Below are 72089 nucleotides of genomic sequence, written 5' to 3' on the forward strand. Positions count from 1 at the left end.
TTCAAATACCACTTAAAATTGTTTGTTCTTACCTCTTTCTCTCTAGGCCTTTTGAATACATAGGGTCTATAAGCAAACCTAGAGTTAGGACAGCAAGAATCTGATCTCTTGAATATTCATGTAGCTTGAGAAGACAGAGCCTCATAAACTGTTGGGAGAGCTGGCAAGGTAGAAGCATCTACTTGCATTTGAGGCCATCATATTAACTGTAGAAACATCAGACCTATCCTCCAGCACATGTAAAATAGAAATAGCTCCAGAAGCATGATAACAGCACAGAGTCCTGCTAAGGCTAATTTACACCACTGAAAAAGATGTACTGGGACTACATGGTAGCCATATCTACACACTGATTGGGTTATTTTTATTTATTACATACTCATTTTACAACAGAGAAGATGCAGCAGAGTCAAGACTGTTGAAAGCTCGATCAGGACAACCCTAACTTTCCTGTTCCAGTGCTCTAACTATGAGACAGTCACTCACATATTCAAGTTTATAGTATTTTATCCTCTATGCTGCTTAGAGCAATGAAATCCAAGCATCTATTACTAGCAGAGCTACAGCCTTCCCTTAGTGGGGAAACTTTTGCAATGCAAGCCCCCAGTCTTGCTCACAAATTTAATATTAACCACATGACAATCCCATCAAAGAAATATCACTTTCAAGGTTAAATCTAAGAACATTTGTTTACAAGATTTGCTTTTGATTTTGCAACAAATACAGTTCATATAGGAAGTTCAAGAGCCAGACTATCATTCCTTCTACTCCATCAGCACGGAGAACTTGTTTCTACATGCCTAAGTGCATCTGTTCCCTGACAGAAACAATTTATAAAATTATCAATTAATACAAAGATTTCAGTGGGGCCGGCGGACGCTCTCAAAGAACATAAACAGCAGGAATAGGGCTTTTCTATCCCACAAAATTCATTTCACCGCAAACTATGCTCCTGGACATCTAGCAGTTGGCTCTTGAGAAATCTGTAGGTCTGTCTTCTGAGGCAGGAATCTGCTGCTTAGGTCTGGGGATGCACACAGCACCCAGTAGAAAAGACTGCCGCTTTGCTTAACTGTACTTCCTGCGCAGCGCACAGTGGGAAGGGACAAGAGAAGCAACCACCAGAACCTAGTGGTTTATTTGCTCTGCCTCTTAGGAAACAAAGTGTTTGGTTTTAGGAAAAAGTGGAGGTTTCTGGAGCTAGAAGGAAAGGGGAAACAACACCTGGAGCCAAATGAAAGCAGCAGGGAGCACAGTGATGGTGTTTGGGTCTGGACAGGAAAAGGAAGGAATCCAGGATGCATAGTCAGAAGCCAAACAGTCTTTGGCAGAAAAGTGTTTGATTGCTGCTGTATATTCTCTAATTAAAATGGATTGGGAAAACAGAAGGAACTCTGCAGTTTAAAGACTTCACCTGATGTGGTCTATCATTTGTGGCAGTGAAGGTGTCAAAGCAAATGTTACAGACTCAGTTTATATCAATGCATGCCCTTTTGTCTATAGTGGATGTATAAAGAACTGTATGCAGACTAGGATAGAAGCCACTGCAACAATAAATATATGATCCAACTTTTGAGTGGTCCTGTGCAGAGCCAGGATTTGGATGTGATGATCATTAACAGTCCCTTTCAACTCAGGATATTCTATGATTCTCTGAAGAGTATAAGTAATTTGCCCCTTTTTCCTCTTTATATTCAGCTTTTCATCCATGCTTTGTTAGAGCAATATTAAAGGTTTAACTTCATAACTCTGATTCACACAAGCAGTCCTTTTGTAAGCAGAAGCATCCTATGAGTTTAATGAAATTAGTGTTGCTGTATGATGGGATTTTGTAATGAGGCCCCATGTGGAAGTTGCTGATAGTAAAAGTCGGTGTAGTGTCACCAAAGGAAAACATTTGTGCTGTTTTCCTTGTTACTGAAAACCATCCACAAAACTAAGATCTACAATACTACAGTAGATTAGAAGCTCTCCTCAGTACCTCAGGCTATATCTTATGTAAATACACTGTGCCTTCCTTCTTTCCTATAATGGCACATCCACCATTTTCTGTAACATGCACCCAAAAACCTCTTTTGCTTGGGATTAACCTCTGGCATGGTCAGGCCAGGGCACAATAAGCACTCTTCCATGTACACATTTCAGTAAACAATCTTATTTCTGTAAATGAAGAATCCTTGTTTTTTCCCCAGTAGATGTACAGGTATGCCTCATTAACATTACTGAGGGTCACAAGCAAACAATTTCTACATATACTGTACATAGTAATTGCCATGAGAGATTATCTTCACAGCCTTCTAAGTTTCCTGTTTGCAAACAAAGAAATGTATGATAATAATGCCTCTGTAGCATACAATGCATATACGTTAGCCTGGTGTATACACAACACAACTTTCCAATAGAAGTCAGCACTGATCATCAAAAGTTGATTCTATACTTCATAGCTGGTAATAAAATGCTTGGCACTTTTTAATGAACAAAATAGTCATTTTCAGAGCCTCTGACAATATATTATTCTTGACTATATGGACATGCTGCAAACCTCCTACATTTTAGCATATGGCTTTCTTACATGCGTCAGAAAGAGAAATTAAGTAGTCAAGCATTAATAGTCCCTATAGTGCTAAATCAAGAAGATTTGGAGTATTATATCTCATAATATGGTTGCTTCAGGATGCCTCTTTTGAAACCAGAATATTTTTACATTCAGAGTTAAGTATTATTTTCTCCCCATTTCTTGTAATCCTTTAATATGGTAGACGTGCACCTGATCAAGCTGCTTCCAATACAGCAAAGCATGTTTGTGTACTAAATGCTAATGCACTTCTAGTATATGATACTTGTGCTGCCTTGTCTCTCTCTCTCTATGTATGCTATTAGAATATTTTTAAGAAAATGTTTTTTCATTAAAAACACTTTCAAATCTGAATGCTATCTGTAAGAAAGAAACCTTGTCCTGCTTCGGCCTAAACTCAATTTTAAATTACAGACTGCATTATTAAACTTTCCTTCCTCCTCAGACACATGCACAGCAGCAGTTCCTTTCCCTCTGAGTATCCCATGTCCCCTGTAGCCTACTAATGCTTAAGGCTAAAATGCTAAAATACTAGAAACAGGTGTACCTTGACCCTCTGAAGATCTGATAGGATCTGACTGGATCAAAGGCCAAGGTCACTTGAGTCATAAGATTGGCTGAGTGATATTATTTTTGTCATGGTTCCAAACTGTTGAGAGGTAGGACTCTGATTCTGGCACATGAGAATCAAATGATATGATAGTCTAGTTATTAAATATGACAGATAGAGAAAGCTGTATGTTGCACAGCTACTCTGTGATTAGTACCCTATATTTCACAATGTCACTGTTCTGAATGCTGTAATACTTCCAAGACTCTTTCAAGAACTAAGGTTTTGCATTTAAAAAGAAACAATAAAAGAAGATACACACAAAATCTGGTAAGACCTCTGTAAGTTTTCACACATGATTTTCCCAGTGTTCCAGTTCAGTAATTCAACTGTAGAAGTATTTCCCTACCATCAGTTTTTCCAGAGGACTATCCTTTCATTTTTTCACTTTATTTTAAAAAGATAAATTAACTGCTATGAAGTATTAGAGGAAAGCAAAACAAGAAAAGTTACTTCCATCACCTCATTTTCATTTTACTCTTGCATGTAAATGCAGCATTTTCAATCTAGCTTTATTTCCCAACATGAAACCTATCCTGAGGATTAGGGAGGAACCCTACCAACATTAAGAATACCCATCTCAGCCACATATCTCAAGCATCATCTTTTTAATGTAATCAAGAGTAGTAGTTTAGCATGGCATATCTGTAAGAGTCTATCAGTTCACACATCCATAAATTGTATATACATTTCTCTCCCTGATGCTTTGCAAAAGTTTTTTAAATGTTTTAAGATTCACTGATGAAAGACATTCTAGTAGTATGCAGTATCACTGGCATGGGCACCTTAAATGCCTACTTGCATTTTGAAAATACAGCCTTTTGTCTTTAGGAGGAGTCCTAAAACCCTAATTAAATTGGAAGATTTTTTGTGGGCTGAGGGATTGTAAAGCATTAGTTAACAAAAAGCCCATCAAGTAGTAGGAGGGCGGGTTTGGGAGGAAAAATAAAATGTAATCGGGTAATCTTACAATGAGCAGATTAAAGCTAAATAGAAACATATCACATACCCTGTATAACTATAATAAACTAATGTTGCATTTCCAAGATGTAACTGCTGCACACAATCAGACAAAGTGAAGAACCATGAAAGGTACACTGAAAATTGGACAGAAAGGGAGAATTTGCATTCAAAACTTAGGATTTTCTAGTTTCTTTTCAGAGAATGGATGATTGCTTATTACAGATAATAAAAATGATCATACCAAGACATGTCTGAACCGGCAACAGTTGCTGCTGTGCTCAAGACCAGAGCTGGAAGGAATGACTGTTTCTGTTTTGAGTAGAAGTGGGCCCCCTGGTCTCTAAGAATGTGCTCATGATGTATAATAGATACCTGTCTGATATAATTAATTATATTTTTCCTAAATTTAACATTGCCTGAAGGGTAAAAGCATTTTGCTTGGTGAATTCCCTTATGCCACACAAAGTCTGTGTGCAAGCCAGATTTAATTGCTGTGATAAAACCACAAGAAAGACCAGGTTTGCATTAAATCTATAACCACATCTTGTGAAGAATAGCTTTAATCACCTTTGAAATGATGACCACAAAATAATTAAAGGGAAAGTGTTCCCATTAGTAATTATCCAGGAATATCAAATTTCATTTTATCATGAAGTCCAATTTAAAATGGCTTGGCATGATTCTAATTTTTTCCCCTATTTCTGTGTTATGAATCTCCCAGAATGTTTTCTATGAGTTTGGGGGAAAAAAGCTAAGTTCGTCTTGTGCCATTTCACAGTCTACTATCATGCTCTGTTTCCTGGGTCAGGGTTGGTAAGAATGAAGATACAAGGTAACAACAGTGACATCTCATTGGCACCTTTGCCATTTGCACATTCGTGACAAACTAAAAATGAAGTTTTTGTTTTGTTTTCATTGAAAACAATCATGGTATTGCTCTAAGGTATTTCTTTCTTGCTCCTATCACGAAGTCTTATAGAAGTAGTTCCTCTACACATGGCAACAAATATTTTGTCTTGGAGACATGCTTTGAGTGCAAAAGATAAGTAGAGTCAAAACTGAACCAAAACAGTAACTTGCTTTAATTTGCTCTGCAAAAATTTTTCCAGCAGCATGCAAGACCACCCCTATTCTACAAAATCAAAGCGTAGCACTGATTCTAGGCTTTGACAGAGTCACCTGCTTTATGAACTGACCCTAATCAAATACCAGGTCAGAGAGCAAATTCTCCTGCTGTTCACATTGTTTCCTCTGTTTGACCTGTTTAACAAACCTAATAATACACACCACTTCTCGTTAGGCTCAGCATTTGCTTACTGGTAAAGAAAATGGGTTTGGAAGACCATTAAGACCATGAGATAGCCATAGCAGAGCAACATGGTAAGTATAGTAGTGTAAACTTGATTCTTCCACAGGAACTCATTTTCCTCGCATGCTTTTTTCACCTCCTTTCTTTTTCACACACCTTAGCAACTATGCTAAGAAGGGAGATTCTGTTCTGGTCTGAACTTCTGCCTGTGAAACTTCAGACAGCTTGATTTTTGGCTTGGCAAACTTTGGTGGGGGTCACTTTCAATATTAGACTTGTAATGAAAGGCTTATTGTAATTTTATCTATGTTATGTGGAAGAGATCAGCATGACTCAATCATCCAAAAAAAAAAAAGCAGAAGGCTTCTTTTCTTTCTTTAAATGTAATTTAGTTTTCCTTTCCCCCAAGCCTCATTGTGGGTTCACTGAGCTATGCTCCCCTTCAGGCAGAAATGGAAACCAGAGGAGTTGCATTCTTTCAGACCTTTCCTGACAGCGAGTGGGGCTGCATCAAACTCAGCAGCAAAAGCCTTGCCCATTACTCTGTAGTGCAGCTGTGCAGAACTTGGCTGTTTCGGATCACAGTGCTTTTATAGAGACTTTCCTGAAGATTTCACTAGATTTGCTGCTGCTGAATGGAACTTTTTAGACAGGCAAGCATGCACAAAATTTAGAAAAAATATCAAAAAAACACAGTGAAAAGCCTTGCAGTTCATCCAGTTTTGTGTTGAAACTGCATGATGTTATGAAGTTTGCATGAAAGAGGAATAAAAGAATTATTTGAACCTGACCCAGGTTTTCATTGAAATGTTCATGAACCAAAGCAAAACTTTCTACTGATATAAAGTGAGATTCGAGTTTGTAATGAAGCCATGCCATTTTACATGGATTCAGCTTTCATAAGGCAGGTCTCTTACAACTGTACTCTCAAAGGAACATGTCCCTATCTCAATACGGGATTTACATACTATATGCAACTCCCCACATATCCCAGCAAGATTATTACTTTCTTATATAGCTGTAAATCCAAGAGCTTTATGTTATGTCAAGGGAATGGATAATCAGCTCATGAAGGGCCAAATCCTACCCCCTGAACAGGCATGTCAGGGCCCAAGAGGTGAAAGAAACGTTGTTCTTTGAGGAGGTAGATTAGCAAGGCATACTCTCTTCTGCAGCACAGGAGATGCTCAGCTCACACCAGCCAACAAGACCACAGCTGTCCCCACAGACAGCAGCCCTAACCCAAAAAATGTCAGTCACTTTGATACCTAGGTAAAGTGGGCTCAGACACAAGTTATTCCTTTCCCTAGAAGCAGTCATTCCTACTGAAATTCAGAGAACATTGACCAGATAACATAGGTAACATTAAATTACAATGAAGATAAATAGAAAGCATCTGCTTCTCAACTCCCGTGCACAGAAGGGAAGAAAAAAGCCAAAGCAGAATAAAATTTATAGCTCCGCACCATGCCTGATATTAATGAGACCAGGGTAGAGTTTTCAGAAACATGGCATTTTACTACAGCTTTCCTTAGTGTCATCAAACAGCTTGATGAAGAACCCAATTTGCTGTATCTCCTACTGTCTGTCTGCTTAATTCTCCTGATATAGGATCCTGCCTGTCCTGACCACACACAGATGCTCTAAAGCAGTAGCATCTATTGACGCACCACCAGAAAGAGAGAAGACAATCTCAGCACTTCGAAATTCATCTCCCTGGGAAGAAAATGAGCCAGGAAGAATGTCCTGTTTCAAAAGGATAAGAGCAATGTACTTCCTTTCTCAGTAACAACTCTCATGTAATGGTGACTTATTTCTACTTAGCCTATATACTACTCACATTAGGTGAGCACCAGCAAGTAGAATGTTCAGACTTCATCTCTACTACTAAACACAGCTGCCATCCTACCTCATTCCCCCTACCAAACCATAGCCCTCCAAACACACCCCTTTTATGTTCTGCGTGGAGGGGTGTGTATAGGAAGCAATTAACTTCCCCAGCTGGACTAATTCCTACAGGATGAAGGAACAACTGTGGCCCCTTTTTTAACCAGCTTAAATATTAACCCTCTCTTCCCCAGCACATTGAGGGAATGTATGCACCTTTGCAGAGTGGGTTAAGGTGTGACTTTGAATATATTTGATAGCTGACTTTCAGCAGCAGTCCCACATTTGAATGACAGTGAGCTATCTGGCTAAGCAAAACATGACAGCTGTAACAGATTAAAAACTGGGTTTTGTATTTATACTCATTATTATAGATCTGATCCAAGCAAGTGCAAGTGCTGCTCCAAAAGTAATGCCTCCTATTTTGTTATGCTGACCTGCAATATCAGAGGTAGATGTTGGTGGTATGATAGTAAAGGTTGAACGTTCCCAGAAATATTCCATTACATTTTGTTGCTGTGTGGCAGATGGCAGCAGAGGAGCAATCTGACAGAATGGCATCTGAAATGGAAGTGTGTGCGAAGGTGGAAGTGGAAGAAAAGGTGTGTCATTGAATTTCTCCATGCAGAAAATATGGCTCCCATTGATAATCATTGATGCTTGCTGACTGTTTCTGGAGATCAAACAGTGGATGTGAGCACAGTGAGGCAGTGTGTGGTGCATTTCAGCAGTGCCAACAGCGACATGAAAAACAAGCCGCGTTCTGGACAGCCATACAGATTTTTATGAGAGCACCATGCAGGTTCTTGTTCATCACTGTCAAAAATGCATAGCTAATGGTGGTAACTATGTTCAAAAATAGTGTTTTGTAGCTAAGAATTTGTTTTATCAAATGTTAATAATAATAATAATAAATGTATTAATTATTAATAATTTATTCAATATGTATTAATTCCAAATATTGATAATAAGTTATCAATTATTTTGCTCTTTGTAGTTTCCATGAAAATAAATAGGAAGCATTACTTTCAGAGCAACTACATATTAGCATGTCCTGTGGAGATTATCCAAAAGCACAGGGACAGAAGTTAGAACCATGCAGTAAAATCTTTCATTCATGCACGTGATTAATACGTAATTGAATGATAATATTAAAAATAACAATACATGGCACTTATATAGCACCTGCCATCTGAGGTTCTCAGCACTTTGCAAACAGCTACAAAATCTCACACGTGCTAACAACATGGCTTATGATCTTTTCAGCCTAACCTTTCAAAACTTTACATGCCATATGAGCGTGTTAAAACCAGGAAATGAATATGCCTGTGACTTCACAGAATTAGACATGCTTTTAGTTTGAAATCTGGTGCAAATATGTGCCCACCCTAAGTGAATCTGGCCCCAGGGTGGCTGCAGTTAGGATATTATTGAAGTATATGTGTGTGTGTGTGCATGTTTGTGTGTGTGAAGGCATGTGCGCAAATATATTTAATTATTATCTGGGTTTTCATTCACTTAGGGTGTATCTCAGTTCAAGGAAAGGGAAAGAACTTGTAATGTCAGTAGTCCTCTTTACCTTATGCTGCCTGAGACAGAAAAAAAGAGCCATACAGCTCCCAAAATGGAGTTCCTGAAACAAAATTAAAAGCAAAAAAAATGTAGTTTGGCCAGATGAGATAGGAGATACATTAATTTACGCAAGAAGTCTTTACCACAGGTGTACACATAAAGCCCAGCCAGATGTAAAATCTAGATCAGAAGTTAAATTTCCTCCTGCAGGTACTCTGGTAAATGCACTCACTGCAAAGAGCCCCACACGTATACCTGATTGGTGACTGCGAGGAGTAGTGGGTGAATGATGAGGGTACATAAAATAAAGGCTAACAGATTCAGTCCATGTGCTTGGCAGATATATTAAAGTGTGTGGACTGTCATTATGTTATGGATTCAGAGAATACAATAGCAATTTAGATCCAAAGACACCAAATACTAAATGGGTCAGATCTGGTCCCCAGCTTTTCATATGGACTTAAAAGAGCATGCAGCGACTAAATGGAGATGGTGGTGGCTTACAGACATGGCATCAGCTTAGGAACCTGGGAAGCTGAGACCCACATGCAGTATGGCCAGCAATCTAGTCTGCCATCTCAGATAAATAAATTATGTCCATATTTCTGCTCTCTTTCCACTTCAGAGTAAATTCTCTCTACTTTTAAAATCAAGTAGGATTTTTAAAGGTGTTGTTTAGTTCCATTAGTTTCTAATTCACTGTGAGATTCTCTGTCTGTGTGATAAAGGGAGTCCCAGCTATGTGAGCACAGTGGCTCAGCATGAACCTCTTTATTGTTCTTGGCATAACCAACATTATTGATTGGGTATCACCCCAGATGAGGCCTTACAAACCTACTGTAATTCTAATATGCCTTAATATAAATATTATGAAGTACTACCAAGCACTGTAAGACATTAATTGTTCTATGTATTTCTTTCAAGAAAGATTTCTTTACAGATTAGAGAGGACAAATTTTCTTTCCTTCCCTCTCTTCTTTTCCTCTTTCCTTCTTTCCTTCTTAGAACTGTTCTTTTCCACATCTAGAGGCACTCAGCCTCTTCCACACTAAAATCTGAAGATAGGAACCCACCTAAAGCACCTATTTCTTGAAGTCAGCCTATCCATTCGGGGACCAGAAATAAAACCATATGAAACAGGTGAAGAGTCATGTACGAGGAATAACTTAAAGACAATAATCATAGTGTTCAAATTACAGATAATTCACAGGGTGCAGTTTCTTCACAAGAAATAACTCAGCAGACAATTACAAATAATGAACCAGTTTGGGAAAATCACAGTCAGCTTGTATGTGTTACATTTATAGAGGAGATGAATCTTCTGGATGAATTATTTGTTATGAAGAGTTCAACCAGCACCACTATTTACTTCACGGAGTAACTAAATCCAAAGAGCACACAGTGGAAACCACCGCAGAATGGAAGTATTTACATATTATCTGTGTTTGAAGTGTGCAATGGAAGTTGGAAAGAATACACAGCTGAGAAAGCATGCTAATCATCCTGGAAATCATAATTTAAAATTAGCATGCGATAGAGATAAAATGACAAGCAAATAAATGTGAACATGTGATCAAACTAGGCCAGAAAAGTCCAAATCGATATCTCACTTCACCACTGATAGCATTTATCTTGTAGATAGGAGAATGGAACGAGGTTGTTACTGTTATTTCAGGGCACAGACCAGAATTTCAAACTCATTTATCTTTCATGTACACAAAAGCTTCCTAATTTCTATCCTGTAGAGATGGACTGTTTTTCCTTATTTCATACTATAATCAGTGGAGCGCGAGGTGTTTGGAGCTGGCTATGCAAAAATCTATGAAATGTTTGCTAGAAATTTTGCAAAATTAGCAATTAGCAAAATTGGAATATATTTGCATTTCACAATAGTTCCAATATAGTTTTGATTCTTCCTGCGGACAAGGCAAGAAATGGATAAGGATGCACATACACTGGAAGGAACTCAGCCTCCTGCTCTGGGCTGATCTCTGCTGGCTGCTTTCTGAGATCTTCCTTTGAAGGAGTTTGTATTGACTTATCTTAGCCATGGGCTTTTAAAGTGCACATTCTACATAAGAACATTCAGTTGTGACTCAGCTTCGGCCAAATTTTAGACCAGAGGATATTTAGTAGACAATATCATTATTCTAAACTCATTTACACTGTTGAACAGCTTTAAATAAGAAATTTCCCATGAATAATATATTTTTCTCAATTTCACAATCTCTATTATAGACTCTATTTATAATCCCTTTTGGAAAAATATAGTTAAGGATTGGATATTGGAGAAAGAAACTTTAAATGAATACATGTTATTTTGGAAAAGTTAATAAATTATAAACTTTTTTGTTCACTGTTTCTCCTTTTTTGTTGTTTTGTTTAGTTTCCCCTATTTTAGGTTAGATCAAGTTCAAATAAAACTCCATAAGGCTTTAGGAGGTAGTCTGGGATCTATACCTTCTTAGTAGTATTGTTCTTAACATACCAGAATGTCATGTAGTTTTCTCTTTTTGAATGTTGAATGTCCTTTCTGCCTGCATGCTCTGCTGCATAGAACACGTACACAAGTTTCAGAAGCGTGCCATATTTGGCCTTGACCAAAAAACTGAGTTTCCTAACCACTCCATATCCCCAGTATTTCTAAACACTCATGTTCCCTACCATGCCATATGACACTGGAATACTCAGTGGGAGTTTGAGTAGCAGCATAATCCTGGGTGAGGCTACATGAAGCTACAAACACCATTTGAAAACTAAAGCTGTCTCACCACTCTGACCAGAAAGTTTCCACAGACCACTAATAAATGTACTCCAGACCACAGCTGGGGAAAGTCTAAGATAGACAAATCATTTAATAACCAGAACATGCTCTTCATTCACAGTGCTTTCTTTAAAGGGGAACAAAAAGGGGCACCATGTTTGACAAAGCATTTCCTTTAGGCAGTACAGTACTTTCTTTTAATTTATAATCCTCTTTACTTGGCCAAAATGATTTTTCCTTCTCATTTTGCTGCTATGTACTTTGCTGGGAGCCAGCTGGTCACCACTTTCTGCCCTAAAGGTAGCTGCTTTTCACTGGTGCCTTATATTGTTGTGAAGTGCTTAGGGGTTTACAAGTTGGAGGACACTATAAATATGAAAAGTTGTGGAGCTCCTTAAAGTTATTATGAAACTTCCACTTTGTATTAGTCAGATCTTTTCACAGCTACTTTACTACTGAGCTCATTGAAAAGTCATCCATCCTTTCTACCAGGAGAGAGTTCACCAGATTCATTAAATGGTGCTAGCCATCCCAAAATCCTGTACAATTCACCTGGCTGAGACCTTCCAGTTAATACCTAGTTTTAAAAAAATAAAGCAGGTTTACACTCTACAAATTTCAAAATATGTGGAGTTTGAACTCTTCTTATATGCAGTGTTGCTTAAACACAGAAAATGTTACAATCATATCTTTTAAATATATATATTTTTTTTTCAAAAGGAGCTGTTCAGACAAACAAAAATCTTAATTACATCTATCAGTATACCAAACTTCGACTCGTGGTAGAGTAGATCTTGCATGTGGTAAATCATGAATGAAAAGTTGGTCTCATTTACAGCTCAGGACATCACAGACAAAAACAAATATTAGAGCACATGCACGTACAGAAAATCATTATTGATTTAGGTTAGTCCAAATACTCCAGCAGAGAAGGAAAAAAAGTAACTAATTCATTGTGTGAGCAGCCCAGTTTTTAGCAGCTTAACTAATACATTATTGCTGAAGTGGAAAAAAAAAAGAAAAAGAAAAAAAAACCCTGCAATTATGATATTCAATTATTCTATTAAGTGAAATTAACTATCCTTCTTGTTCTTTGAAAAGAATAAGATAAAGCACAGGATCCAAATAATTAGGTCAGCAGCAATGAATCCTGAAGAAAAGCTGTCTAGACTTCTATTTTCATTTTCAAATTGGAGTGGTAGAATTTTGTGTGGCTGTATGTGTTTGCTCCTTTGAATTCTCAGGGTGGTCACATTAATAAGTTTGCCCCGGCAGGTAGAGTGAAGTCTGGATCAAGGTGTGGCATTCTTGCTTTGATGTCGGCTGTCATGCTCGGCTGCCTCTGGATCTATTTGGCTGCCATCAAGTCTGTTGTCGTGGGAGACCAGGTAAACCAGGGCTGTTCTGTTTGGCAACGCTCAGAGACTCAGTTCAGATCTGCTGTGAGGTATTCTGGTCCTCACCAGTGAAATATGCAAGGACAAAATAACCCATAACAAACCTTTAAATAAAAAAAGTATTGATTCTCACTGGGCTCTTAGCAGAGACCACACTATGTTAGTGCAGTTGGAATTGCTGAAGTCTTTTTGTAAAAGGTCCTGCACAGGGAAGCTATAAGGAAAGGAAATGATTAGTATGAATTCAGAGAATTAGAGCACAATTCACAAAAACCTTATAGAGGAAAGGTAGTGTGTGAGGGTAGCATAAGGCTTTCTTTAAGTGGATATTTGCTGGACATTTTGCAAAAAGGAAGTGTACACTTAAATAGCAGGATGTTCCCAACTTTCCTATTCCCACAAATACTAGTAACTAATAGCAGCTGTCTGCAAAGCAAGATGCAAAATGGAATGAGCAATTTAAAAGGAAGAATCCAATACTAGCTTTTCCTTGGGCACAGCAAGGTCTGTTTCAAAGGGAAGCTCGGTAAGTACTGTCTATTATTTATTAGTGTGACTAATGCAAGGAACTCCCATGGTTCACATGAGGAAGTTCTTCCCTGCTTATCTGAACATACTGTAGTATAAAGCCTTTCAGGAACATTGTCCTCAAACATCAAAACTGGTTTCATTTGAAAAAAGAGAGTAGAAACAAAGTGGACTGACCACAGAAGCTGAATCATCACATTGTATTTCTAAGATGATGCTATGATGTAAACTGTAACTGCTCATGGCAGCGCTGAATGCTGAAGATTTTAAAAATTAAACACTTAAATAGAAATATGAAAGCTCCTGTTTACCAAGGACTGTGCCTGCTGATCTTATTTTCTAGTCTTTACCAAGACTGGTAAATGGTCTCAAACACACTGAAATCTTGGAGTGAGAACTGAATGAATACAAGATCTCTGAATTGGGTCTATTTAATATTGAACAAAGTAGGAGTGTGAAAACAGAAAGGCAGCCATTAGCCTCAAGCTTTTCTAAAACAGAATATGAGAACAATGCACATGCATTTTTTCCAGTCTTTTAAAGTTGCCACATTGAGACAAAGATACAGCTAGGGTCAAAAACATCCTGTCAAGGCCACCTTAAACTGAAGTGAGCACATTAATGCAATGTCAATAACTTCTGAGGTTTTGTGGAGAAGTATGAGCAGCCACGTACAATCCAAACAAGCTGAACTACTGGAAGTCATATTGCTGTACGGCTTTTTTTTGACAGCATAATGAACAATACCACTGTCATCACAATAAACCCTACAATTTTAAAACAAGACTGAAAATACTGTGAACACCAGTGAATTTGTGAGTAACTTCTGAGGCTAAACATTGTAAACTAAGGAAGTGTTCCACTATCCAATTTCAAAGTCCTACTAACTGAGACTGTCACAATTTCCTGTCACCTCACACTCCTTCCAACAGTTTTACCTTCTCCGTGCCCCATGAAGCTTGGACTGCCATTTACTCATTTACAATCCCTGTAATGGGCCTAGGAGAAGACGGTTTGGCCAGAGAGGAGCAAGTCATTTAGAGTGTTCATGTTGGTGCAGCTCTGCGATGTTTTAGCAAAAAACTGGGTTCCCAGACCTTAGAGAGATACTAAGGAAGGTTCATCAGCTTCTCAACAGCATGCAAGGAGAAGACATCCTAGAACATTACATCAATGCAGCACCATTGTAGTCATTTGTTATTTGATACATATTTGGAGAAAAGCGCCAGGACCTCTTAGGCCAGTTTCAACAAAAGATCCATGCAGTTAATACTGTGACCAGCTCAATTCTCGAAGACCATACGTAATCTTATTTTTACTTTTCCTTTTTTTCCCCTTGTGGACTGTAAGTGTTCATTATTTTATCAATGTTAACAATGGAATATACGAGTAAAATTTCCAGAGGCATCTAAATGACTTAAGGACAATAAATCCCAGTGGTTTTGGATTCTAAGTCAATTAGATGCATTTGAAAATTTTACCTTTTATCTGTATGCTTCATTAGTCAGATTTATTAACCAATCATCTAGAAAGGAAGGAGCCAGAGCAAAAGGATCCCCAAAGTGTAAAATTTACAACACTGCTATCTACCCTCACCAATTGCCCAAGTTTAATTTTCTAATTTAATTCATTAATTAAAGAATATGCTAATTGGCTGAAAAACTCAGGTCGAGTTTTCTCTCTGAGCTATCTTCCGTTGAGAAAAATGGATCACATTTCCTAACAAAATACACATATCAAGCATAAGACTACTGAAATTTTTCTCAGATCTGAGGTCCTGTTAGCACAGAAGGACTTTTCCTTGTTGAATATATATATTATTTAACCCAAACTTTCCCAAGAAATGGAATTTTCAAATTTTCTTGCCTTTCTCATCAGTTCTCTGGCCCACTGCATTCCATTGTCTGCAAATTCATTCTAAATATTCCATCCTCAGTAATTTTCAATTCTGTTCATTTTCCCCATTTTACTTGATCTCTATGCCTTCGCCCTACCTAAAAGAATTCCTCTTTGTTTTTGCTAAGACTGAGCCAAATGGACAAAAAGCCTAAAGGACTTAGAAAAGCATCTCCACGGAGCAGAATGTTTGTGCTTTACAGTAATTCCTTTTTTCCATACTGCAGACATCTCTGCAGGTAGCCTTTTTTGCCTCAGGGCAATAGGGTGATAGTTTCATACTACAGCAAAGGGGAAAGGCTGGAGAACTACCTTTCCTCTTGGCCCAGCACTGCATGTGTTCTATGCCCTGTATTTCTCCACTGTTCCCATCTGCTACATAAACATTTAATAGACCACAACTGTGTTGAAAAGCTGATAAATTCTGACACATTGGCCCATTTTCTCACCTAAGCCTACAGTACAAAGCAGTGTATGGCCTTCTCCACAGGAGAATGCATTCAGATCTCATCCCTACTTTTTCAAACTGCTTTTAATATAAACTCTTCCAGATTCAGAGCTGAATATCTTATAGCAACTATTGACTTCACACTCTTGATAAAAACGAAATCAAAACCCCCCAAAAGCCTTGAGATTATTGGCCTGTGAATATTTCTGTCTATTTACAGTAGATCAGAATTAGTAAGAGAGATAGAATAGAGGTTTTATATCACCAATTTAACATTAATTACCTAAATCTCTTTGAGGACATGTAACAAAAAGCCCCCGACATTTGTGTCACAAAGATTATTATAACATATTGCCAAGTCATAGCATTGCTGCAGTGGCAGATAGAATTCAAATTCAAATCCAGGCTAAAGATGCTACAGCTGTCACCCTTGCCCAGCAAAGCCCTCTTAGGTTCAAAAGTTAGCTGTCCTCCTGCCTGCCTGCACCAAATCAGCTCCTGATCCCTGGAGATTACTAATCCTGACTTCTCTGCACATAGTTGACAGGAAGAATAAAGCTATTGTGCCTTCCTAATAATTCAGGCTAATCACATGTTTATAAAAGAAAATTAGGAAGAAGTGGTTAACTCCTTCCTGTTCAGATAGTATAGAGTTAATAATAAAGAGGCAGCTGGAATAACTTAAAATGTGTTTAAATTTTAATACACTGTTATAAAATAATAAATGTTTAAATATCTACATTTTGGATTAGCCTAGTTGCCCAGTATTGCACCACGGTCACCAAGGAAACATCAGCTGATGCTGACAGAGGCTTTCATTTTGGACACATTCATTCAGCCTAAAAGTGCAGATGTAGCTCATGGCAGGTTCAGTTCAGGTGTCACCAATCCAAAGGAAAAGTTTGCAGAAACCATTTGAAATGGAAAATCTCTGCACATTAGGAATTATTTCCACCCTCATTTTTGTGTAAATTATAGTACTACAAACCTTAGAGTGACCAACGCACAAGGCATTGTAGAACACAGAGCAAAGAGATAGCTTCTACGCATCAGGATCAGTTCTATAAGTATCAGGAGACTTAAAAAATGACAAATCAGAAAAGTCTCCATATACGAGTCAGCAGTCCCATCACACCATGAATCTAGGCAGAAGCTGCACACCCCTCCCTGTATTCATGGTATTTCCCTTGTCTCCCAGAGAAGTGTTGACTCACTCCCCACTTTCTCAAGTTCCCAGTCGAGGAGAGGCTGAGCAGTGCTTGGTGCCATCAGTATGTAACAAAGTCACAGGCACACAGCACCTTTCAAGCAAAAAAAAATAAGCATATCAGCAACTGGCGCCCATTGTACATAAGGTCCTCCAGGAACAGATAAAGAAATGTCATATTTAAAGAGAGTAAGATGCTGGAAGAAAATGAATTACTGAATCCACCCTCATATTGTCCTGTACTCAACAGCAAGCAATTTTAAACAGTGTCTTCTCTACAGTAACACCTTTAAAAATAAAGTGATATGCATATTTTTGCTGTTGAAAATCTTTAATCAGGCACCAGACACCAGGAATATTGTCAAAAACTGGTAACTTTTGGATTCTTCTCCACATACTGACAATCTGTCCAGGCATCCAGAAAAGAAATGGCAAAAAATATACTAATACTTTGAATATTAACCTTTAAACTTACTCAAAGATAGAATGAAAATACAATATCTATATGGAAATCCAGCAATGTTTCAGGCACTTCCTTCCCTTTAACCCAACTTTGTATTTGTGTCAGCTTCAAAACTGTTATTTAGGAGAGAGAAAAAACAAGCACACAAGAAACCCAAATAGGACAAACATGGGATATCAAAAACCTCAGTCCACTTCAGTAGTTGTGCTGGTAACAGAGGAGCTGAAGCTGTGCACAGAAGCAGAGGGACCTACTGGCAAGGGTAGAATGTATGGGATGAAGGGCCTGCAGGTTCAAATCCTTGCCTTGCTTAACTTTGCCTTTCACAATATTTAATCAGTTCAAACTGATTCAGATCAAGGACCATAATATGTCACATCCAACAAAATTTCCAAAACTTCTCCATTTATACTGGGTAAGGAGAAATGTGTTGATCTCCAAAAATGCACTGAAATTTCTGTTTTCCAGATGGCCTCATTTCAGAATAAGATCTGCAAGACTCTATTTTATGTTTCCAGTTTATCACTGGCCAGACTTACAGCACTTTTCCAGTAGTTTTTATGAGAGGAACAGGAAGCTTTGAGAGGCTACAGCTGAATCCGGATGTGTTTTATCTAGAAAAAAAACCAGTGTGTTCTTAATGAATGTTTAAACCATACTGAAGAGAAACAGGTACAGCTCTAATGCATTTTAGCCAGCTGAAGTAAATCTCACTTGTTTATCCTAACCAGTTAATGAGTTAAAAAATGGTTCAGCACTGTATTTACCTCTTATTCTGACACTGCCTGAAGAATGGGTTGCTTCTTTCATTTTGCCTTTTTCAGTCATCCTGGAAGACTGTGGATTCATGTGTGAATGTCTTCCTCCTCATCCTTCTCTTCCTCTTCTCTCATCAGATTCATGCTGCATGCTTAATGTCATCCACCAACCAAATTGTTTTGTCATGAACATTCCCAAAGAAAATAAAGAAGATTCCAAGATAAAATAATAAAACTAGAAGTTATATATGAACTCTTAGTATGAATAAGTGGGAGAAGATAACAAGTGTTAAGGGAAAAAAAGCTCTTTTTTGCAAATATTTAGTTTCGATTACTAACTATTTATGGAAGAAAGTAGTCATAAATACATGATTAGCAAATTGACTTATGTTTAAATAATGTGTCTAAAGTCTGACTGAGCACGGAAGTTCACCTTTAAATAAACAAATGGTACCATAATGTTATAGTTATTAAATATAAACAAGTAGCAGTCATGGTACCCACCTGCCACACTAAAATTGTGCAGAAGAATGAGTTTCCTTAAGGTCTTTCAGTAAACTGTGAAGAGGTTTGTTATCAGAGAAAGACAATGAAATATAATGTGCTCACAGTATTTCCTTTCATAGCATCTCTTCACTGAGCAGCTAAGCCTGCTGGTGAACTGAGGAGCTTGGGAATGGAAATAGAGGAGTACTTCCTAATGTTGCCAGCACAAATAGGTAACTTGAGTTCTCCCCCAAAATGCTTCAGCTTTTCTGCTCTCATTGTAGAGTCCTGTTTAACGTGCTTTAGATGCTACATCCCATTTGAGGTGCAAGACGCTGCAGCAGAAACAGGCACATAAACAGGGAAATTTGTTTAGATGATTTTGGGGGTTTGTATCTGTTGCTGAGCCCATTATCACAGTGCAAACTTCCAGCCACTGTCCATCCATCCAGTCTCCATTTTCATGGTAGCACAGCTGCACTGCCAAGCATCTCATCCTACTTTTGCTGCTATGAGGGCTAAGCTCACAGCAGTATAGTCTATTTGTTTTGGGGGGAAATCATGGTAGAATGATGAGGAGGTGAGGGGAACTTGACAACTGCAACAAGAAAAATACTCCAGAAAAGAAAATTATTTTCTCTGTGACAAAAATGCTGTTTGGCAAAGGTATAGACATTCTTAAATGAGCAATATTTCTTGCACTCTTGGAAATGTAGGACTTGGGAAAAAGGTCAACACTCCTCATCTTCACATCTTCCTTTACCCCTGCTCTTGCAGATTTAGCCTTTATGAAGGCACAGCTGTAGCTGCTTGCAGTGAGAGGAGCTGCCTGAGAGACACCATAGTACAAGGAGAGCTCTGTAGAGTAGGACTGTAACCTTGAACTTAGCATTTCATTTAGACTTAACGCAGAGTCCAGAGGACTGGGGTCAAAGTCTCCCACTCACCAGCCTCACTGGACAGTAAGTTTGTGCTCTCAATACGATGGATCTCTACATCCATGTTTTGTTTTTTTTTACATGATTTGAACTGTACACACAATGGAGAAGCAGTTTGTTTCTCACCTCCCCTTTTTCAGTTCATATTTATGTGAATGTATATTTACCACTTCAGGAAAATCACATTAAAAGTACATTTAAACAAACAAAAAATTCTATCGATGACAGTTGAAACAAAGAGACATTCTCCACTGGAGCAATCAAGGTACCTCAGGTAAGTAGCCTCTGCTCACCCATCCTGCTTGGATAGCATACTGTCTTGCACAGTGTGCAAGAGATCTGACCAATCATTCCACTATACTTTGTGAAGTTATCTCCACAGATGTGAACTGAGAGTGAAATGCTACCAACTCAGTATTTCCTACAGGCTTGTGTCCATGGCAATCCACCACTTTCATCTAGACAATGGTAAATGATTTGAAAAGAGTCAAAACTACAGGGAATCAGACCTGTCATTTAAAAAACTTATCAGACTACTTTGCAAACAGTGGTGTGTGCTATGGAAAACATTTTTAGCTTGGGGAATGCAGATGAGAAAACATAGCGATCGAGCAATTAGAAGACTTGTTTCCCCCCCTCCCACCTCCAGCATATGGCAGAAAATTGGACAAGAATCAAGCGATGTCTCTCCTCAGTGGAATCTGACTTCTGACCTCTAAGACAATGGAGTCACAAGCTATCCTGAGACTTGATTGAGAAGCCACTTCAACATTTCCATAAGTCATTCTGCCATTGCAGATCTGTCACAATTTTGTCATAAAGTTTGCAGAATTCTGTTGACATTGTGTCATCTCAATAAATGCAAAGGGAAAAAAATGAGTCGGGGCAGGTGTGAGCACAGATTTCAAGTCTAATGCGTGGGCTGCTGCATGTCTTCTGACATAATCTAGGCTCTCAAACTTGATGTTTTTCTGGAGCCGTGGTGAACTCTTCCATCCTTTAAAGCGATCAACCTCATTTGACTAATTTGAGAAGAAAAAAAAAAAGAAAGAAAAACACTTCCCTTCTCAAAGAAACCTCGGCCAAGTTGAATCTTTAAAAAAAGTAACTTAACGAATTGGGGCCCGGTTGTCATTTACATGAAGGTCACTTCACACTGATCTGGCTGTGTAAACAGGCCATAAGTTATTTCTACACCCACTTGAAAGACCTCTTACGCTTGCCAGAATGATGTAAAATGGCCCCAATGTAAGTGAGAATTCAAGCTCTTATTTTTAAAGCACTATCCCTTTAGGGAGATTCATCAGTCAAGCACATTATATTCCACTAATTAACTTAATAGAAGCCTACAGTTTGCAGAAGGCAAACAAAATGGCCACTTGACAGCACTGCAGCAATAACGCTCAGGACAGGCAAGCCCCACAGCAGAAGGTCCCAGAAAACACAAAGCACCTAAATAATTTCCTCACTTTAGCATCTTACCAGCTCTGTTGCCTGTTGAAACACTTGAACACATAAGCTCACTGGGAATTTGAGGTGTTTTAACATGAAAAGGCTGAAACTACCTGTACTAAGTGAGCTAATGGATCAGCAATAGAGAGGAAGAAGTTTTGGATAGCCTGTAGCTGGTGAGATTTCACAACAGTATCACTGAATTTTATTTTATTATTTATTTATTTATTTTATCCCTCAGTTGTTCATCTGGTTGTATTTGAAGAATTATTTAATATTCTTTGTAAAAGTTACATTTGTTACCTGGATTGTTTTGCATGAGAAAGGAGATAAGGCACGTTAGGAGTGGGATACAAGGAACAAGAAAAGAGAAGGTATTTTGTATAGGTTGAGTTTGTTGGCTTCACTGCATTTAATTTCACTCTAAATCCAAAAGAGAGCTTGAAGAGGCTAGAAACATAGAGCTCAAACTGATAGAATCGTGTGAAGCATGATTTGAGTCCAGTCCAGGCTTCAGTTCTGTGGGCCCTGGAAGAGCTAACACATTCAAATCCCCATGCAGATGACTCCCAGATCTCCATCACTAATTCTCCAGAAGCCTTCTGTTATTCTCTCATCTCCATCCGGCTAAGACAAACCTTCTCACCTCTGTATGTCTCTTAATGCAGGAAAAACCAAATTGTCTCTAACTTTTGGAGGGAAATGGCAATAACAAAATATTCACTAACTTTTTTTTTAGTCAGTGCCTAGTAACCTCACTTATACATCATCTCATTCAACTATATGATACTTAATAAAAAATATTTCATTACGTATTATTATAGCATGGCTTTTAAAACTAAACTTTTCTATAAAATGATATGGCCAAAAAGCCATTTTTTCCTCTCTGATGTGCATCTCAGCCTTTATGCATTTGACCTTTATTCTCCTCATTCTTAATTTAAGATCTCTTATTTATCTCCCTTACCAGTGGGCTTGTATAAATCAGATCACATTCCCTTCAAAGTAATTATCAACCAGGGAGTTGTTAATTTCATTTTGGATCTATTTATGTGCAAAACATGAAAAACAAAAGGCCCACATGTTACTGTATCTCCAAAGTATGAATGTTAATACCTTGGAATACATACAGATACTTCTTTAAGACAAGATGGGGATCTGCCTGACAAATAGGGATTTTCAAGTGCTAACTTTGCATCCAGTGGCTCTTGAGACTCCAGATTTCTACTATGTGCTCTTGAGCTTAGCAAAGATATAATGAGGCTTCTGGGCAAGCCTCTGTATCATGGCTTCTTTATCAAGAACAAACAGGAGTTTTGACTGAAAAAGGATCTAAGTTATCCTTAAGGCAAGTACTTCAACACCAATATGTTCCGTTAATAGACACATTGAATGGTTGAGTAGCTGGCATATACTCAGTGAAGTTACCTTCTATCACCCAGCTCCTGGAACATGGGTAGATACCTCCATTAATTCTCCTCCTTGATGTCTCTCTTACTTTTCCTGGAATGCTCAAGAAATTCCATGTCCAAGTGCCAGGTGAGGGAAAAGAAATCAAGAAATAATCAAAAAGAAAGAATACATGAACTAAAGGCAGCTGACTAGCATCTGGGCAGGATGCCTGGAAGAGGTATTATGGATAGGTCTGGTACTACTCAGCAACACAGATTTCATTGGTCTCATACACCCCATTAGGCACTGCACTATCAAGTTTCTGCCATGTCTGGAAAGGGCATTGTAGGCTTCTGTTCTTCTGACCTTCTCTGCTCTGTTTTCCTCTCCACAGACACAAACCAAAGAGGGAACAGAAAACATCAATGCTGGGAACGCCTATTGTTTATGAAGCAAAGTCAGCACAGCCCTGAATTATGAGAACTGCAGAAGGCAAGATGGGGTGGGACACAGACAGCCCATGTTCCAGAACACCAATATCACTCTCTCCTCCTCCCAAGCAGGACTACAAAAGTAACTACAGCTGTCACTACTCAGAGTCAGAACTTCTGAAAGCAGCAAGCATCCCTGGTCAATTTTTGCCTTTAAGTATATGGGAACCAAGAGACATTTGTTTTAAATGTTGAAATGGAAGTACAGCATCACCATCAGATATCCTTTTAGACTGAGAGTTTCCACGAACAAGTCTCACTTCTCTTCTGGAGAATGATACATAGACAGATCTGCTCCTCCGGCTTTCGTCCCAGTATCTAATGATTACTTCATTTATCTAATTGTCTCTTCTCACCTTCATTTCCACATCTCTTTTTCAAATCTAGGACTCCAAATTAGCTTATACCAAGGAAATGGAGGTCTGACTTTACCAACAGTTTTGCTATTTTGATCAATTTACCCAGTGCTGCTATCCCTTTTTGTCATATTCAAAGATATTATCAACCATCCAAAGTAGCCACCTTTCCATGAAGACAACACTCCAGATTCACTTAATGTCATGGCTCAGTAAGCCCTGGCTCCAAAAGTTGTATTTGTCATAAGAGTTATTGAAGTAAGTTTGTTAATATTGGTATGATCATAGTTCAGACTAAGAGAGATCTGTCTGTACAAGCAGAAGCCTAGCAAAGAAAGCCAGATTCCAGACCTCTACTACTTATGTAGGAGCTAGAACCATCATCAGAAATTACAGGCAAACCACAGAAAGCAGCATGAAATAAATCTTGTGCTAAGCACAGCAAATTGTGGTGTCAACAAAAAAGACAGAACAAGGCACACTCTCATTGTTTCCTAGGTAGGAACTACTTAATAACTGCTAATCTCCCACTGGAAGACTCCAGATACCATTTTGCCCCTTCTTCTCTTCTTCTCACCAACTGCACCTCTGTTCTTACCTTGGAACAGGATTGGACAGGACAGGACAGGTCTAGTAGCCCATTAAACTCAGCCATTGAAGCCATAATATATATGAATTTGATAACATTTCTGTGGGTAATTAGACTAGTTGTAAAATTAGTTCTTTCTTTCATAAAGGTTAGACATAGGTGGACAAAGGTTAGTTAATTCTAATATTGGCAGTTGAGTTACACATGCTCTGCACACACACACATGCAGAAAAATCCTCATTATTAAATCACAAAGCAATTAAAAAATTAAAAATTTCATAAGACCCCACATAAAAGAAATACAAGTGTTTAATGATGGATTATAAAGTGAAAGTGAGAAAAAAGTAAAAGCTCAGCTATCTCAGGGGCTTCCCTTGCAGCCTGTGATACTGATTTCTGTCTTCACCCTCACACAAGCTGCAAGAGCTAATAAATTCCTGGCTCCCCTGCCTGGGAGCCAAGGCCGATTAATATCTGCCTACCTTGTTACCTAATTCATTATGGAATAGCAGTTAATTTGATTTGATATTATTTTAATAAAATTCTGTAATATATTAGATTGTTTCAGGCTATCAAAATAATTTTCCAATTATTACGGTTACTCAAGCAAGTCTTTTTTTCCCTTCATGAGCGGCAGTTGGTCTGACTCAGAATACATTAGCTCCTACAGCTTCATCCTGGCCAGCGGAATACGAAGTATATGCATGATTACACCAGAAATGCTATTGCCAGTAATGTGAGCCTGCAGATCAGGGCACAGAGTCCAGATTGATGTGCAATTACAGACCCCCATGACGTCATGATATTGAGGATTACTCTTCTTCTACAAATGAATTAATGCATTAATATACATATATAATTGGACACATGCACGTATATAGCTACGCATACATGCGGGCATACGTGTCTGTTATTTTCTGTCTCCTGATATTAGTGTCTGAGAGGCAGCATTACAAGAAGGCAATGTGGAATAGATGCCATATCTCATGGGATATGTGTTTCTTGCTCCTGGAATAGGCAGTGCTGGTCCATCCAGGTGGATGAGTTTGGCAAGCAGCAGGAATTAATTCATTGTCATCACTTTTGGCTATTTCAAAAAATAGCCAATTCCTTCTTAGGAAGTGTTAGGCTGCTCTTCTCTCTTGGTTAAAACAAATGTCTAAGAGCCAGAGAAAAAGGGAGGACATGCGTGGAACTTGATTAAAATAAGAAAAGGCAGCTTAGACAAAAGAGCAGGTGCAAACACGGCCATTCCATTTGCAGATGTACTAAATGTCATAACATTTCTGCCTGGGTACATGAGAGCATCTTCATCATATGCTTCTGGAGTTGAGAGGGTGGCATACCCAAACACTAGCTTAGCTTTATCCCAGTCCCACTGGACAAGGAAAGCATTTGCCATCACCTTCACTAGGAACAGAAGTTCATCTTCGATAGTAACTGCATATAATGTGTGCAATATAAGTACAATTGTTTAGCTGCTCTGTCTTACTCTTTCCATAATATCTTCCCCAGCAGGCTTCTGTTCACATGAATATACAAAATATCTGTAATGCAATGCTATGAGTTAAGAGAGGGTCCTGAATTTTAAGTAGTGAAATGTTGTTTGGTCCTCAGAAATAGGAACTGACAGGAGCAGTTGTGTCCCTCTCAGATCATCAGTCCAATGAACAACTTGGCATTTCCCCTGCACTACTGAAGCAGTCTTTGACCCTTCTGGGGCACACCTCACGACAATGTTAAATTTCACAAAAGATTGTTATTTGGCCATTGTGTTCTACTGTTTCTTCGTCTGGACTGAAAAAGTTGTACAAACACCCGAGTTTATGCTGCTGATCATTTTTAAATGATGGTTTTCTGCCTTCTACAGCAGATCACAGTTCCTTTCTCATATTCTGCCTCAGAAAGTGGTTATTCCCATTACATTCACCTATCTTAGAAGAGTGGTGGCTGACCCATGGGATGTATGTCAAATATGATTTACAGCCTTTTTCATGCTTCAGCAGAACTCAGCAGAAGCATAAATGGATCAGAATGTACCCTACATATGTGAAGAAATACAGCTTCTTTTTGTTTTAGTATTTGTAAATTGCCTTATTATTTCCATTTCTTAGCTATCATTAGGTATATGAAATAGCACTGTTAATAACAGGGTGTTGCAACAACACTTATTGTGCAAAGAGTTTACTATTACAAGTAAATTGTATGCAACCTGGCAAGTGAAAGTACTATCATATCAAATGTAGAGGTTAGCGTAATTTTTCCTTCTGTGCATCAATGTTTCTTAACATGCATTCACATTTTGTTGAGTTTAAATTGTTGAGACAGAAGAGATATTGTCTACCAAAGGATATTAGTGAAAGATGGAAGAATAGTGCACATGTCTAACATGAGGTTATTTGTTGCTTTAATCCTTGATACTAAGAATATTTTTAAGTTTTTATTTTAAAAGCATTGCATTTTTTCTACAAATTGCATTTATCAAACTGTTGTAGGATAAAATTTGACTCATCACAAAATTCACTTACACAATAGACTGTTGGAAGTATTCACTCATTTAAATACACCTGTCTCCAAAAAGAAGCTACCTGTATAATGTCTGATGACTAGAAGTGTTGGATGAAAATCTGCCCCTCATCAATTTCTGTTCTAGAATATGCATGACTTTTTACATTAGTAAAAATTTTGAAAGATGTTTTAAATGTAACTATCACATTTAAAAAATTTCTTACAAAGAATCCTGACATTATCTTGTGAAAAATATTCCAATGTTATTAATCATAACTGAAGTTTTTCAGTCACTCAGTATTAGAGATGCTGAAGTGAATTAACTAAAAAGCTTTCATGCTTCTTGATCTTAGATCCCATGCCTGGAAACCCCACTCATTCAAGTTATCCTTTCTCACATAAGTTGTCCTATTGAAATCAGTGTAACTCAGCATATGAGTAGGTTTTGAAGAGAGGCCTTTGGTACATAAAAGCGGGAAACAGAGTTGGTTCTCATGATTCCTGCATAGAAACTGGTAGGTTTACATTCTTTTCAACATCTCTAATGCATAATCAACTAAAATGATTTTAGATCCTTGAAATTGTTACAAGCTGGTTATAAATTCTTTGTGTGGACAACTTTTCCATTTGGTGGTAAAACTGGAAGACCTTATCACTCTTTTATAACTTTCTATATAATTTTTATGAATGCAAACATAAGGCATCAAAGACTGCAAGCTGAAAACTTCCCTGTGATCCAAACCAAGTGGCAAAATTAAGTCCTGAAAAAGTTAAGAATCACATCTGGTTTATGATCTACTTAGAAGACTTGGCCTGAGAACATAGCACAGGAGTAGACTGAAGCAGAATAAGGCTCAAATTTAATAATCAAGCTTGGTTACTGAATACAGCTATAAAGATGGATGAAATGAAAAGTTTGTATTACATGTCTCCACTCATCACATAACAAAAGAACATAAAATAAGGAGATGTTTTAAGATGAAAAGAATGGTCTGTGCTGAAAAGACATCAAATGTAAACAACATGGAATTAGACTTTATTACAAGCAGTACTTGAGGAACTTTGTGATGTCCACTGCTTGATAACGGGAGAGGGATCTGAGAACCTTAGGCCCACGCTGCTGTCACTTGTATTTGTGCTTCTCTTTATACAAGTGACTGAAGGTCATAAAATCTATTATTATTCAACGGCCAGTGGATGACTGCCAGTATATTCCATTGCAGAAGCTCTGTTTTACATCCTTCCTCTCCCCCTTCCCCACACTCCACCCCTCTTCTCCCTGGGTAGTAATTCTCTTCGCTGTCCAGGAGAGTTGTTTTGGTAACTGTTTTCTTCTCATCCTCCTTTGATCACAAGTCCCACAGTACAGCCTGACTTGGATGATATACAGTAGAAAAGAACATTTCATTGAAAAGTTGCATGCTATGGTATTATAATAACTATTATTATATGCATTGTTTGACTATTCATCCACATATTCTACAAGTTACAGGACAACAAATCCAAAGCCCTCCCTCAAAGGTACTCCCAAACGTAGCTTTAGTTACAGGAGCTGGGATTTTTCCTTATAGAAGGGAAAACTGTAGAAATTATATAGCCTTTGGGAAATGTTCTCACAATAACTGATGACAATCCAGACAGAGAAGATTTAATGTGCTTTTGTTTCATGGTTGGGCTTTCTGAATTGCCCTGTGAAAAACTGTGACCACAGTGAAGATTTATCTTTCTAGATACCTAGGAGGGCTGCTCCAAATGAAATGCCTCCTATTTTATTATGTTGACCCATGATGTCAGAGGCGGATGTTGGTGGTATGGCATTAGAGGCTGAATCTTCCCACCAATATTTTGTTACATTTTGTTGTCATGTGCCAGATGGCAGCAGAGGGGTTGCCTGACAAAATGGCACCTCACATGGAAGTGTGTATCGCAGAAACATAGAACCATTTGAGTTGGAAGAGACCTTTAAAGGTCATCTAGTCAAATTCCCTATTAATGAACAGGGACACCTACAGCTAGATCAGGTTGCTTAGAGACTAATCCAGCCTGACTTTGAGTGCCTCCAAGGATGGGGTGTTCACCACACATTTGGGCACTCTGTTCCAGTGCTTCACTACCCTTAGTGCACTTCATCCACCACTTCAGTGTCTCAGCCTCCTGCTTTGTTTGATATGTTAACCTTCCAGCATCCCCTTGGAGTTGCTGGTCCTGTTTAATAGCTGAAGAGTTGAAGCACAGCCAGACAGAGTCATGTAGTGCTTATAGGTGTTCTGATTTTTCTAATACCTCTCCATATGAACTGCTAGGCAAGTACATGTATATCCAAAGGATATCCCTTTACTATCGGGCTGTGTATTGTTTTATAAAATAAATACAGTATGCTGAGAATTAAGTTATCCATACTTTATGGAAAAATATTTTAGGTGTTGTTGCAAAGTGTTTTGTTAAACAAACTTCACAGTATTTCTTTGGTTTTTAATGAACACATCATATTCATTTTCTTTAAGTAACTTTCCTCCTAAATATATTATCAGGGTGTACAGACTGAGTTTCTCTGCTTCTCTTTTTGTTTTCTTTTTCATTTGTTTGTTTTTTTTTGAAGACTGACAAGGAATATCTATGCACAGGAGGAACAAAGATCTTAGAAGGTCAGTCTGTATGGAGAACGCTTCATGCAGTATAGTGATGAACGCCTACTTATTCTATAGAACAACAGATATAATCAGCATCTTGATAAAGGTCAAATAAAGGGCAGAACACATGTAGGGAAAAGCAAAGTATATGTTAATCAGTGCATGAATGTTACCAGATTTCTGAAAACAGAAACAATCTCTGGGTCCAGGGGCCTCAGCATCCTCAGTCTACAACTATGCAAGCAAGGAAACTATGGAAATAAATTATCCACTTACTGAGGCATACATCATGGTTAATGGTGAAAGTACTAGGGGAAAAAGGTATAAAACATATTACAAAGACTGAGGCAGATTTTCTCTCATGTTAAATTTTGTATTCTTAAGAAATATCACTGATTATGTCTGGTTATATAAACATATCACAGCTCCAGACCAGGGCTTCAGTTTTTATAATACATGCAAAAGTATAGAAGATATATGCTTTACTGACTTTATAGAAAACTGTAACAGAGGCTTTTTTAGTGATTCAGAGAAAAAGAATGAATGAGGCTTATAGGTACTGCTATAGATTTAAAGAAATGAAACAGATTACATGCTCTGCCCTAGTCTTCATTGGATGGCAATAGGAAGACTTTTAACAAGTCATTTAATGTTTAGGCTTCCCAGCTGTAACATGGGGGCAATACAATCTCTCATTTTCACAGAACTGGTCAGAGGATGGTCCCATTAAGATAATGACTTGCTCAGATAAAGAGGCCTAAAGAACCAGTAGCCCATGCAGCAGTTTTCCCTTTTAGTCAGCAGAAGAGATAAGGATCCTAGAGGTGATCTGTTGCACAAGAGACTTAAAAGTGAAGTAATTAAAAACCATTGGGTAGAACAGTGATGAAGTTCAAGTAATTGCATTCTCCCTACTTAAAAAATAACTCCCTGAAGCATCAATTGGATCTAGAATTTCTTTTTTTCATTTGAAGTCAGCAGGTGTTGAGCTATATTGCTGTGCATTGTTAACGAGTTGCCATGTATCTCCTTAGCAGTGGATTGGCAAAGTGATTCCCTTCAGTATTTAAAATACTCTGTGACTCTCTGAGGTGAAAGAATATATATATATAAAATCAGCCATAAAATCAAGTGATCAGAGCAGGTTTCTATGGAAGGGAGAAACAGGACATGGGTGGGCACTTATGGATTCCTGAGGACAGTCTGAAGCTCAGTGGTGCAACCACATGCATCACTTCCCAGTGATTGCCTCCACCATTCCCATGGGACAGATCACCTCACAGCTTTGTCACTGTCCAAATGAGGGAGTTTAACTCAGGCTGCTTTTGTCAGTAGTGCGAGTTAGTGTAGTTGCTTTTACCCTACAGTCAGCGAGGTATTTTCTGTAGTTTGTTCTGTCAGCCTTGACACATGAGTAGCTCTTGAGAGGTACAGTAATAAATGACCTAGGGATAAAGCAAGAAATGTTTAAAGCCATTCCAGCCATTTGTAAAGTGGCCATATGATTGAGGCATCAGCTTTCCCAGAATCTTTACAATTTCTTGTTCCCTCTTAGCAAACTCCAGGCACACAGGTAATGCTGATACAAGCAGAGTTATTGCTTTTATTCTGAAATTCTTCCAGAAGTCATTCTCTATCCCAGCACACAGATGTATGAATGAAATACCCTGCTTATCTTTGGGGCAAAGAGATAAAGTAAAAGGTCTGTCTTCCTACTGAATAGGAGGAACTCAGCAGAGGGAAAAGAGCAGGACTGCCAAACCTAACAGAGCTCCTTCAACATGCTGGCACCATAAAATAATTAAATCAGAAGACAATGCTGAGTTTTCAAGAGAAGTGGCTAAATAATATTGAAGCCTCTTACTTTTTCTTAAAACCTCCAGAAAAATGCTGGAAATGAATCTTGCATAGCCAAGATTTGCTGCTCTGTTTTCTGGTTGAGAATTTTGGTGAAAATTTCCTGTACGTTATTGATATCCTGTGAACGTGTTTTGCAGTTCAAGAAATGATCGCATGTAAGTCACTTTACCCTTGTACAAAGGTCAACATAATTTGCATAGTAGATATGGTTGTTAAAAGAAAGTGGGCTAAAAGGAAACACGTTTATCACTTTTACATTGAACTTGAAACACAAATTAGGAAAAGCAGAGCAAGAAGGCAAGATGAGAAAGATCTAGCACATCTGTAGCATCCAAAAATTAGATTTCTTGCCAGTTCACTCTAGCCTCCAGCTCCTAAACACACTTACCAGTACAATACCTGAACTTCATCTGATAAGAAATCTGTCCTAGATTGCTTTCCTCAAGTCTGGGCCATTCTAGGGGAAAGTGGGATGATACTTATCTACTTGTAAGGAAGCAAGTCCCAGAAAACCTGTGTAGATAAAAGAGAAGGCCTGGTCCTTCCTTTCCAAGAGTTTTTCTCTGCAAAGCTGGAATGATACTCTTATAACCCACACACATACACAAAAAGACATTATGTACCATATAATATAGTCACATTATTTCATATGGCTTTTTACCAGCAAAAACCTTAATAACTGAATGTGCATCAAAAAATATGACAGAAGTAGAAATGATTCCCCCACCTAGATTACTCGTGTTGTTTTTTGATGTTATTGTGTTGTTGTTTTTTTAAAGGGAGTCAAGAAAATTTTAATTGGATTCAAAAGCAAGTATGTAATAAAAACACAAGGCTGTTTTGAGATTCAAGTTCTAAACATCATAATGCTAGATTGTGAGCTTAGTTATAGCAGAATAAATCTGAAATAAATTCACTGACATCAAATCAAAGCTGGAGTCACTGAAATCAGTTACTCCAGATTTTGAGTGCCACGACTGAAACTAGAATTTGGCCTATGTTGTAGAGATAAGATAAATATAAATTAGAAACCAAGACTTCAGAGTGCACAGGAACTGATTTAATAAATAGAATTTAAAAGTTTACATATGAGGAGAGAATTACTTAGTCTTGAAAGAATAATACAGATGACTAAGAGGAGACATGTCTGAGGTATTTAAACTGGCTGAAGATTATTGTGAAATTAAGCTTGATAATCTATTTGAGTTTGTTGAGAACAGAACTTGAGGATTTAGGTTTAAGTAAAGTAAGAATCTCTGTAAGAATAATTTAAGAAATAAATAATTTACAGAAACTGATAAAAAAGATGGAAAGTACTTCAAATTCAAATATTAGAGATGCTGTATTAATATTTAAGTAAATACAGCATCTGCAACCTAATATATTTAGGTGGTATTAGCCAGTTTTGTACTTGGAAATAATCAATCATCTTATACAGAGAACTAATTTCCACTGATTATTTCTTCCTCTGAACATCTAGATGAAATCAAATGGATAAATCTTAAAGCAGCGCAGTTTTTTGGAGTATTGTCAGTTTTCATAAGGTGCAGATCTGGTCTCATGTTTTTCTTTCACTCGACAAGACTGACAGACTCGCAGGCCTCAGAAGCTTGATTGCATGCACTGGCAGAGTGGCATGAGGAAGCTTACCCTTCTGTTGTCCACACATAACCTGTTTGGTGGGTAATTAAAGGATTTTAAACTCCAGCACAGTCAATCTGGCACCTTTCAACAACTCATGTTGACAGGAGTAGAAGACAAAAAAGAAAAAGTCTCTTAATTTTCATGAAAAGAGAAAAAAATAATTATGTGGGAAATAAAAGTGTCATATGAACAATGTATTATTGTTCTTTTTTTTCTCTCTCTGAATCACTACTGAAGAACATAAAGCTTAGATTAATGCCCTACCTCCAACCACCTTCTTAAGAACACAATGTATTCTCTTTACAACTAGAACTGATTTTAAGAACAGCTACAAGAAAATGTCCAAGAGGGCAGAAGACTGAGAGATAGTCTGGAAGGTTTGTAACCATTAAAGTGAACCTCACTATGAAGTGTTTGACTACCATTCACACTTCTCCAAGTCCCGGAGTGAATTTTTTGAGGCAGGAGTCCCCAGTAACTGGCAGAAAAGCAGGCAGAGTGATCACATAAACCATCTTTATGTGTATAATCTTCTGATATATTCTTCTGCCTTCCTCAATACCTGCAGCTCTGCTTTAACTCTGTTTCTTAAGTGCATTTTTCATGAACAGAAATGGTGAGTGTTGCACACCCCTTCAAATTGAAAGATAAACCTGGAATAGATCTAATAGGGAAATGATACAAAGCTTTACTTCTCTAGTCCTACCTTGCATTTCCCCCCTCACTTGTCCTCTTTCATTACCTTCCCAACCCTATAAACCTTACAAATGGGATTAATCAGTCTGAGAAAGTTTAAAGTCATTTTAAAGAATGCCAATAGGAGAGAGTGTTAATATTTTATCTTTTTTCTTCTCACATCAGATTACATTATAAAACTCAGAGGAAGTATTATGTCAAGCATATGTAAAATTCAATTCCCTAAGGATCACCTTTTAACTCATACTGAAGGGGTCCAATGGTATGTGAACACACCTCATTCGCCACTCTGGAGAGGTTTCTTAAGAGAGCTTCATGAAGAGATGGATTTTGGTCAGAAAAACTATCACTCTGATGGAAGGTTTGAGGCTGAATTTCCTAAGGACAGTAATGCTGACACAAATTGCTCATCAGAATTACTCCAATCCTTTAAGCTATTACCACTCCCAAATCTGCTTGAAAAGATGAGAGCAAATCTGTCATTCACACACAAGGGAAGGGCAGGAAATAGCACTGATCCATGATCAGGAGGTGGAACCTTTAAGGTAAGCAGCAAAGCTGAGGAGATAGGTGGAATTTCAGATGATCTGTCACCGCCTTTTCCCTATGTAAATGCATGCTGCTGGGTATTTTCTGTTGCTCCATTCTGGATTGGATCAATTCTATCTTATTTAAGTAATTAATTGAATGTTGGAAATAAGGTCACCGTAGGTTTCCTATGTAACAGATGAAGAAAGCTGGCTGTTGTCTTCATAGGGAAATTCAATCTTTGAATAACAGCAAGGTAAATTGCCTTTTCTACCTCTACTTAGCTTTCCCTGACCATTTAGGGAAGGCAGCTGCCCTGCTAAGTCAAATGTCAAATTCTAGTTATATCTCTGAGTGTGTAAGTAATGGCCCAATCCAGTCCTAAGACAGCTGAATCTTTCCAAAAGCAGTACCATGAAGGTTTGTGAATTTGACTTCTGGAACCTGACACCTAAAGGTTGTGTGAACAAAACTTTGCAAAGACCCTTTGTGAATCTTTCCCAGGGTCACAGAAACTGTTAACTGAACTTATCCCACACATAATCCAGGTTATTACACTAGCCTCTGTAATATCTTTCCTTTTTTCACTCTTGTTTCCTTGAAGAAAGAAGACTGATACAATTATGTGGGTGGGCTGGCTGACCCTCCTCATGCTTCAATAGCTTTATCCCTGAATAAATCCATTGACCAATTCCAACCACACGTAAAATCAAAAAAATACTTAAGTTCCAACATACTCATGAAAATGACTGGATAGAAGAAACCAAAAGTGATGTCTCCAATGAAGATAAAGAAAACAAATATAGTTCATTGTCCACTTTGCCAATGGCCAATTTGTTGATCAACAACAGCTTGTGCTGATTTTTTGCTCAATAAGGGCAAATTAAAGGGGAAGAGTTTGTAGAGAGCTTATTAAAGTGTGACAAGCAGGAGGAAGATTAGGAGACAAAAGATTTTTATCTTCCTATACATTGGAAGACAAACTAAATCTGTTCAGTTGCTTATGGATAAGCTTCTTTTTGCCAGTGTGAACATGGTAGACATGACTGCTTCTTCTGTCATTATTTTTTTTTCCACTAGCTTCTGATAGGTAAATGTAGGAGTAACCTGTAACTGCCTAAATAAAGCTATTTACACTTTTGGTTGTTTGTTTTGCTCAGTTGAGATTATTTGTGGTTTTATGCATAATTAGAAGGCATCAAACGTCTACTTCTTTGTGCACAACCTCACTTCTGCACACACAAATTACAAAGTGGAAAAAGACTATTTCTGTGTAAACTGCAGTTGGGATGATGACAAAAACATTTTAGGGGCACTTAATAGATAAAAAATGTTACTTCTGCTTGAAGCAAAATGCAAAACTAGTACTAACTCATCTGGCCAATTCATACTTGTTTGATATACTTCAAGCATGTTATTTTATGCTGGATCAACTATCATCTGACCTACTGCAACATTCATTGGGCCAGGATAAACACTATATGTTCTGATTAATATGAAGTAAGTACTGTCAAGTTCTTATACCTGAGCCAGATCATATTTTGTGTAGAGGATGATCTAGTTGTGCACAGATCTGGTATTAATGAACACTAAACCAAGGCTTAAACCACAAGCCTCCTCTCCACTTAAGTAATAAATAGTATCCAATTGAAAGTTACTAGTTATACATCTCCCCTGGTGCTAGCCATTTTTTCCATATTCTATTAAAGTACGTCAGCTTTTTAGCACTATATCCATATGAATCTCACTTCCCATTATGCTATCCCAAATATTGCAGTGAGCCTGCTTTTCCCCCTGATGATTATACGTAATGGGCAATGTCTGGATGGAAGTGTGCTGCAGGGATTGTGAGCAAATGAGCTGTCGCAAACTTACAATGTAGGACTGCTCTACCGTTAACTGAATCTTCTGACATTATTTCAAGCAGTGAGATTATTAAGTGTCATATGGCTAAATAGGAGAGGTCATTCAGTGGAAATATCAGCAAACTCAGTCATATAAAAAACATACTACCAAATGCTGTGTGTGACATTATCTCATCTCTGCCGTAAATCTGTAGGAGTTCCATTTCAAACTGGCGTATGAAATAATGTAATTTTTTTGTGTTGCATGATAAAACAATGCCAGCTCTGTGCATAACAGCCCTTTCCTGCAATGGAAAAGTCCCAATGATTAGGCTCTTGGCTTGTTGCAAGAAAGGGGGAAGAATGCATTTTAATTGTGCAAATAAAATGAGATCTGGATAGGTTAAGGGAAATATGGTTACTAGACAGCTGGCAAGACATAGATTTTAAGAATATTCATATCAAACAACTGACAATGGAGAAGGTTAGCCCATTTTTCTAGATCTGATCAAATGGTCATAAATCATGTGTATGTAAAAATATTTAATTGAAATAAATTTATAGAAGGCAGAATAAGCCATAATACCAAAATATAAAACCTATTACCTAATCTCTTCTCCCAGCTTCAAAGAGACAGCTTTAGACCTTGGTAAAGCCCTATCTCAGTTTATGACATAGGCACTGTGCTTGAGGGAATGGGAACAAGAAATATTCTGAGATGAATTTAACCCAGATGGATCATGTTGGATAACAAAGGTAACTAGACAAAGTAGTATCTTCATCTCAAAAAGAGCACAGCCCTTTCTCTCAGTCCACTCACTGAAAGACTAAGAAAAGCAAGAAAGACCAACACAAAGTAAAATAAGATCTCAGAGACAAAATACTGAATTATAATGCAGAGATGCTGGAATTACTCCTGTCCTTTGACCAGCCTGGTATGTGAATCTGTTCCTTCACACTTAGCTTTCCCTGTCTACACACACCCATTTTTTTCTGATTTCTTTCTACAGTATCTAGCACAAAGGAGCCTACACATGTTGCTGTAAGGAGTAATAACAATAGTGGCATGGAATAGTGTAAGAGCAGAAGTGTGTGCAAAAAAAAAAAGAAAATGTTGCATTCTGTGACAGTCTGCTCCACAATGAGACAGTGTTCCATTAAATTAATCTCATTAGGCATTTGGAAAGATTGAAAGGAGATAATGCTGCTGACAAAAAGCATTGAAGAAAATTGTTCTGTAGGATTGTTTTAAAATTGTCTGGAACAAAATGGTTAATTCCTGTGTGCCTAACCTCACCTGCAAACAACAACTGGTGTGAAATATGCTGAGGAATTCAAAGCCTTGCATCTTTTAACCCAACCAGGAGGTTCAACCTGTAAAAGGATGTAGCAGAGTTGGATTGCATTTGCCAGTATTGCTTTGGAAACTGAGATGAAAGAAAGGATGCCTTTGTGGTGAAGGAAAAGAATTATTCCTACAACGCAGGAAATTCAGTTCCAGCCTTGTTCACCAACGCTTATGTGACCTTGCGCACATCTAAGTTTAGCTTCTCAGCAGAAGTGCCAGAGTTCCCCTATGAAGGCTGTAAAGGCCAGAGGTACATTATGGGTCCAGGGAGGGCATACATTCATACCAAGAGGCTATCCTTTAAAAATCACGGTGTGGTTGATTTGGAGGCTTTCAAATCTCATCGCATCTCAGTACAGAAACTGAAAGGACGTACCAAGGAACGATCTCTTCATAGTTGCCTTTTTTTTTCCCCTGTGCTTTCCTATGCTTTCATTACTGCCCCTGCCAGAGAGAGGATACTTGAAAGGTTGTTCTGCTGAGGAATAGTCGCTCTTCTATTGCAGTTATGTTTTGATATAGATGGTTCAGTGCAGGTCTCAGATTCAGATCTCTGCAGGTCTCAGATTCTCCTGTCCATTCTTTGTCTGTCTTGACTAATTTGGCTGAATCTCGGCCCCATTGGTTTATGGGAGTTTTGCCATTAACTTCACTGAGCAAAGATTTCCTCTTACATTCTTTGTGTCCAGGACTGACTCTTATTATGAGTGTGCAATGTCTAGCTCACTGGGGTGCTGAAATCAGTCGGGACTGCCAGATGCTACTGTGATGCAAACAAATGTTAGTATACATGGGGGAAGAAAAGAGATTGTATAGGTTTTCTTTTAACCATTACATAAAATACTCTCAAACATGAAGGACTTCAAGATACTACATTAAAAACAGTTTGGGTTTCTTTTTGTTGCTTTTTTTTCTAAGAAACTCAAGCATTTTTCATGTGCAGACTGAGGGCTAACAGCTTTTCATGGTATTTACAGGAAAAATGCATAGTGTTAAATAATCGCCACATGTCGTGGGAGGAACTTCTGTTTTTAATAAAACCAATCTGGTCTGGATCAATGATAAGGGGGCATAATTTCTTCAAATGGAAAGCCAGCTCTTTGAAAGGAATCTTGCAGTCTACATTAATCTCAGATCAGGGTCTGCAGGGTAAGTAGAAATCAGAGGCCTGGTTCTTTTTTATGGATAAACAGTATTGTCCTTGTCTGAGAGGAAATCCTGGCAAAGAGATTTTACTGGGACAGGGAAGGAAGGTTTTACTGCACAGGACAAAGAGCCCAGGAGTGTGCGGGACTATTTACTTCTCTACCTTTCTTTAGGTTTATATGCTCTCATTTAAGAGTGTATTTACTGGATGTTTAGCTCATGCATTAGGGCTCCTCTTTTTTAGGAAATGAATCCCCCCAGTTGCAAGGTAGGTAGCAATAACTGAGCAGGATTGCTGCCCACATCATGATTGCTTTTAGTATTGTCAACTCATATATCATACATTATCATCTCTATTTAGTGCTAGCAGTCCCTCAGCTCCATTTTGCATGTGTGTGGGTGGCCCAGTGCACTTGAGCCAAGCCCCTCTGATATACAGTGTTATACGTTTGCACAGAGTGGTGCATTCTCCTACAAGGACTGAGGAGCAGGATCATGGCCTCATTCTCCTCTCTCCTCTGCTGCATCTCTATCTTGCTGCTGGATCAGCTCCCTAGTCTCTCCTTTACTGTTGCTGCAGAAACAGCGTCAGTATCCTCCACCCCACATTTCTTGCCACAGTACAATCAATCTAATCTTACCGTCCATTGTTTCTGTAATTAATGCACTGATGCATGACAAATTACACAGAGGAAAAACAGAGAGTTGTCTTTGAATTGTATGGACCCCAAACAGAAACTGCAGAGAAGAGAAGAAAAAGACAGCAGGTGTTCAAGCAAACCAATTGTTGTCACTGATCGCAAGGACGACGTTAGAGGGGTAGCCACTGAGAGAGGCTCATTTTAAGCAGCTGTCCAGTCAGAGAGCTACGTTCACTGCAAACGAAGAACTAGAAGTACATTTGCTTGAAGTTCATTTTTTCATATATTACAGGTGAACTAAATCCCATGGATTTCCCTCAATCTTATTAGAAGCAATAACAGTGAGGTTTTATATAGTGTCTTTGTCCCACAGATCTTAAGGTTGTCTATAAAGTGTGAGCATCTTTTTACAGCTGAAGAAGAACAGAGAGCAGAGAAATGATTTACTCAAGGTCACAACATAAATCAGCATTAGGCTGAAGAGCAGACTGCAGGTCTCCTGGTTCCAGCTCTACTTTCATATTACTAATTTTCAGCTGCACATCTAGGAGAAGGGAAGAGATTTCAGCTGATTTTATTTTGTGTAAATGCATTCACATAGAAATTTAGGCATACAAGAAAACAATTTTGCTTTAATTTTATGATTTGTTTTGGCTAGTTTTTTTGCAGGTCTGAATGCATATGTAGCAAATGCTTCCTTAGCTGTGTATTGCTACATTTCCTCTAAAAGGATACAAGATTTTTCTGGTTTCATCTATTGATATGACCGTCAGGAAGGTGAAAATTACCATCATGCTAGAAAAACAGACAAACAAGACATATAGTCAACCATAATAATTACTTTTTGGGCAGAGTGCTTAGTGGGAAAATTTCTCATTGTCATTGTACAAACAATGCACATTCTCCCATGAAACAGTGTCCGAGTATTTCTCATAAACATATGTACCATTTCCTCTTCAGAAGGGTCAAGTAAAATAGCATCTATCAAGAGGAGCATTTAGAAGCAACCCACCTGTTACTGCCAACCAAAAGCAACTCAGAGAAATGATGCTAGCGTATCTTGGGAAAGACAACTGGGTCTCTGTATGCTCTAGATTTTTACTGCATAAGAGAAGAGCACACTGGTTGAAATTCACAATCCATTACTTTAAACTAGCTTTGTGAGGCCCATTAAAGTCAGTAAAGATAAATCATTGAAGTTTGGATTAGATGCCTCAATGGGAGTATTGAAAAGATATGTGCTAGTGTATCAATGGTAGAAGTCTTCTGAGACTTTCTACAAGATCCTTCCACTTAGGAGGCTCTGCTTTTGAAACTGGAGTTATTATAATGAACAGGTATTTTTTCTAAAAGGTACAGTACAGCCAAAGATGGTGCAGTTGAAGCAGAAATGGGTAGATTAAATACTTCAGTCCATGTTATGCAAGATAACAGCAATATTGTCATAATGACCCTTTGGAGTTTATTAACCACAAATCCTTTTTACTGATGATCTGTGGATCCCTTAGGATCCATAAGTGAGATCTACAGATATGGGAAAGATGATGGCAAAAAGCAAATTCGTTTTCACCCTACAGCATACCATGTTTGGGAAATTTCTAAAGGAGAGAGAAGCATGCCACAGGGAGAAAATATTTATCAATCTGCTAATAACAAGAGGTTAGCTACAGAGTACTTGCAAATAATCATCAACTTCTAATAAAACTTTGCTCTTTCAACAGTTTGTGATTTTATTTTTTTTTAATGATTGTAATAATAAAGTATCTTTCAGAAGAACAACCATCTCATGTTCCATCCCAATTTTCATTTTTCTCCTAGTGCCCCGAACCAATTATTTTATGTGGAAATCCTAAACGTATATATATATGTATATCTGTGTACTTAATTTTATACATATATATATATATCTTTTGAAGAAGGTTTCCTTTAGAAATCTGCAGTCAGAAAACACTGGATAGCTCAGGGAAGAACTATGTCAGGATAAGTATTGAAAAAAATGTGCTGAAAGGTTTCTGAGTGACTATAATGCATATGACAAATGGAAAGGACCACTGAAATCTGAAGACTTACAGAAGAGAAGTTTAATATGCAGGTCATCAGGAAAAGGAGGAAGAATTGGACAACTTGAAGGGCAAATCATGCTGGAATTCTGTGCAAGCCACTGAGCACAAATGACAAATACACCCAGAGACAACACTCATGTGCACAAACACGCTGTATAATCCCAGACACTGTAAGAAACATGTAAACATTCCAGCTTGCATTTGCATACATTCTGAAAATGCTAGAGGACGTTTTTGCAAGCTATTATTTAATTTATTCACAAGGTCGATTTGGAAACAGTGTTCAAATGTTTTGGAAATACGTCAAGAACATCGTTTTATTTCATGGTATTGTGGTAGCATCTCATTATATTAGTCTAATATGAATGCAGCACAATGAAAAAGCTATTGTGATGGTATTGTACTAGGCTAAATAGATAGAATGTTATTACAGTACTGTAAAAGGAAAGATTTATAGGTTAGCATTTGCATTTATGAGTAAGAACAGCACATGCAGCCACATACTTGGCTATTTGGACTTCCAAGGAAACCAAATCTTTTGTTATATTCAGAGTAATCAGGCATTTGAGTAGTGAATGACCCTGCTATTTCTGGAAAAAGCAGCAGCACAGGAGAATATGCGCACTGACTCTGCTTCTGGACCAGCTTCTTCTGCCACATTCGCCATAGGTTTTATCCCCTTTGAACAAGAATGCCAGAATCCCAGGCAGAATAGGATCCAAATGCACGCAAGAGCAGACTTTTATTTTTTTATTTTATTTTCAAGATGGATAAGAAAGGGATGCAATTTTAATTTCTACAAAAATGCAGTCAGAAGGGAAACAAAACTACCCTGTACAAGCTGAAGAATATCTTTGCTTTCTTCAGGATATTTTGCACTGTCATTAGAGACATAGGGGACATTGCTTAGCTAACTTCCTTGCATGGTGTCTGAGACCATCCTTATTTGCTTACCACCTTAATACTGAAGTATAATAAGAGAAATAAACTGAAATTCTTGCAGGCATTTTTAAGAAGGAGGTGCACACCAAGCTCCTGGGACACTGTGGTTTGAAGAGCACTGTCCTTTCCACACAAATGAAATCTCTTAACCGTCTTGAGCATCAGGGTCAAAGACTTGTTCTATCATGTTGCAAGTTTCCTCCAAGCTACCTTAAAGTTTCCACTGAACTTGATACAGGGATAAAATAATATCTATATCCGAAAAAAAAAATTAAAAGGTTTGGTACATGGAATTTTTTTTTCTACAAAGATAGACATGCCAGAATCTTTAGGATGTTTACTAGAAATGTTATATAAACTACTGATTTTAAGTAGAAAATATTCACAAGTAACAATGTATAACAATAGATAGATGGAAAGGTACACAGGCAGACACACGCACTGATTTAACACAAAAACATAAAGAGCTTTACATATCAGAGAAAGGGTGTTCCCTTCTCCAAAAACATTGGTTCTCTGTTTTCAGTGACACTGTAATATCTATAAGCAAATTAGTTATTACAAAGACATATAGTTTTTGTTAGAATTAAAAATTAACACTACTGAGCTGCCTCTGGTTGGTAAGAAACCATTGCTCAGTAATATCAGTTAACTCCAATCAATGCCTGGAATGATTGTTTAGGACCCTTTAAATCACACTGAAATTATTCATTGTAAACATTTGTTTTCATTATCATAACTCATTCCTGTATCATTCTTACTTCTTTACAAGTAGAATCATACAGAACTGACCTGTTTTTTCTACCCACATCTTATTCCTTGTAAGTCTTACTGTAGACTACTGAATTGCAGATCAGTCCCAGGTTAACGGTGGCATTGAAGTTTAAACTAATGAACTACTAGATGTTATTTTTGCCAAGATGGAGAGAATGGAAAATATTCCTTTCTTAGATTCCAATGTACAGCCCGTCTGAATCCTCACAGTAAATTATTTATATGAAAAATAATCATAGCCAGACCTTTGGCATATTCATCTGCACCTCTTCAGAATTTAGGCCCATCTGCTTGGAAGACCAGCCTTCTAAGGAAGCAGATACCTGAAACTGAATGCATAAATTTTGTTTCACCTGAAAATTCTTCCATTGCCCAGAGGCTCCATATGCTCCATCACAAATCAGCAGTGAGGTAGAAAGCATCCTTCACTCCATCAAAATCTCAGAGGATGCCCATCTATTTGCTACTCACAGAGCTAGAAAAGTGAGTCTTGAACAAAGCCCAGCTGCTTTCAGTCAAAATGTATTTGGAAAAATGATGCTTTTAGATGCCTCATGTCAAAAATTGCCCATGTGAGTCACTATCTTAAAAACATGTCTGTTAAGCACTTATTCCCTGAAGTGTAAGTCATGCTGTATGTTCCAAATCAACTCTATGACCTTCTCCAAAGAAAGAGATCCTCAAACAAGAAAACAGCAAAATATTAGAAAATGCACTTATCATTGCTAGGTACTGGCTAGCATTCTGTGGCTCTTCCTTCAGCATCTCAGGTGCTCTGGATGAACTTAGCTTTTGTCATGGATCATAAAGGGAAAATTTTGATAGTACAAATCAACTGCTAAAGTCAGGTAGTTAATTTTTCCTTAGATGCATGAAACTCACCTCACATAAGTGAATTATTTAAACATAGAATTACTTTCATAATCAGAGAATCATAACATCACAGAATGGTTTGAATTGGAAGGGACTTAAAAGACCACCTAGCTCCAACTCCCCTGCCATGAGCAGGGTTGCCATCCACTAGTCCAGGTTGCTTAAAGGACCATCCAGTCTGGCACTAAACAGCTCCAGGGATGGGGTAACCAGAGCAGAAATCAGTCATTTCCCATAAATCAAAGTTGCACGTATACTTAAAGTTAAGTACCTCCTTAAAGGTCTTGTTGAATCAATATCTTCATGTCATGACACTTTTTTTCTGATTCTTCTCATCGGGCCATAGGTTCAAGGAACAACCATGCCACACATTTGCAATTAGAAATATTTGTTCTAGCCAATACTCATCCCAAAGGAATCTCTTTATATGAGAGTACTGCTGAATTTTTGTGTTTTACAGGAATGTAAATTAGAAAGTAGTTTTATTATTCAGCACTGAGCCTGTAACAGACTTCTTACTGGAAAACTGGACACCATGGAACATCAAGTGATCACACCTTTCAGTATTGCTATCATACTTGAAAGGAAGTGATTTCGTTCATTAAATATTCCACAGGTTAAAAACAAATTATCTCAATTTGTATTTAGTTGCAGATCTGAAGAACTACTGAGCTCACAAACCTCAACTGGACCACTAAAATCAACAAATGTCAGTTTTAAAAGTGCTCAGAAGACAGCTTGTGAGCAAATAGCACACAAAACCAGTGACAGATTTTAACAAAACTCAACCTGCAACATATTGAGTTTATTTTGGACATAAACACGAACTAAGCCCTTCTGAAAATCTGGACTTCATTAGGAATTCTGACTATTATTAAAAATCTGGCCTTCATTGAAGGTGCTGAGTACTTGAAAACTCAGTGCTAGGTTCTCTTGAATTTCCTGTTGGATAGCTGGTTTTATGCCAGAAAAAAAAATTACTTTGAAACCTGTTTTAAAGGAATTTTGAGTTATAAAACTAGCTACGAACATACCTTTAAAAGATACATTTAGATCAACTTTGTAGGAAAAAAAGGAGCTGTTTTGTTGTGTGACAACATCATTACATATCACACAGTCAGTGATGTCACAGAACCAGAGAAATAAAAATACAAGCAAATATCTATTAAAGAGTTGAAAACAAAGAAAGTATCCTTAGACCAATTGGTAACAATTATAATACTCCAAAAACAAGATAACTTACTGCTGTTTCAGTTGACTACGGTAATTGGATTAATTGCTGACATTAATAAGTCAGTTGAAGTTGTAGAAGCAAAGATTTAAATCTACAAGACTAAAACTTGAAAAATACCAACACAAAGATATTTTACAAAGTCCAAATAAAAGCAATTAAAAGAGTAGGCTTTTAAGTCTGGAAGAAATAACTTGAACAGGATGGAGCAGGTCTATACTGATCATTTGGCATTATTTTTCCCCCTGGGCCATACAGTTGTTCTTCCATTTTAAATAAAAGGAAAAAAAATAAAAAGAAATACTTTTTAAGTCCTACATACTTGTAGTCTTCCCTTAGCATTCACAGGAAAAAGAAATATGATGAGATAAATTAGACATTTCCTTTATAAAACAATCCTGGAAAAGACAAGCAGTAATGAGTAAAACAGTGTAATAAGTGTTATACATTTCTGAATATACATATTCATTTTGAAATGGATGGTCCTCCCTGGAGACCAACAATGTCAATGGGAAAGGTAAACATTTGCCTGTCCACAACGGTACAAAACAAAACAGCTCTTCAGGAATTCACACCAGGGTTCAACAGAAAGAATCTGGCTACAGAAATAAAATTATGTATAAAAATATGATTAAATCAATGGGTAATATAAGCCAAATATCTTTTAAGAGGACAAGAAGAAGGAGCGTTTCACATTTATTTTGCAGGTACTCTGCAATGTCTCATCTGCACAGTAACTATGAAACGTCTGGGGTTGATCCTAGACTGTGCTTCTACCAGACATACTAGACAATTTGTCCCTTCTCGGGCACCACAACATGGATGCTGCCTGCATAACAAGCCTGCAATCTTCCATCTCAAGTGCTCATTGTAGGGAAGGCTCTGATTCCTTTTCTGTCATATAATTTCTGAATATTTGTTTCTTTCCTCTGCCTTAGTTGAAAGCTAAAATGATCTGGGTTCTTGGGGGAGATTGCAGTGGAGACCGGCAGTACCACATCCTCTTCCTCTCAGTGGTGGCTGGTGGATGAGCTTGAGGAACGTGAGAATGATTCTATCTGGAAAATCTTTCGATCCGCCCCCTCAGAGCAGATAATATCCATCTCCAGCATGCTAATGCAAGATAACAGGGAGGTGAAAGCATTGCATAATTTTTTCTCTGTCTCATTTCATCCAATTCAGCCCAGCCAAAAATTTGTCCTACACCCACCAACTGCCCTTAAAGGGAAATGCTCTTTTTAATGTGCGAGATGAAGAACAAGGGGAGGATAAGAGATGAAAAAGAAGAACTGTGATAATTGAGGGACCTAGAAGGTATAGTGTGCTCAATTAATTAGAATCTTCACTTGTTTAAAAAAATGGTCTCTCTGTGCACATTTAAGAACTGGTAATAAAATATCACTACTGTACCACTATGGAGTATCTCTGAGATGCTCAATGAAATACTTGAATTACAAAGTAACAATCTCTATTGTTAGGAGTTGCTGCTATTCTCTTTTTATTGATGTCATAAAGTAGGTATTTATGAGATGAGGTTATTAAGATCAATAGTATAAATGGAACACCTAATTCTCTCTTTTTCAGGCCAGTACAAAGCATTCCTCCAGTGGAATCTGTGAGAATAAAAGGTGACTGGATACTGTCAGTTAACCCTAATCCAAATGCAAAGAGCTCACCCTATTAACAATGAGTCATTTTTTACATGTTTCTGAGATCTAAAACTATCTTGTCCCTAAGTAGCCTTTATGAAATGTACAGATTTGAATTCATTGCAGAACTGGATTTGCCACATTTAAAACTAACATTGAAACTCCGTTTTTCCTTTTCTTTAAATAAGAAGGAAAAGATGGAACATTTTATTTTAAAATTTATTTAGTTGTGTGTTTTTAATAATTACGATCCTCTGCGGAAAAAAAAAAATTCCTTCTGCAAAGACAAAAAATCTCAGATTATAGGTCTCGTACTTCAAAGAAGACTTTGCATGTATTGAATAATGAGCTGCAAAGAAACCCAGGTATGAACTGTATTGAATTCATCTACTAATGAAGATTTCAGCCTGTGTTTATACACAGAGAGTTTCACTACTCAGCTCAAGAGGCAAAAGGCAAAGTTTTTGAGACAAGTGCAGTCACTAAACTCTCCCAACTATTTCTAGTGACCTGACTCTTGTTTGCCATTTGCATTTCTCACTTGTAATCAACGTTATTGTCAATCACTGCTAATTTCAGCTCATGATTAAAGAATATTAGCTTAGTTTAGTGGTCATCATTAAGGGAAAAGATTTGCTAACAGCTGACCATGCTGTTGTTCCTAATGACTCCTAGAACTCCATTCTACAATAATTTGCCCACCTCAGAAAAATTTACACATAGCAACAAGGGTTTGAAAATATCTCTAGTTATGATATGTTCCAGAAAAACATGGATGTTCTCCATCATTAAATGAAGAGAAATTTTCCAAAACAAACAAAAAAAACCACTTGTTTTCAGATTTACTTTAAAGGTACTTAGAAAAGCATTAACTTTTCTAGTTAATCAGACAAACTTCAGAAAGACAGAAAAAAAAGAAAAAGAAAAATATAACAAAAGCATTTTATCATTCCAACATTGTTCAATATTTGGCACTAATCACATCTTTTTAAAAGATGTGGCTTTTAAAAAGCACTGCAAAAACTTCTCTAATACTTAGGTTTAATACATGATATACAAACCAAATTTAACATCTTATTTCACATCAAAAATATACCTTCACATTTATATTACTTGTTTTGAGTACTGTACAATGAGTTCTTTAACACTTTTAGCAAACTGAGACACCAGTTTCCACTGTAGTTTTTCCCAGTGACTCTGTTCAGTGAGAAGTTCAGTATTTCACTGTAGCTTTATGTGACAATACCTATAAACTCTATGCCTGTCCAAGTGGCTGTTTTCAGACACAGTAAATTTGCTTTCAAAATTCAAATACATAAACAGTTTCATTCCAATACTAACTGGTAAAGTTTTGTCAACTGCTTATACAGCCTGGAGAGTTGCAAAAATGATAAAAGATCTCTATGGGTTTTGCACTTCCAGCTACTTCGTGTCAGTGTCTGTCTGGTGTCAGGGAATGGTGTACAAAGTGCAGGGTGGGGGAAGAGAGGTGATGCAACTCAGCTCCATGGCATGCACCCAGACACAGACCCATGCAAGCACACGGCTCCTGCTCAGCCCTCTACTCTGCCCTAAAGGGTGCAGACAGGTGCCACGAAACCCACACAGGCTAATACAAAGCCAACACTTATGTCGCCCTTTGAAAGGGATTTGAGGAGCAAAAGACCCCTGCTTGTCTGCCAGGCTGTCTGTTCCCCATACTGCACTCAAAGTCTCTTTACTGCTGGGCCACAAAGTGCGAATCAGAGAGAATAAGGAACAAAATAATTCTGTTATGGCAAATCTGAGGAACAATGTGAAAGCTACATACTGTGCAAAACCATTATATGGCTTTGATTCTTTTGTTCCAGAGAACATTATATACCTATTACATGCTTAAATACAGGCACTGCTATAGCATAATTAAAATGTTTGTGATTACAAAAATAAAAGGAGAAGTTAAAAAGCAACACTGTATTACCTCTATAGGACTGCTAAACGTTAGCCGTGGGCACAGAGAAAAAAGCCACCAGCATGAGACAAGGCATGCATAGACCTTTGGCTCCACCTAAAAAAACCAAGCTACTAGGTAGAAGAGTAATTCTCTATTAGTATACACTGTATAAAATTACTTTGGCTTATTTCTATAAGCCTGGTGTCTTATGTTTCCATACCTGAAATGCTGCTGTGGACATGCCACAGGGCACAGCTTTAGTGGGAGCTGTGCTGTTCTGTGGAAGCACTTGTTAACCTGATCTATTACTTACTGTATGGTCTCTTCCTCTATAGAATGAAAAAAAAAAAAAAAAAAAGTCGAAATAATAAAATACACTACTACCAAAATAATTCAAATGTTTGTTTGAGACTTGAGGTTCTCAAAATTATTTTTTTTCCAGGAAAGCAGACACTAATGTCCACTTAGCCATAAACAAATAAATAGGAAGATAGGTAGATATAGATAGGTAGATAGGTAGGTAGGTAGGTAGGTAAGTAGGTAGGTAGATGATAGATAGATAGATAGATAGATAGATAGATAGATAGATAGATAGATAGATAGATAAATGGTTTCCATGGTGAATCATTTAAATTAGCACTTGCTTTATTCATAACTTTGTGGATAGATTGCTGCGATCACCAGACACTGTTATGCTTTGCTCTGTTTAGTAATTCTGGAGAAGACTATAAGTAAGACTGTTGTCACTACTGGGAATCCTTGACTTAGCTTACTCAGATACAATGTCCTAGGGATGCAGAATTAAATGAGGACTTTGTCCTTCTTTTCCAGTCCAATCCCAGAAGATGGTTGGGCTAGATTATCTTCTACAAAGTATTTTGCCACAAAGTCTCTAGAGACAACTACCTCTCTAAAAGGACAGCATCTTAATCTTATAAAAATCCCATCTATGGAGCTCCATTACTGTACAACTGGGAAAATCAAACAAGATACTAATATAAAAACTTCAGTGAATTCCTTGGTGCATTACATGTACAACCACATTTACAAATGACCACGTGGACTGTGTAATATCATCTACTGTTAAGAATTTCTTTTACAGTTCCCTGTGGGCTGAAATGTTTAGATACAACTAAGCTGAAGAGAAGGGCCAGTTGTAGATTTAACTGGGAAATCTTCTGGTTTCTTTTTTTGTTTTGTTTTGTTTTGTTTTGTTTTTTGAGCTTCTATATCAGCCATATCATTGCTTTAAAAATTGTTTTTGTGTTTAATAGTGGGAGAGATTGCCCTCAACATAGCAAGAAAACATGTATCCCTTTAACTAAGCTCTGCACAAGACTGTAAATTGAAATGTAGACAGATATTAGCTGTGCGAGTTAAGATGTCGTTAGCTAAACTGCCCAGGAAGGGTAAATTTGTCAATTGCCATTAACACATTTTTTATCCTGGTACTTTAGAGAGCAGTGTTAACCTGGAAATGGCATTCTGACTTAAATCTCTTTAATGTTTTGAAGGATTGGTCATTTCTTTATGTCACTGTATTGCTCTTTGAGGAGAGTCCTTCCTTCGTTCAGCATCTGCAAATTGTCTGTATTCACACTTAAGAAAGGAGAAAAGGATCCTTTCAATTGTTTCTTGAGTTACTCAGATCTGTCATAAAGCTGTCACTTTGGATTACTTCTTAAATGCTGGCTGCAGGCTGAAAACTGTATGTCCACACAGCCCTCATCTAGTTCAAGGGGGGTTTATAAAAGGGAAATTGTTGCTCTGCAGAGAGATACCTGTTAACCTTATTCATTTGTAGAATTTGTTACATTTTCTTGCACTCACTTGTGCAGTTTAACACTGACAGAGCTTTTGACAAGATAAAGCAGTTGTAAGATATTTATGTAAGGTTCTCAGAAAGTGTATATACGGAGAAAACTTTACTAACTAGACCTGGGCTGTCCATGTCAACCAGCAGCTTTTTTCAGGAAAGACCTCAGAGCTTCTGCCCTTTGCCCTTTAGCAAGATACAAAACTGGGATTCAGGTGATACAATACTCCAAATTAGCACTTCCAGTTTTACCTGCATTTGTCTGTTTTGTAATCCAGATGCCCTTTACCAGACTACAGGTTGTGAAAGAAAGAAGCTGGGAAACAAGGACCATGTTAGCAGTTTCAACTCCTACAAGCACCAATTCCCAGAACAATGAAGGAGTCACTCAGCACCTCACTGGAGTACTTTCTGTATAACTGTGTGCATTCTGTTTAATAGCAGAGCAATAATCACTAATACTAAGCTGAATTTAAGAACATTGTAAATATCTCTACATGCATACATAACCTAGAATCTTTATCAACATCTTAAATTTGTATCTAATTGTATTTAATCTTTGTGTATTTTTTTACGGTTACCACTGTAGTCTCGTAAACTCAGAAAAATCAAGAAAAAAAGCTGTAAAAGACAAGATTTATGTGGCCTAAAGAGTATTCATTTTGTATTCATTATGTAGCTATTATCATTAGGGGGGGGTTGAATTAAAAATCACTGACTTCCTCAAAGTCAAACTCTCTCTCATATGAGAGAAGTCTTGCACATATTTGGAAGAAAAGAATGAAAAAATTATGAGAGATTGTACCATGACCTCTACAAACCTTCCATCAAGAGAAAGAGTTGCTTTACCTGAGCTGCATAGCAGCCTGGCTAAGTTGCAAAAAGAGACTATAACCCAGAGAAATAAAAAAATAAAATAAAATTTTAGGTGATGGAGGTACACAACAAGTGACTTGAACTGAGATACGTTCTATGTCTGGTAATATATTTGAGGGAACTCCATCTGAACTTCCTGAGGACCGGGACTGTCAGCAGTATACATCAGATAGTTCATTGAGGAAGTTATATAGCCAGTGCTCTTGCAAAAAATAATATAAACTATGCCTGGCTCATATTTGCATTGCCTGAACAAGTAGACCAGTGTCTAGGACACAATGCTTCAACTGTCAATGCAGTGGACATGCTACGAATCTAATGATCCATCCCTGCAGCTAATGACAGCATAGAGATTGTTAAGAGGAGGAAATGAACAAGAAGATGAAATTTCTGCCATTTTGTTGTGGAAGCCGGTTTTAAAATGGGTCGAGGTCTACTTTTGCAGGCAGAAGATTTCTCATGATTTTTTTTGCAGGACCAGAATCACAATATCTCAAAACTGTGTCAAGAAAATTTTGTTGTTCTACAACCATTCTCACCATGGTCATCCTCCTCTCTAAATCATCAAGTGTTTCCTTTGCAGGCATGGCATATCAATGCCTCATATCATGTCTTCCTTTGGATGCACTCCTTTTCTTGGGCAGAAGGGGATAATTCAGCCAAGTGTCAGGCTGTTACATTGTCTAGGGACTTCTGTTGGGACCGACATGTAAAAACACACATTCACAACTTAGCTGAACCTCCAAACCTCCCTCTCTAACTCCGGACTACCCATATTTTCTGTTCTACCTTCCAATCCTACTGTGACACAGCAAGGCATTTGGATTTTTCCCCTGATTACATATAAGCTTTGCAATATAACTGCTGTATTACAGGTTGGGATTTCATATATTGTAATCAAGTATGATCAATTCCCTGCAGGTGCTATGGCAGGCAGAGGACAATGCAGTCCCTATTCCTGTTTTCTACATGTTGCCAACCTAACCTACAAATGCAGCTAGCAATAGTGGTGATTGGCAGTGCCTTCTGCACTGTGAGGAGATAATTGTGGTGCTGTGATATAAGCAAGTAAGGCTTATTCTGTAGCTTTGCTTTTGTGGAAAGAAATTCTGATAAGAACCATATGGGGTAAAAGACTATAGTTAGAGCAATACAATTACAAGGTTGTTTTATTCAAGCACAGGTGTGACTGAGACAACTTGACCAATTTTTTCTATTGTATACGTATGCAGGCAAAAAATCCAAAGGACTGTAGATGATAACTATTTCTGATTCAACTTACTGTGACCATTGAAAAATAGGATAATTTTCAATGAGGAATTAATGTTATGAAGGGGTTTAGTATTATATAGCTCATGGCACATCTTGGATCCTTAGCTCTTAGCTCATAATAATTTGGACAGAGTATAACCTATAAAACTTAAAAGGTGAGTCTGCATTACTTTTATGTAGAGAAAAAGTCTCTTTCCCTCAGTTTCAGTAGATTTTGGATGCAGTCCTGATAGTCACAACTCCAAACTTCATGTTATGTAAAAACGTCTTTTTTAAGTGCTCCTTGCAATCAGATAAAACTCTTTCCTAAATGGCATCATTCGATATACAGATTGTAGCAGGTAATTGTAATTGTAAATTACTGTAGTGAGCTTAGCATCAACTGTTTAAGTACTCACCTGGCAAAACTGCAAAAGCTAACTATTTTTCCCTTAGTTTCCAGTATATATTTCATTTTTCATGGCTCCTTAACTCGGATATTGAAGTGGGCAATTTGGACTGAAACTTGGCATAGAAGTTCTCAGCCTCCAAGCAAATATTTGTCATTTAAAAATCATGAGGCTGTTGAATAAAACTTGGCAAACTGTTCTAAAGCTATATACATGGCAAGTATATTTGCAAAGCATTAATGTACAGGGTACACATACTTTCTGGGAAAACATACTCTCATGCATGTATGTGCAAGCACAAAATATGCAAATACAATCTTCTTGCACATCAGTACTCCTCATAATCTCTTGTTGATGATTGTATCTCAGAGATCTGAGCATGAACATCAGTTTGGATGTGCATTCCACAACAAGGAACGCTTGGGATTTCCTCTACACTGACATAATAGAGTCTAATCTCTCCAGAAGATGTCTTAATGAATAATATGCATACAGGCACACATTTTGAAATCAAATATTTCAAAAATATAGAAATAGAAGCATAAAAGGTAAATTTTATTTGTAATATAAAACTGTAGAATGTAAGGCTTTTACAAATGCCTATACAACAAGAAGGAAAAGGGAGGAAGGGACAGAGGTGTTTCAAAAAACTCCATAATATCTAATTCTTAATTATATAAATATAATTACTATTTTATAACTTCGTATTGTCAATTGCAGAAGGAGGGTGAAGCCCTCACTGTCATCAAATTTAATAAGATTTTAGGCTGGCCAGCAGCTAGCAGGATATCTCAAACCTTGTAGCACTTCATCTTGGTGATTCATGATCAACAAATGAGGCATCAATGCATGGGAGAAACTCACAGCCAGAAATTCACTGCTCAAAGTTGAGGGAAGAATTAGAGATGCGAATAATAATGAAAGGTGCCATTCATGCCAAACAAAACACGAAGGGCTTAAAGCCAGCACATTACCAGAAAGAATGACTAAAAAGATCAAAGGTCTACTCACTGCAGAGCAAAGATATTTTATCAGCTTTCTTCTTCAGTGACTGTAAGTGACTCAATATATTAACTCATATGGTAGACACTACACTACAGAAAAAAAAAAAAAGTTGAATTTGGGGCAGATTGGAAGTTTTAATTTAAAAATGTCCATGCTTGTAAATTCAATTAGATGAGAATTTACTGGCAAGACAAGCTAAGTAAGTCTTGCCAAAATATAAGAAATAGGCAGACTCATCAGATAGCTGTTTGAGGCAGGTACAACCCACCAGGCTAGACATTTCCCTCTGTTGTATAAGTTTCCTCTGCTGCATCCATATGTCAGTATTGCCTGATCCCTGAACTGGGAATAGGCTCTGCCATTGCAAGCTGCCTATTTTGCCATCTTGCTCCTCTTTCAGCTGTGTCAGCCTAAACCCTTCTTTTTATGCTGATGTAACAGAGAACACCGCGGTATTCAGACCTGTCCATCTGTAAGTGCCTACCCAACTCGCAGCCTAATCACTACATTTTCCAGCAGCCTAAATCAGCAGTTATCCCACAGGCGTGGAAGGACAGACCAATGCTACAAGGGGTCAGTTCTAAAGCTCTTACAGTGAGCTCTTACAGAGCTCTTACAGCTCTTACAGCCCTAGGTTGGGGCTTTGGGTTTTTTTGTTTCTTTTTCCCCTCTGAAATCCAACATATATATATAGGGGAAAAAAAAGCTGTGATTATGTGGTATACACCTAATTAAAATGTACTGTAATTGTTGAATTATTCTACTGAAGTCATTTTCTTTTTCAAGTGACAGGTTTACCAGATGATAAAACTTGTCTTGTGGTTTCTCTGCCTTTGCCAAGAAGCTCAGAGCTAAGTACAGAAGGACAGAGGGTGGGGTCAGTCCTGGACATCAAACCCCTCTGTGAATGGCAGCATTCTTCACTAAGCTTTCATGCTCAGGGCTTAAGTCAGGCTTTTTGCCAAACACACCGGTCCAAGACAAATAGCCTATGTGGGTGTTTTGTCCACAAAGATGACTGAGGTTCATTTTAGCTAGATGGATAAACCTTTAGAAATCCATCTTGTTAGAACTGACTACATTATAGATCAGAGTTAGCTGTTTATTGAAAAGCACTGTGAGTGGAATGTAAATTACTTGTGAGTCAGAATGAACTAAGTTTGAAACACCGGTGGCTCTTGGTGCATCCATTGTCACCAATTCTCACAAAAAATGTAAACAGTTATGTACAGTGGCTTCACTTTTTTTTTAATGACCAAATTCCAGTTATGTCTTGTCATATCATTTCCTCTTCTACAGAAAAAAAATGATGTACAGATGTATGGAATTTGCAAAGAAAAATTTTACAGTCCTAATCTCACTATTTTATATATATATATATAATTTAATATAGCTGTATTTCATAAGGACTATCTCCTGTTGGTGACAGGGATGAAAGAACCTAGTGGGGTTCAGGATGAAAGAACCTAGACAGGGTGAAGAACCTAGGTAACCCTAAACCCCCTATATTCCAGTGCTTTCTGGGGTCCAGGATTGCTTTATGTACCAGAGGACTGGTTTGGTTTTGGTTTTATTTTTAGCTTAGCAGCTAAATCCCCCATTTCTGAGATGTAGTGCCCCAGTTCTCTGCAGGTTTCCATCAAAACACAGAGCACTCCTGACTCATCTTGTACTTACAAGTTCCTTTGCCCTTTCAGGTCTCCTCTAACTTGTTTCTCACCACTTTTGCATTCAAGCAGAAAGAAGAGTACATAATCTTCCAGAACTGCCCAAAAGTTTGAAACTCAGGAAGTACAATCTGGGATGTCACTTTGTATGATAATTTAAGGAAAAGGGAAGCATCTGCAAAACACATAGTCTTTTGCATCAAGGGCATTTCCCTAGGATACAGACCATTATTAAAAGTTTTCTCTTCCCCTTTGGGAATCAGTATTTATCCTTCCTTTTCTCCTGCCTGGGAGAATAGGCCTATTTTCATCCCAGATGCCTTTTCCAACTCAGTAAGCAGCAAAAAAAAAAAAAAAAGAAAAGAAGTTGTGTTGTTGACAGGTACCATAGTCTGTCAGGGTCTGTGGTTATGAGGAAAGTACAGTCAGGAGTACAACTGTACCACACGTTTCAGTTGCACTGTGTGAGAACTCTCAGTCTCTGTTCCACCTTGCCTTCCTTACTGAGATTGCCAATAGTTAGTGGATACATGTTATTTAACCCAGGGGAATGCCATGGAGGGACATTCAGGTGATTTGATTAAGGGCCACAGGCAGTGCTATCAGGTTAGCGTGCAATTCCACTAAGCTAATGTATCTTGTTCCTCAGAATTTAACTTGATAAGACTTAATGCTGAGTGCACTAACACGGCTATTCTTTTGCTATCATGCTCTGCATTGTACTTATTGTGCACCCCTACAGCCAAAGCAAAAGGGCTTTGAAATGTAAACCTGCATGCCCTGGGATCTGTGCTGAAAAGCACCATATTCTTTCACATTAGGATTCAAGGAAACCAGAAGGCTGCAAAAAGTTTTGTTCACTGGTGATTCATGCTGCATTTGACCCAACAGTGATGAAAACAAAACCTGGCAGTGCCATGGAGGGACACTCAAGTGACTTGAGTAAGGGCCTTTGTTGATTAATGTGGCATTGACAGCACCATAATGGGTCCTATTAGAAGCATGGCAATTAACGTTGTGTTTATGGTGCAGTTCCACTGAGTTTGCAAAACTATGCATTCTGCACACATCCTAATTGCAGAAACATTCTGAAAATACCATAACAAAATGTAAAACCATGTACAGGTAAAACTGCCATGTTTTCATAAGGCAAATGCAGCTGTAATACATCCTATTAATCAAAGTACATTAAAATTTCACAGACCAAACAATGGAAATGAAACAAACTATTGAACAGCAACTTATCCCATAAACACCATTCATTCTGTATTCAGAGTAACCCCTGGATCATACAGGAAAACTATAAGGCGATCATATAATTAATATTAGTGTAAGTCATATGCATAAGGGGGAGAAATTAAAGCTGAATGGTCAAATTTAATTCTGGTGTCACCTAAATCTGACTGCTTTGCTCTGCAGTTATTAACCATTAGTATAAGAACAATAATTCATATTAGTTTAATTTTATTTTTTATGATTCTATCTGGAGGCTACTGTTGTGCAACAGTGACCACCAAAACATTGCTCCCAGACAAGATACAGTAACCGCTAGGCTTTGCGTTTAGCTGTGAAGTAAATGTTTCCAAATAATCTAGACAACTATATCAAGATCCACATCGCATGCTACAAAACAGACATGAATTTGGCACTTGTTCCCCCTGCCCACCCATGAACAACAAGCAGTGCAGAGCATGGTTCATGCCACCCGATGTGCTGTTCCTGTCCCCCCACCATCAAGGTGGCTTTCAGCCCTGAAAGTACCAGTTGCTAATAGGTCTGTTTCACAACTTTTTCTTCAAAAGCTCCTTTCTGTTATAATCCTGGCATCTGTTACTTTCCCCTTAGGAGCTGCTTAACCTAGGTGCATAACACTGTTTTATTGGGAATCTGAGGCCTGATCCAGCATCCACTGAAGTCATTTTCTGTACAGTTCAGTAGGGCTAAACAAGCCAAAGTAAAAGAAAAAAAAAAAGGGGGACTGACAGGTCAGACTGGCAGGCTCATCTAGAGACTCTGAGAGGTGTGCAAAGGGGCAGAAGGACCATGGCTGCTGGTGGTGTAACTCAATGTGCCTATTTGTCATTAGTTTGCATCGCAGAAAGCAGAAGGTTGTTACAGCCCCTGTGGTTTCTCTCCTCTATGCCATCACTACACACATTATTATTTCCTTGCTTTCAGAGAAAAATCTTACTTCAGCCCAACTGCTTTGTGGAAACACCTCTTCTGACTCTAACTATTGGCATTACTGTACAGTGGTTCAGGCTCTACACGGAAGAGAGGCAGCTGAGCTAAGTGAGCTTTATGCACAAACATTGACCCATTTCTGTATTACCTGGGACCTATTTCCCAAACACGAATGTCAAATTACTTTCAGCTGTACAACAGCCCTCCTAGTACTTACAGCAGAACACTGCAAAATGAACCTTTCTTCTTGGATTTGATACCTGATTCAGCCAGCTTTCCGTACACTTTCTCTTCATTTCTGGCCATAAAGCTGGAATTGCTGCCTCATTTTTAAGTCTCGTCCTCTGAAGCTGCACAGTACTGAGGGTATGAGTAGGCCAGCCACAAGCAGCTGAGGTGCAGCCCTCAGCTGAGCCTTGATAACTGCCTGCATACGTGCTTCAAGCCTGCTGCAAATGTGAAACGAAAGTAGTTGCCTGAAACCAAGCTCACAGTGGATTTAAGCCACTTCCTGGGTAGTTTGAGCTTGTTTGCTTTTCACATGCATCAGATCTACATGGACATGTCTCAGCAGACGGGTGGTAAGTTTAAAAGACTCCCTCAGTCAAGCAGTGAAAATTACCGGTCAAGCCTCTAAGCTGTGAGATCCCTGGGACAGGACCAGCTTCTGGTTTTGTATTTAAGTAAACTTGTGCAATGAGTCTTAGTCCATTACAAAGCAGCAAATTATTAAACATAATAAGGTATATAAGCGATAATACTTTGGTTATGGTTGCTATTATACTGCAAATGTTAATTCATTAAGGTCTGAAAAACATTTGGAGGTCCCTATTTAAAAAGGAGTTAAAGAAATGCAAAAGTGTTACTCTGGTATTGTGTTATTTATCAGCTGTCTGGTTAGCATTTGTGCTCAGTCCGCAGGTTTCACATGTAAGTCAAATGCAATGAGTCTATGACAACTCACAAGATTTACACAGATGGGACCTGACCAGCCCTCTCTGAAGTCACTGGAGGTGGTCTGGGTTCCCTAATGAATGCAAATAGGAGACACAAACATAAATATAATTTACTTTTATAAAATTCTTAATTGGGTTAATAAAATATCTCTGCATAAAAGCATATAGCTCATAAAAATCCAGACTCAGTGCATACCAGAGATGATGTGGATCAAGATAATAGACACAAAGAATTGCATTACCATGTTAATACAATAGGGAAGTCTCCTGCCTCTCTTTTGAATAACCTCTCATGTAAATTTCAGATGTTGACCATGACACCAAACCTTCTTAGGGCACTGAGTTGTGTTTCCCTATGCTTACAATATATTTGATTTTCAATACAAAACTGCAGACTCATCAAAAGCCCACCTTTCTGCCAGCATTCAATTATTTAAATACTATACAATGTGGCTTTTTTTCCCCTCTGAATCTTGCATAAAGTACTTTAGGCAAGCTTACAAATAATATAGTATGAAAAGGACAAAAATCCAAGTGGGGAAAAAAATTAATCAATGGCATCCTTTTTAGCTAATAGTTTCCACATTTCCTCACCTTTGACCGGCTGTCTAAAAGCTGCTTCCAAAATGCATTTAAGCATACGACAAAAATATATCCAAATTCTCTCCACAGTAATGATTCTATAATGTTCTTGAAGTCAAAAGCAAGCTTATTTGTAACTGGGGTCGTTATCTGCCCACATGTTAAATTATTTGACCACATGCTAAACATCTGAGCTACGCAAAGGTTCATTATTGTTATCCCATTACAATATGTTCAGTTTCTCATGCACATATTTAATGATAGAATATTTACAAATATACAAGTTTCATGTTACTTAAAAAATGTTACAAACAAAATCCATGAATAATAAATCTCTAAGGATAATCTTAACATATACATGATGTTGACAAAGTATTTTGTATTTTGTGTGTCATGTATGACCTCAGTTCTTAGAGATCACAATGCCATGGAACTGGTAAAAGCCACAAAGGCTGGTTTCAAACATCATTCCCTTTTAGAGACAAATGTTTACTTTATCTCATGCAATGGGGCTTGAACTAATTGTATGGAGCAATTTTCTACTTCCTCAGGTGTAAGGTAAAATCAGAATTATTATTTTACATGTTTGTTAGAAAAATCCCCCCAAAATGTAATATTTCTGAAACTTCACCTAGTTTTAAGTGTGACACCCCTATACAAAAAGATGACTTCTTTTTAAGAATGTGTATGACCTAACATGTGCATACAACAGTTTTCTTTTGCAAAATCTAAAAAATTAATGTCTCTGTGTTTTAACTTCTGTGTTATCTGCACAATGGCTCTGAAGGACTAAGAGGAGCCATTAAAACTGAAACTGCACTGCATTTCTGGTTGCTGCAGCCCAGCATGCCAGGACAGGGACATTCTTGATATATGATGACTGGAACATGCAGTTCAGCATGGGAGGATGTTTAACGTGTTCAGTGTATTCCTCCCACGGGATAAAACACCTCCTGCCTCAGCAGGTGTGAAACAACATCTGCTGGGGAGTAGGGTCCCCCCAGGCATCTCCTGTGCCCCACAGAGACCACTCCACACCCTGAGCCTGACCACAGCAGGGTCCCCTGCTCCATTTCCATGTCCTGAGGAGGAGTGATATGCAGGACCAAAACCAGCAGGGAATGAACCATACTGCTCAGTTTCCCCTACAGACTTGGCTTGGAGCTGACTGAGGAAAAGGGAAGATCTTCCCTGATTTCAGTAGGATTTGGGTCAGATACCAGGACCAATACAAGTTTTTGATTCAGAAGAGCTTACACCCTAAGAAATAAATCTATGTATTTGTTGCAAGCCCATAAGTAATTTGATTCCTGTAGTCACGAATAGGACATAAGAAATGTGGAAATATCTATGTGTTCCCTGCTTGAACAAGGGGTGCCATTAGAAAGCATAATAACATTCCAGAGTATTGATTTTACCACAATATTTCCTTGATTAGAGTGTTTTCCACTATATTCGTACCATGCCATGGTAAATGTTATTTTTAATGGAGCTCACTGTACTCTTGTTTGAGAAACTATGCGAACAATGTGAGTTCTCTTGCAATGCCGAGTCACTCTGCTGGCCTGCCTGATGTGCTATCCTGTTTAGATGAAATGCAGAAAAAGCCAAATGGAATGTAAAGATGAAATGTAGTAAAAGATAGATGCAAAAAATACTAAATAGTGAACACCCATAAAATATTTTAGGTAACAAAGAAATTAAATAGGAACTATGCTCATAGGTAGAGTTTAGACTTACACTATATTTGCCTAGATCAGGAACAGACACCCAAACCAGACTTCATTTATCTTCCAAAATAAATTCAGCCTAAGTCATATAAGATGGTTTTTTTTTTTTTCTACTTTTCAATTATTCTGTTATTTTGGTGATATTCACTTATTCCTCTGTACGACAATAGGGGAAAAGAAGAGGTGGAGGGTGAGGAGGCAGGAGAAAAGGAATACTTTGAAAATAATGAAGAAGGTGAATATGTTCTAAGTCACAATCAGCATAACTAAATGTTGATCAACTCATCATACCAAGATCCAAGTTTCATTTAGATGAAATTGGTATAATTTTTCATGACTTAGGTTGGAGCAAAACTGAGTTTGCAACAAACTGACATTTGATTATATGAATTGACACAAATCATTTTTTTCTGGACCTGGGTTCTTAATTTCTTAATTAACTTAAGGCAACAAGTAGTTGCTTGTAGTGTGAGATGGAAAGCAGGCAAATAAAATGTTTCAAAATTAATTGGGTGAAATAATGGCCTTAAAAAGTAGGATACAATGAAGCAAGGACAAGTTCTGTACTGCGTAGGAATATCCACCATGAGCGAGGTATGTCATGTTTGACCAAAAAAAAAGATATGTCGAAAAAATGTCATCTGAAATGTACTAAGGATCAGAGCTGACAGAGTTGCAACTGGAATATTTTGTCAAGTGCAATATTGTGTCTAGCTGTGGCTCCTCACTGAAAGGAAGAAGTAAACATGTTGCAGAGACTTTTGGACAAGGCAGTAAGAACTAGCAGAGATCTAGGAAAGGACATTGCAAAGCAGAATGGAATTATCCGTTCTCCACACTATGAGTACGAAATAATGAGCTAGAATAAACATACTAACTGTAAGCTTTTTAGCATTATCTAAAGAGATGACGGAATCGAGACTGATGATTGATTCTTATGAGTAGGCTAGAAGAAGATGATTAGAATGGTTTAGGTACAGCTTATCCCTGGGAAACAATATTTTTTTTGGTGTTGTTCTCTTCTTAACTTGTTTCACGTAACTGTATGTTAAAATTCCTTTTCAGTTTTGACAGAAAGAAGAAATTCTGTGGGAACATTCCCCTATATATATGAATACTCACAGGAATCCCTTGACAGGACCATTTTCATGGATACCATGACAAATAAGCCCCTGTTTCTTTTCTGAAAAACAAAATCCCTTTTGGGTTCACTGGAAAACAAAGGACTGGACAATTCAGAAGCCAATATAACTGGAAAAGGAAAAACCAGACTGTTGGAGAAAATTAGCTTCAGGCATACATTTTCACTAGGTCTACAGAGAGTTCTCTGAAAGATTTATCATCCTAAATTACCACTGGATCTACATAGAAAATAAATCTTCACAGATATCCACTTGGAACAAGTGGGGGAGAAGTTCCCTTTCCTGTTTCAGGATGCATACTACTAGATTTTTTTGCAGACCTCAGTTTTGCTTGTAATAAGGTCTTGATGATCTTACATTTTTATATATTTTTACTCTTTTTTTTTTTTTTTTGTGGGGAGGGGGTTAGGGGAAAGGGGGACATAAAAAATGCCAAAACCTCATTATTTTAACTAAAATTCAAGGATTTTAAGTTATTGAACCATAAATTGTTATGACATTTTACAAGATCTGTAATTCAAGTACCCTCTCTCCTTCATTTTGTCTTCATATTGTACTTCCTAACAGGACTTCTGAAGGATCTCTTTTCTTCTTGTGACATCTTAATGCACCATAGGAATTGCACAATTACAAAGGCATCACGAAAAACGTACTCAATTTGCCTAAAAAAGGGAAATGGAAACACTCAATATCTGAAATACAATTCCCATGAGGTACCACATCCACAATAAAAGTATTTTCAGTCTTCATTTGTTAGGTTTCCCATTCTACATAGAAATTATCTGGGAGAGGAAAAAAAAAATCTGACCATCTTTAAATGAGATCTTAAATGAGATCATCAAATATCTAATCTTCTCCTTCGCTGCAAACATTTGCTCAAATTAAGAGAATTTAGTATGATTCCAGAGCATGATACTTTTGAATCCATTGCAGCACCATGGTTTACTGACCTTTAAAAGATACAGGAATTGAGAGTGTACTAAAATCAACTATCTCAACAGCTATTAATCCTTCACTGAGCACATAAAAATAAGCTGTGATAGAATATATATACAAAATGAATAATAAATTTATTCAAAATTTAAATTGGTTTTCAGACTAACTAAATTTCAAAATGAACCTATAATCTTCCTGAAAACTGCTTATTTTCTGTTCTGTTTAATCTAAAGATCAGAACAAAATACTCTGTAATGGTACATCTTTTTGCCATGCTTTTATACTCACAATAATGTTAATGGGTTATTGAATTCCCTGGTACTCCCTATGCTCCTCATTTTGCTGTTTTTGTTAGTTTGTTTGCTTGTTTTTTAGCTGGAAATTTATTGTTTAAAAATAAATGGAGGCTATTCCTCAATTCAGTGAGTTCCTAATGCTCAACAGAAGCTTGCTATCAACAGACACTGATGATTTTTCATGAAGATGTAGGCTGGTTGAAGAAATTATAGAACAGGGAGGGAAGTAAAAACTATCTAGAAACAAGAAGAGGATTTTTCAAAGGAAAATGGAAATCATGATTATGAGGAGTATGTCCAGTTATACTAAAATTAGAAGATAGCCTGACATGCAAGTTTGCTATTGCCAAGAGATTTTAGTTGAAAGAACAAAAGAGGAATATTCTGCAGAGCTCAATAACTGTCCTCACGTGGCATGTTTAAAGGAAACAGCTGGCTCTACAGGCATGATTTTAAAAATCTTGGATTAGATATACATTCATAGGAAGAAGAAAAGGAGTAGTATGAAGAGAGATGAGTGAAAGCTAAAAGGAGTTTAAGAGAACAGTGGGAGTGGAAACTTTCAGAATGATTCTCTGACTTCAACAGATCTGATTCACAACGATATATAAAGAGATCTCCACTACTAATCAGCTACTGTAATGAGAACTATTTTGAATGTATTTAAAAGCTCTAGTAATTGAAGATTCCAGCTACTCATCATCATAGTAACATAAATTATTGCATAGTATCTGTGTTTAGAATCACCTCTGCAGTTCACTTCCAGCAGTGGTTCAATATGCTGCAATTCAAGGTGTCTTTAAGACACAGTTCAAAAGGGACCTCACCAAATGAGAAGCTACAGTTTTTGTGTGAGTAATAGTTGGTGGATGGATCCTTGCTTGGCAATCTTGATCTTGGTTCACAAGAATAATTTCTAAGAAACCTATGGCAGATCATTCCAAAGGCCAGTTCTCAAAATTCAGGTCCTTATGCTTACACAGTTTAGTTCAGCTGACAGTAACTTTTCAGTTTATTTCTTATTTTTAAATTTACCCCCTATTTCTGGACAAACAAATTGCTAGGACTTATATGAGTTCCTTAATGCTCAGTAATTTGGGAACAGTTCAGTTGTGAGAAATGTCAGAAACTCCCAACTGGGTTTGAAATACAAATTTGTAAGGCTTAGAAAAGTGTTTTAATTAGGGTGAAATCTGCAACACGTGGTCAGTATTTCCTGGTTGTAGCAACTTTTTCAAAGCTCTTTAAAATTTAAATCAAACTTGACGACTCCGTGTGCGGTTTATGGAAAAGAGTGTTTTTCAAGTTCAGAAATAAGCTTCTTTTTCGTTTCAACTGTGACATCCTCCCTATAAATAAATCTGATACACAATTAAAAATTGTTCATATCTCAGACTTCAACAGAGAGAAGGTATCCACTTATTGCCATGAAAAAAGAGCATAGTCTGCTACGAAGCTATCATCTGCTCTCCTATACTAAAATCCAATGGTAGAACCATATTTCATACAGGAAAATCAAAATCAACATTACACGAATGTTTGAAGAAAAAGTCATGCATAACTCACTGGAGCAAAATGAATATCATAGTCAGTGGGTTCCAAAAAGAAGAAAGGAAGAAGTAGCTATAAACTCCATTTAAAGTAGAAATATAGGCATTGTTGTACAGACCTCTAATCTCTTGTGCAGTGCTATACATGGAGAGGGAAAAATGCCTTCCTGACCTCTCCAGGTGATCAATTTATACTCTGAAGCCTGAGAGCTGATCTGTATCTATTCCAAATTAACTGGAATAGAAAGAGGCATGAGGCTAAAACATAAAGAAATAACACTGTAGAAAGCAGAAAGTACCTTATTCATCAGTACAAGTCGGGATGTCGTTTGCTACCAAAGGAGATACGTTCCTTTCATAAATATTCCTGTGCAGATTTTAATATCAAAAGTACCTCAGAACTTTCAGTGAAAATAATCTCTGCAGGTACTGGTCGAAAGCCTACTGAGATCAATAGAAATACCTCCCTCCAGTGCAGTAGACTCTGTATCAGGCCCTTTCTCTATAACAAAGGTTCCCCCCATCACAGGGCTGCACTGTCCCCTCCTTCCTGCCCCCTTACACTACACTCAACTTCTGTTTTGAAGCCAACAGAAACACAACAAACAACCCAGATGAACCTAACTGGAAATGTCCTTTCAGATGGAAAAAGATATGCGAAATCACATCAGCTTTACCCAATGTTAAGATAAAATGTTATGTGACCTACAATCCGATGTACTATATTGTATGTGATCATCATGCGGTAAAATTTTATAGCTTTTTTTTTCCCCAGGTCTACTGAACTTCTGCTATTTCCAAAGTGTTAAAAATACTCCGTTTGCTAATATAAATGACTATAATTGACAGTGCATTGTCAATCTATTGCAAAGCTGATTTAATTAAGAATGCCAAGGGGCATCATTTGGGGCCAGGTATCTAAGCTGAAAGTTTTTTTGATCTCAACCTCTCCCTATAGGACCGTCCACACTGGCACCAAAGGCTGGAGGGCAAGAGAACAAAGGGAATTTTATGTGTCTGAATTCAAATTCTTTCCCTTTGAAATGAAGCGTCCAGAATGGGCAATAAAACTGTGAAAATGGATTTCTGGCCGCATTTGATGTTAAGCCTTTAGTGTCAAGAGCCAGGTCTTTTTTTCTCTCTCTTTCTTTTAGGCTTTTTTTTTTTCCTCTCTCTGAATGGTCTTGTGGGGAATTTGTCCTATAAATTATTTCTTACAGTTTGTATGCATACAGTACGGCCTTGTCTCATACTTAGAAGTCAGAAGTACAGTATTGTGTGTGTGTTTTAATTAACATGTATTTTCAGTAAAATTGCAATGGAAAATATTGTGATAAAGAAGTTCATTCTAGGCAGGTTTTTTTCTGTCAGCCTGTATGTCAAACCTTAATGTTTATTAAGCACTTCTGTAGAAAGAGTAACTTCCATTCTGCTCTTTTTTCATATCCAGTATTCATAATCCTTTGTGTCATCGCTTCCATTCCCATAGTAGGATATTGCAATGCAACAAGAAAAGCAGAGGATTAGGCCCACTTAGAATGATCATGCAGAGGGATCTATTATAATAATGATTACAACCATTTTATCTTTAACAGCTAGCCACTGATGGAAGGGCAAGGAGGGGAGAAGAGAGACAGAGAAATGAAAGGAATCTTGGCATATTGAAATGATTCATTCCTAAGCTTTGATTGTATATGAAAATTGATCTTTAAATATTTATTTGTAACAATAGCAGTTGGCAATACCATGTTAAAGCTGGCTAAATTAATTTAAATTGTTACACACCACTTAGGCAATACATTCTTGCTATCTGAAGAAAAATATCATATTTGTGTTTGTGCATGCATGCATGCAATTTAGTTACAAAATATTTTTTTACTGGGAGCACTTCACCATCCACTAGTCTGCAGACCACTTTTTCACAAGGTAAGATCACAATGATTAACAATACTTTTTTTACCAAAGCAAGTCAAGGTGTTGTAAGGAAAATTTCATTCCACAAGTATAAGGGAGACCTTTTCAGCAGAAGCCAGTTTGATAGGTTTCCCAACAGAGAATAAAAATGTACCTTTTCTTACTGTCCAGTAAAGTAAAAAAAAAAATAAAAAATAAAAAATAAATGAAATATACAATTTTTCCCTGTAGTGTATTCCTGGATTTCACCATCTCTAGTCCTACATTCCTCCTCTTTCAGCCCCTCCTTTTTTTTTCTGATATCCTTTTCTTGTAGTTTTCTTTCTCCGGGCCTCCCTCAGGCTTCCTGCCATCTCTCTAGACTTATTCTCTTTTCCACTGACTCTGGTTCATTCTGATCTCTTTCCTTTTGTTTTACATACCTCAGTTAGTTCATTTTTCCCTCCTTTCTCACATATGTTTTCCCTGTCTTTTGTGTTTTATTTCTGTCCCTGTTTTTATTCCTCTATTTTCAGGACTTTTAAGAAAGCTCCTCAGTGTGTGATATATATAACTGTGCAAGTAAATAGAAGAAAAGTTACAATCAATGCAATTAATTAAGATTTAAGCAGCTTTTACTTCAATCAGGATCTGATGCCAAGAGATTTACACTAACAAACTGATATATGTGTGCCTCTCCTATCAGAATTATGTCGAGTGCTTTAAATAGGAATGAAAAAAAGTTGATAAGATATGAAATTATTTTCCCTAGTATTGCTTTACAGGAACTCTCACTTAACAACAAATGATCCACTGCACTGAGCATCCCTACGGGTCTCTCCTAACCTCAACTCTATCAGGACTTTTTTCTGTGGTCCACATCACAACCCAATGGGAATCAGAGTTTATCCCAGCACACAAAGAACAAGTGTTGTCATGATTTCTACTGATTTAGAGTTAATTCTCTTCACAGTGGCTGGTGTGGTGCTGTGTTTTGAATTTAGGGGAAGAATTATGTTGATAACATACAGATGTTTTAGTTGTTACAGAACAGTGCTTATACAATGTCAAGGATCCTCCAGCTTCTCACTCTGCCCTGCCAGCAAGGAGGCTGGGAGAGTGCAAGAACTGGGAGGGTTATAGCCAGTACAGGTGACAGCAACCATCTCAAACCACAAATTTTGTTTTTTTCCCAATTCTCTCCCCCATCCCACTGGGGAGGAGTACGTGAACAGTTGTGTAGTGCTTATCTGCCTGCCAGGTTAAACCACAAGTGCCAGTATGATTTGCAAACTAGATTTTCTCTGACCTATTTAGCTCTCAAAGGAATGTTCCTGTAAGTACCTGTGTAACGCCAGTAGTGCCCTAAAAATCAAGCTTTTGTTTGATTTTAAGATGCCACATTCAAAAAACACAGAGAGCTGTTTGACAGGCAAAAGATTTTTAGAAATTTAGCATCCTGTCTCTACTTACATTAGATTGTATGCTATTACCATGATCAGCATCCTTCTTTTCAGCTTGGTTGCATAAATAGAATCAGTAATGTCACACACTTAATATCAATGGTGTGCCTTGTATAAATAAGATATTGATAGATTTCATTCAATACCTCCCTTAATTTTGTCCTGGTTATTTATTTATAAATACAAGCATACTTTGTTTCTACTTGGTCACAGCCTCCCCTCTTGACTTTGGATAATAAAAAAATTGCAGGACTGAGTCGGGCCTATGCAAAACTCCATCTTTGTCCACCAATTTAGTACAATATATAAATGCTAAAGCTTCAATTCAATGACTACGTTCTATAGGCTTAAAGTGAAGCATACACTAAATCATTCTGTTGAAACATCATTTATATAAAATAATGAAAATTACACTAAAATAAATAAATAGACAGACTAAAAATGGAAGGAGGTCCAATTTATATTTGTATATCTAAATTGGCACATTGCCAATTGTCTTGCTAAATTATATGTATGTATGTTTGCATGTACATCTACACGAAGGACATCTTTCTTTTAATTCAGCTGTGTAAGCAAAATATCATGTAGTATACCTAGTATATGTAGTATAAAATTCCCATTAGTCCTAGAACTTACAACATTCTGAATAGTGTCTATGAATTCCCATCTCCCTTGCTGCTTCTAGGACAGACATCCCAACTGCTATGTTTCCAAACTGATTTAAACATTTTTCAGATATAAAAAAATGAAACATAACAAAATTTTTCAGGCCAAATATTCTAGTCTCGTAGACACTGTGTGAAACAGAAAACAGGAATATGTAAGATATTACACATGGTTGTACCCACACCACAGCCAACGTTTGCATTTTACATCTGTTAGGCAGGCAGTGCTTGGTCCTGCCCAAGATGTGGTCAGCTTTTGAATTAAGATTTACTGAAACAAGTTTCCCAGAGTTCATTGCAGCCCTATGGCCTCAGGCTGTGATAATGCAAAATTTTGGAAATTAAATAGGATAGGACACAGCTAGTAAGTGGAGAAGAGATCTCAGGAGCAGCCAAGGTTACTGCAAAATATTTGACTGGTTTTAAGTTGATGGTGGTTTGCACCTTCTTGTTTCTCTGAGGCTCTGGCACATCCACGGTCTGTGGTTTCCCTGTTCTGACTGCAACAGGGCAGGAGAGATTCCTCATCAGTGGTTTACGCTTCAAGGCCTCCCAAACCCACTCAGCCTGGCAGCAAGATCAGAATGGAGAACAAATGAATGAATATCAGATTATTTAATCTGAGCACATCATTCAGAGATTCCCATTGAATACAAGAATTCACCATTCAGCAGCTACCATACTCCTGTATAGATTCACCTGAGTGTCAGTGATGACTAGGGATTTCTCCTAGTACATCTCAGGAATTCTTCTTTTTCTCTGTTCCTGAAATATTTTTCCTTATGAATATTCTTTGTATGCTTTTCTCAGCTCACATGTCCCAGCATGAATCCTCAGAAATTAAGTAAATATTTTTATTTTGCTCCTCCTGTGCATGACAAAGGTCGTATTAAAGTAATTTTGTAACATAGTATGATGTACAGTAAAACCACCTTTTTTTAAAATTTCATTTCTGAACTTTGTGAAGCACAGAACAGTTTCCACAACCCCTCTGAACCTCCTTTAGCTTTCTACACATATTCAAGCTATACTTTCAGTTCTACAATATAAAAAATGTTTAGATGTTTTCCTTAGGAGTTTAGCTCCTTAAGTTAAGATAGCATGTTAGAATCTAAGCTTTTATCATTTTAGATTAATTTAAACCCTGCAACTGCAGAGAAGATCTTGAAAGTACAGCCCACTTACAGTGGAAACTCTAGAAGCAAAAAGAAGTAAAAAATGAGTATGTATATATATATATATATATCTTTGTCTGATGACTTTTAAAACAGGTTCAAGGTTTTGATTGTAATGTGGTTTATTTTGAGAAAAATTATGAGAGTATCAGCAATGTTTTTAAACAACATAGAACTGATATGTATGGCTTCCGTTCAACCACATGACAGTCACTCAGCTGCTGTAAAAAAGTAGATTATAAAAAAAATATATAGTATCTATTCTTCTCTCTGTACCCAGGATGTCACCATCTTGCAACTCGACATAAGCACTCGGAGGCCAGAGCTCAGCATCTGAGCTTTGTGCTTTCTCTCTCTCTCTCACACACACACACAACCACTGTAATTGGTGTAAACTGCTTGTGCCAGGCACCACACACTGAGAGCTCAACGACATCTAACTGTAACTCAGTTCTGACTTCCGGCAATGTAAAGCAAAACATGAATCAGTTTGAAACTCTCCACAAGGCTTTAACCAGAAACCCAAATCTTAAAACTTGACTACAGATAGGAGTGTATCATACCATAAATGCTTTCACTCAGCCCCAGGTTCGGCATTCACAGGTCAAGCTATGAAGTGACCACCTGACTGATGCACACAAAAAATGGAGAGCAGTAAGCTTGCACAAGATGAGCCCCATCAAAAATGAACCACATATGCAAAGCCAGCATGTACATTAAGTTCGTGCTGACAAGCTGCAGCTGTTTTCAGGTACACCAGTTGATGAAGTCTACCAGGATGTGGTCAACAGTGTAGTACGCTACACATAGTATGACTTTTCCCCACAGGCCTTTGCAGCAAACCCACAGCTTTTTTGGAGGTAACTTCACTGCACAGCTTTCAACCTGCTGGATAAATTGTAATGGTTATTCACTGTTGGTACAGTAGCTATTTCCATCCTTGAGCTCATGTATTTTATTTTCTTTCTTTCCTAAATAGCTGAAAGTGGAAAATAATACTTGAGGATTAGTTAGATACCTTTTGGGTATAAAACTTCAAAGAAGGTGAAGTAATGATGAAAACACAATAATCAAAGTTTCCACTTAGATTCATTACTTATTATTCCTATGAATATTTTTCAATTTCAAGAATGCATGCCATAGAGAAAAAACATGTGAAGCTTTCAGTTTTTAGCATTCCATTTATTAACAGTAGTTCCATTCAAGGTCCATAAACAGCAGATGCAATTTTAGTGAAACCTATGAGCAGTGAAGCTTATTTAGCATTCAAAGGTATGCTAGGAGTTTTCACAATAATCAAATGCAAGTTTCCATTTTGAATTAAGACCTAATGACTAAATCCAAGACCCAAGAAATTTATCTATCATGCACTTTAGTAAGGACCTCACTCTGTTCTAGGCATCCAGCAAAATACAGCAGGATATATGTGACATAAGTAAGCAGAGTCACAGCCAATGTGATCTTTGTTCTCTCTTTATTCTGATTCATATTTGCTTATTGCTATATCTAATTAAGTTGTGTCAAAAATAGGCATGCATCTAGGGAGAGTCTTAAGCCTGCCATATAATTATTTTATGGTAAGACTATTCAAGTGGCGGGCTGTCCTCTGTAATACGGCACACTCCATACAAAACTCAATTAAATCAGAACAGAGCACTGGATAAAGATCTGTCATAACTTCACTACACTTTACCTATTTGTGTCAAAGTTTGCTAGACACAGACAATTTATGGGAAAATATCAATTAAACAGTTTGGGTGCCCCTGAGAGCCTCCTAGGGCTCTGGGTGAAACTCATTATTAATCTGTGCTGTAGCTCTTGCTTTCAAAAGTCAAGCCTCTTTTATTTTAATTCGAGGAGGGGGTGGTAAAGAAAGGGACTTAGATTTTAGCTCACAAGTGACATTTTTATGGATGATTCCATACAGTGTCACGCAAAAGGATTAAATGCTAATCTCATCAGAGAACTGATGAGCATTTGTAAAAATAGACGATATTTGAATTCAAGTATTTGTGACAGATATTTGATGCATCACATTGCACTTTTTCAGCCAGAACTTTTTCAGCTGAGCAAGTACTCAGACTGGAGCCAATCAAGGTAA

The sequence above is a fragment of the Numida meleagris genome, chromosome 6 (genome assembly GCF_002078875.1).
Source record: "Numida meleagris isolate 19003 breed g44 Domestic line chromosome 6, NumMel1.0, whole genome shotgun sequence".
Lineage (NCBI taxonomy): Eukaryota > Metazoa > Chordata > Aves > Galliformes > Numididae > Numida > Numida meleagris.